At 37.3% G+C, this 72,089-nt stretch overlaps 1 protein-coding gene and 1 pseudogene across 1 annotated transcript; both read left to right on the forward strand.

Moving 5' to 3' along the window:
- Positions 1–14,381: 14,381 nt before the first annotated feature.
- On the forward strand, positions 14,382–35,760 carry PLSCR5 (phospholipid scramblase family member 5). The gene is made up of 8 exons (XM_060405520.1): positions 14,382–14,515; positions 19,784–19,947; positions 24,950–24,992; positions 26,022–26,242; positions 28,249–28,410; positions 32,191–32,352; positions 35,478–35,560; positions 35,648–35,760. Exons 1-7 carry the CDS (start codon positions 14,503–14,505, stop codon positions 35,514–35,516), a joined length of 804 nt encoding a protein of 267 aa, XP_060261503.1. The 5' UTR covers positions 14,382–14,502; the 3' UTR covers positions 35,517–35,560; positions 35,648–35,760.
- A 2,864-nt stretch (positions 35,761–38,624) lies between these two features.
- LOC114112823 (tigger transposable element-derived protein 1-like) lies at positions 38,625–43,206 on the forward strand (annotated as a pseudogene).
- Positions 43,207–72,089: the final 28,883 nt, after the last annotated feature.

Below are 72,089 nucleotides of genomic sequence, written 5' to 3' on the forward strand. Positions count from 1 at the left end.
TGAAATTTAAATTCATAGTAGCCTCTTTTTTGCTGGTCAGCATTGCATTAATAATAATAGATACCGGTAATGGAGTCTCTTTAGTCAAGCATAAGGCAGAAACCCATGGTTTTGCAAGTGGTACAGTGTACAATGCTGCCAAATCTAACAAAGGCCATACATACTATGGACAAGACTGAGTCATATATTGATTACAATTTTCCTGACAGATGAGAGTAAAATCCCATTTCTAACAAAATCACAAAAGGGTCTCAAGGTAGGGGTTTCATGACAGATATTTTCCTTTTCTACCTAAAAATCCATTCTCTGTCCATCCCCTCCTTTCCCTACCTTGCTCTCTACTCAGAAAAGCTGATTCCTCTGTTCTACAAAATAGAACCCCCTATCTTCCTGTTGGAGTTTAACCCAGAGAGTAGCATGGAGATGGGAAGGTCAGGGGAGAGAGGAGTCAGAGTAGATATTTCTCTTTTACATCCCCTTGTGTCAGCTAACCCCATTGGCCTCACTCTTTCTGGGTTCCTGTTGTAAGTCACACACTTGCCCCTTTGGGGCTGACTAGGAGACTGAAGGGTATTTGTCCTAGGTACCCACTCCAACAAATTTAGAAATAATGGCTTATTTAGAAAAAATTTAGAAATAAAGATTTCTGACCTTGTTCTATTTTGAAGATGCTTGTTTCCTCTTGATACTCTGACCACTGGGGGTCAGTTCCTCATTCATACACAAGCAATGCATGTGTTGGCCCTTCTTCGTGCTCACGATCCACCCTGAGGGCCTCGGGTCCACTGATATGTGCCTGTGTATTTTCTCTTTCTTGAAATAAAGAGACAATCTGAAAAGAAGAGAAACATTTGTGGGGTATATGACCCTCCTAAAGTACAAGTGCTTATGTTCATATTCAATTTGGAGAGAAATAATTCTTAGACATTTCTCTCTACTGTGAAAAATACCATTCTAAAATTCAGAACAACAAAAAAAAATCTCAATTTGCTATTTATTTAAAATGTTTAGTGATAAATGCCAAAGCATACAAACATTTTAAAATATGAAACTTATATCCTAACTTAGTACCACTGGTTCCATTTTCTTTGTAATAATTTACATTTTCTTTCAAGATGGATATCAGAAGATATGCTTACAATATTCTAAAAACATTCAAATATCTAAACATTCATATATGAAAATATTTATAAGATTATTTTAAAACATGCTTATGCTTTAGACTCCTGATTTGTCAACTTAAATAGTACCTCTTGAATCAACAATGTCGGATTAGCTATTTAATAAAGGGCTTCCTTGGTAGCTCAATGGTAAAGAATTCACCTGCCAAGCAGGAGATGTGGGTTCGATCTCTGGGTCAGGAAGATTCCCTGGAGAAGGAAATGGCAGTCCACTCCAATATTATTGCCTCAGAAATCCTATGGAGAGAGGAGCCTGGTGGGCTACAGTCCATGGGACTGGACACAGCTTGGCAACTGAGCATGTATGTACACATCTAATAAAATCCCACTTGCTTTCACCAAACATTATATGATAAATACACACAATTTCTTTTGTGTTTTCAAGGTTTCTAAAATTTATCTTCTGTCATTTATTTATATCCATGTTCTCTGTGTTTTATCCAAATGCTGATTATACAAACTGACCACTATTAACATTTAGCATAGGGCATACCATACTAAAGAATCAAGTTGTACAGGGGAAAAAGGAGACAAGTGACCTTAAGCTGTTAAACATGTGCCAAAGGGAAAATGTTCTCAGCATCAAGGTCAAATTAATCTTCTTTTCAGAAACTCAATAAATTGCTCAAAACATTGCCACATAATTATGCTTGTTTTTCCATCTTGAACCATAAATTCAGTAATAAAAAATTTTAAATAAGAATTTAAAAATAATCATACTCTAGTCCATAAAATATGTACAGATACAGTATTATTTACGTTCAACATTCAATGGATTTATTAAGCCTAAGAAAATTTGTTAATGAGATTGAAATCATAGCTTTGGGAAGGTTACCTTGGTAACAGTTTGGCTTGGTTTCCATGGTTACAAAGAGTACAGCTGAGAGGCTCAAAGAATCACAATTTCCTTTGATTGGTAGATTCTCAAAAATGATGATTTGGAAAGTGACAGGGGATTAAAAAAAAGAAAAAGATTTCCCTCTTGAGGAAAGAGACATTAAGTGTAATAATAGCACACTGATGGTCAGACACAAGACAGGCCTTTGAAATGTAATGAAACCTCCCTCTGCCTCTTCATAAAAAGGCAAAAAAAAAAAAAAAATTGGACAGACTATCTCAATTTATAGCAGCATTAATCTGCAAACTAAAATTCCTGCTCCTGATTAACTGACCGAAATATGTTAGATTGTTTATGAAGCATTTTTGAAAAATTAGTTTAAAAATTTACTGAGTTAAAAATGATTCAACAGACTAAAACAAATATTGTAAATTTCTGTTTATTGTCTTCTGGGTTTGAGTAGGAAAAAATAACATGGTGTAATGGAAGTATAGTGATAAGGGCATTAAGAAATCAGAGTCAGGGATATCTTGGTAGCTAGTTGCATGTACGTAGGCATATCATTTTATTTGTAATTATCAGCACTCAGTATCAAAACTGACACAGAAATTGAATAATTGCCTATGCTACTTATTAGAAAATACTAAAATACATGATTTTAACATCTCTTTCTGTGTCTTGAATCCTTTGATTTTAACATATTTCCTCCCAATTTGAAAAGCACACTGAAGAGATCTGTGGGCAGGCCAGGAAAAACGTGGACAAAAGCTCTAGACACTTAGCCCCTTCCTACTGTGTCAGAGCCTCATAAGAAGCAGGAAAAATATCTAAGACTTCATTTAGATTTTCCCAGCAGGAAAGATTTTTAAAGGAAAGACCAAATGAACAGTCTTTCCCAGAGTTAACTCTATCCAGCTAGAAGGCAAAGCAGTCAAAGACAAACAACTTAAAAGCAAGGCAGATTCTCTGAGCAAGAGGAGTGAGGCCCAGCAAAATGGATACACTACAGGCCAAGGGTCTAGACACCTTGACGATGGCCTCCTAGTCCCCTTTACCCTGCAATTCTCCAGCCCCTCAAAGTCTAACCCTCCAGTGCATAGACTAATCATTCTAGAAACTCTATGGGCCCAAATAACAGTGTCCAAATGTGTTTCTGTTCCTGTGCTTGGTGAGAATATGGAAATGGCAGCTGGAAGAAGTGACAAGAGAATAACCCAGCCAAACCTTCACAGCAGCAGACAAAGGCTTTATGATCTCACTTGACCTCGGATACAAGGGTAACCATCATAAAACAGGAACAGGATATATAACCAACTTAGGACATTGAAATGGATACAAAGTATTTCACAAAAATTAAAAATGGTGGGGGTACAGAAATCAAATCCTTTAAGTAAGATATTACAGAGTCCATGCTGAATTCTACTCTTGATCTTCATGGTCCTGGGCTACATAATAATAGATTGTGGAAAAATAAGATATTAAACTAGAGCTCTGTGAATTTTATATCAAGTCAGAAAAGAAAATCATGGAGGAATTATCCATACCACATCAAATAGATTAGAAGACCTTATTAGAGATGAATAAAAGAAAAAAGCATTTTAACACAGCAAAGATGCTATTGAAAGGAAAAAGGAAGGAAGAAATGAGAGAATTGAGACATGAAAAAAAAGAGAATAAGGAAAAAAAGAAGTTGGCTGAAAGGGATATTCAAATAAATGATGGTATATAAAAGGGAGTAAAAAATTAACTCTTGAAGGAAAAATTATCTAAGAAAATAAATAAAAAACTCTACTGTTCCTTACCAAAAAAGAAATTAAAGAGAGAAAACACAAGTCCAAAGTATCAAAATACTAAGCTTATAATGATAAAATAGCTGAGTAAAATGCAAATGCAAAGCTAAGGACCAGCTTGGAGGAGCAAAAACAGCATTAGAGAACTAAGAAATAATTTGAAAGTAATAGGTAATTCCAATAACTAGATTATACCACGTAATATAGTAAAATGGATAACATGAAAGATAATATAGAAAGTCTTGAGATAATAATGTAAATGCAAAGAAATAGAATAAAATTATTAAAAATAATTAGAAAGAAGATAGTAGAGAGCAGGTAATAACAATCACACCTAGGATAACCCTTGAATCTAAAGTAGAGAGCACAACTAATGGAACAGAGAAAAATACCTCTAAAATAACATTTGCCTTATATAAAGGAATAAATGAATGCATGGATCAAAAGATTATGTGCTTCTAAAAGAAGTGTTAAAAAACAATTAGCTTCTAACATGATAGCCAACTTCTTGAAATTTAAGGCTAAAAAAGTATTCTTCAGTTATCTAGGCAAGGAAAGCAAGTCACTTATACAGTGGGAAATGCCTACTGTCTTAGGACAACCACACAAATATTAAAAAAAAACACCTTAGCAGCAGACAGTGTTATGTGGGGATCTGGATGGGAGTGGAGTTTGGGGGAGAATGGATACATGCATATGTATGACAAAGTAGCTCCACTGTGCACCTGAAACTATTACAAGATTGTTATAGTTATCAGCTATATGCCAATAAAAAACAAAATGTTAAAAAAAAATGGAGCACAGTCTACAAAGATTTAACAGGAAATCAAGAATTATCCAGGAAAGTTATATGCAGCCAATCTGCAATCTGTCAACCATGTGTAAAGACAACAACAAAAAAGATTTTTTTTTCAGATACACATGAATGCAGGAAAAATGAATCCATGAGGCCTTACAACATATGGAGCCCCCCAAACATAGTAAAGTTGCCGCAAAGAACTTAAGGTAATTACTGAAAACTTTATGTAGAGAACTGAGGCTAAATGTTAAGGTGTAGTATAGAATATAACTTAAGAATTTCTTACATACACATGATCAGTATATAAGTTTAGGCTTTATAGACTAGAAAAATAATCTATAAATCCCAAGTCAAGAGAGGAGAAGAAAGGGGGGTTGTATAGGAATATATAAGGAAACACGTTAAGTGAGATGACGGGGTTTACCTGCAAATATCTTGCAGAAGAGAATTTCAGAGAGATGTTACTGAGCAAGGACTTACTGCCTGATTTCCACAGGAGCCAGTAATATGGTGCCAGCTTTTGAGAAAAGAAAGAACTTTATTTCAACTTTGACCAGCAAAGACTCAGAAGGCAAGGTTCTAAAATCTGTCTGGCGATCCAAGGTTAGGGATGCAATTTAAGAGCTTAGGGGGAATTTTAAACTTGGAAGCTGATTGGCTAACATTGAATTAGTTCGTATAAGCTACTTGTGCTAATGAAAGCTAGATTTTCCTTAATGAAGACTTCTTACTTTGTAAAAGGGCTCTGGTGGCAACATTCATATTCTTTGAGTTTCACAGACTGAAGATTCTTGGCTTTGGGGTCACCCTGGAAACAGGAGTTCCCATCCTGTCCCTATGCAGTACTGCCTATGTAAAATAACTCAAGATTTGTTTAATCAACAACCTATTTAAGGAAGTAAAACCAGTTTAAGATGGAACTGTTTCAATTTGGTTAATCAAAAACTTATTTACACAAGCAAAAACAGTTTATCCTGATGCTATTTCATAGAGGAAATAGTTAGAAAAAGCCCTAGGTGTAAGGATCCTGGGCATGTTCTAGGTACAGCAAGGAGACCAGCGTGAGTAAAATAGATCATGGGGAAGAGTATCAGAAGATGTGATAAGATATTACAGCTTCTATGGAGCTCATTCTAAAGATTGAAGAGCAGGATAATATGATCTAACTTATACTTAAAAAGTGTCATTCTTGCTGTTGAATCAAGAACTAACTCTATGGGCTAAAGGTAGAAACAAGGTGTCTATTTATGAGATGATTGCAACAATCCAGGCATGAGATTATCATGGCTAGACTATGACGGAGGAGCCTGGTAGGCTGCAGTCCATGGGGTTGCGAAGAGTCGGACACAACTGAGCGACTTCACTTTCACTTTTCACTTTCATGCATTGGAGAGGGAAATGGCAACCCACTCCAGTGTTCTTGCCTGTAGAATCCCAGGGATGGGGGAGCCTGGTGGGCTGCCGTCTATGGGGTCGCACAGAGTCAGACCCGACTAAAGCGACTTAGCAGCAGCAGCAGCAGACTATGATGGAAGCAGTGAAAGTGAAAATAACTGGTGTGATTCTAGGTGTATTTTGAAGAAAGAACCAAAAAACTTCCTGTGTGAAATACAAGGTGTGAGATAAAGAGAGGAGTCAAGAATGACCCACAAGATTTGACCTAACTGGAAAGATAGGGCTGCCAAAGAATAGACAGGTAAAGCACATTAGGAGTTCAGTTTGTACATGCTTAGTTTGAGATGTTATTACATAAATAGTTAGATATACTGTATATTTTGGAGTAATCAAAATTTTTATTGTATTTAAAGCTGTAAGACTAGAGACGATCACCAAAGAAGTGCATGTATAGGGAAAAAAAATGACTAGAGTGAGCAATGGAGTACTACAAAAATAAACCTTTGAAAGAAATGTCACCAGCAAAACAGCCTGAGAAAGACTGATGAGTTAAAACCAGAAAAAAAGGGGGATATGCTAAAACTTATTAAGAAAAGTGTATGAGCAAATGAACTTATCTACAAAACCGACTCACAGACATAGAGAAAAGACTTGTGGTTTCCAAGGAGGAGGGGAAGTGAGGGATTGGGAGTTTGGGGTTAGCAGATGCAGACTATTAAATATACAATGGAAAAACAGTAAGATCCTACTGCATAGCACTGGGAACTATATTCAATATCCTAAAATAAACCATAATGGAAAACAATATGAAAAAAATATATATATATATGTGTATAACAGAATCATTTTTGCTGTACAGCAGAAATTAACATCATAAATCAACAATAAATCTTCAATAAATTTTAAAAAGGATCACCAGCAGTGCATAAGAGCTACCACTGCTCCATGTCCTTTCCACACTTAGTACGGTCAGTCCTTTTAATTTCTGCCATGTTAGTAAGTATATCACAGTATCTCATTTAATTTTTCTCACTGAAGTTGAGCACAGTACAGGTCTGTTTGTATAAGATTTGTATGTTTAGAAGTTTTTAATATATTAATATATTCCCATGTTATACATACAAGCATTTTTTTTAACCTAAAAACATACATATAAGAGTTAACAGTAATGACTTGGTGGTAGGGGGTGAGGAACTGGTGCAGGGGGAAAATATAATCTTTTCATTTATGATTTTCAGTATAATTTCGATCTGTTTGCCCTATCAATGTGTTGTTATTGTTCAGTCACTAAGTCATGTCCGACTCTTTGTGACCCCATGGACTGCAGCATGCCTGGAATTTACTCAAACTCATGTCCATTGAGTTGATGATGCCATCCAACCATCTCATCCTCTGTTGCCCCCTTATCCTTTTGCCTTCCACACTTCTATTTTAAAAATATAAATTAAAAATTGAAGTTCAAAATTATTTTAAAGCATATATTCTTCAACAAACATGTAAGATTAACATACAACTTTTAATATGTCACCAGTTAACCCTTTTTCTGGATAAATATTCTAGAATTTCTATGTCCAACATAGTAGCCACTATCTACATGTGGTTATGGAGCACTTGAAAGTTGACTAATGCCACATGTTGGAAGTATAATATGTTTGAAATAGTTAAGTAAAATATATTATCTAAATTAATTTTACCTGTTTCTTTTAAAATTTTTAAGTGGCTTCCCAGGTGGCTCAGCAGTAAAGAGTCCGCCTGCTAATGCAGGAGATGCAAGAGATGTAAGTTTGATCTCTGGGTTGAGAAGACCCTCTGGAGGAGGAAATGGCAACACACTCAGTATTCTAGCCTGGAGAATCCCATGGAGAGAAGCCTGGTGGGCTACAGTCCATGGGTCACAAAGAGTCAAACATGACTGAGCACACACACACCTAGAAAATTTTAAATTAAGTATGTGTCTTAAAATATATTCCTATTGACGATATTGTACTAGAATCTATTGCTAGAGAAAAACATGACTAAGGAGATTTCCAAAGAAAAATAATCATCTATACAAAGCATAAATACACTTCAGTTTAAGCCAACGCAGTTATTTCTTGTTATGCCAGAAACACAAAGCATACTTGTACACATCTTACTCAAATCACGACTGACTATAATTTGAAGTCAGGAGCAAGATGATAATTCTCATCAGTTGTCACAGTTCATACATTTTCTTGTAGACAAAATAAAGAAAGAGAGAAGTCCCAAAGCAGAAACAATGTTTTTGGTAACATCTATTCAGTCATTCTTGGAGTCAATATTTCACAAATGCCTACAATGCGTCAGGACCTGCATGAGACAACAACAAGATCAAGGATGTACAGCAATAACAAACACAGGCCTTCCTTTTCCACCCCCATTCAGTGAAGCAACATTCTCCATGGCTTATAGGATACGTGCCACTCTTTTCATTACCACTTTGCAAAGCATGCATTTAAATGCAGTAACATTTTCAGGGTGATCTAGCCTATAAATAGCACCAGACGAAAATACTAAACATGCACTGTTTGAAATAAATTAACTCTAACATTTGTGTTGTTTATATGTTTAATGTAGATTTGTTGTAACAATTATCTCAATTTCTTGGGAAAGTAGTTCTTGGGGGAGGGGATGGTCCAAGCTTGGGGAAGGTGATTTTCCAGGCTGGAGATGTGAAGGCAAGGTGCTGCAGAAAACAATTGTCTCCTCTGGCTGGCACTGAGTCGCAGCTGCACGGGCTGTGCGTGATATGGCTGCTGTCAATGAAGGCAGTTGTATGCAGAGCACTGCTGGGCTGTCGGCTGCAGCTACAGAAGGGCTTGCCGCAGTATTTGGGTGATGTCTGAAGACGAAGGCAGATACTGGGAGGGCAGAACAACCACACTGAGCAAGGCACAAGGACCCAGGCACTCAGTAAGTATATTTAAAATAATGGGAGAAATAAAGAGATTTTCAAAATGGTAAAGCAGTTTTTGGTGGGAGCACTGGGGTTTATGAAAATTTTTAATGTCTTCTTAACTCTCCCTGTCAATCTACTTGGTAGCTCCAATTTCTTCTCTCTCTCTCTCTTCTCTCTAAGAGACATACATAGACATACACCCTGAAAGACATCTCAATAAATAATTGCTGATTTGTCATATGTCTACAGAGTATAGTTTTCTGATTATAATGCTCTTTTTTCTACTAAGGTAGCCTGGAATGAGCCAGAACCTTTCAAAATACTCCCATTACTTTTAGACTCTTTAAAGGATTTATTATTAACTGTTAAAAGTTTGCATTGTACACAACAAATCAGTCAAATGCCAGAAGACAAAGCACAACAAAGATGGGTTACTAGGGAATTCCATTTGACCTAACTTCATCTAACCTGAAGAAAATGTATAAGGCTAAAAATTAAAAAAGAACTTCTATACACAAACTAAACTTTTGTTTCTGCCTTGGACTTTACAATCTACTGATTATGGGATATGCCTTGTTCTAGGGAATCTGTGTACAGGACTCTAAATTAGGAGTCTTTGTTATGTCATCTTGGTGCACCAGGTCCTCTCTAGATATATTTGTGTCAGAACCAGCTTATCTTAGTTTCACATAGATTCTTCCCTGTATCTAGGATTCTTTTCCATTTTTCTCTAGTCCTTTAAATCAGTATCTTTTTAAGTAGGCAAAAAGAGAGTAAGAAACCTCTTATTGGCAACCGAGAAGCATGATCCAGGATACTATTCTTTCATTATTTAAGAAAGAATAGTTATTATTTTTCTGTTTTAAGCATCAGAGGAAAGTAAAATTAGACATGTACCTGTGAAACAAAGAATTGCTCATTTGAATGACACATTACTGATTCTGAAGAGCTTTGCTTTTCAGAGAGCAGATGAGTTGCATCATTTTATTCTCAAGAGGTAGTAACTGATTCTTTTGAAAAGTAAAAGGAATATTGCATCTCTATGTTGTGATCCTCCACTAAAATAAAGGCCATATCAGTGCATCTCAGTGGGCTCCATAATGCTATGCACATAGTAAAAAGTCAATGAATGATTATTAAAAGAATGAATGAAGCACTGTTTCAAAAGGGCAGATTGAAATAAGATAGTAAAGAAATGCACTTTGAGAGGAATTTGGAAAGTGCGAATAATTTACTGCTGAAATAGGAGTTGCACATTCCTAGAGAAGAAACATCTAATTTACATTAAGAGTTTGGACAGCTTACATTTAGCAGTGTAGTTTCCAATCAAATAACTCTGGGAAAAAAACATTTATACTCATGATATTTCTTCCCATATTTGCTTTTAACTAATTAATATACACCCTGCATTATTTCACAATGACCTTTAGTATGGGAAATTACAAAGCCAGAGATAAGATTAATGCATAGATCATGCATGCCTTAAGTGCTGCAAGGTTGTTAAAAGTGGATTCACAGTTTAGCAGATGATAACATGAGCCTCACTGAATGAAAGGTGTTATTTATCACTAAATTACAGTCCATATACACACCATTCCCCACCTGCAGCAGTTACTTTTATGACCAGCTATTCATAAAATTTGCTCTTATTCTTGTATGATATAGGATGATAAGAATAGCTGGAAACAAATATACACAATCATGTTTATATTTCTTATGTATAAAGTAATTAACGTGTATAGATGATTCCTTTTCAGGAATCATTAATACTTAGGAGTCCCCTGGATATTCCCTGCTATGATGACCAAGCTCTGTTGGCAGGGACATGTGGATAGGGCAACTCTTATCCTTCACTGTTGGGAATGTAAATTTGTACAGGACTATTGGAGATTAATTCAGTGATACTTAGTAAAGATGAAGATCTGCATATCCCATTAGCCAGCATTTTCACTTCTGGATACATGTGTCTTCAAAAGAACTGCTGTATGTGTATCTAAGAACCACTGTCTTATATAATGGAAACAACTAAATGTCTATTAAAATGGCAATGAGCAGATATTATATTAATTATGCTCATAAAATGTAATGATATGCAGAGGCTGAAACAATGTGAAGCTATGCATTATAATTAAGTATTAAAAACATAATTTCAGGTGACCAAAATGTGTTTTAGAATTATACCTAAAATAACATTCATATAAAAACAGTAATTCTCTTTCATTTCAAATATATGTATATTTAGTTAACAGTCAGTTCAGTTCAGTTCAGTCTCTCAGTTGTGTCCGACTCTTTGTGACCCCATGAATCACAGCACGCCAGGCCTCCCTGTCCTTCACCAACTCCCGGAGTTCACTCAGATTCACGTCCATCGAGTCAGTGATGCCATCCAGCCATCTCATCCTCTGTCGTCCCCTTCTCCTCCTGCCCCCAATCCCTCCCAGCATCAGAGTCTTTTCCAATGAGTCAACTCTTTGCATGAGGTGGCCACAGTGCTGGAGTTTCAGCTTCAGCATCATTCCCTCCAAAGAAATCCCAGGGCTGATCTCCTTCAGAATGGACTGGTTGGATCTCCTTGCAGTCCAAGGGACTCTCAAGAGTCTTCTCCAACACCACAGTTCAAAAGCATCAATTCTTCAGTGCTCAGCTTTTTCACAGTCCAACTCTCACATCCATACCTGACCACTGGAAAAACCATAGCCTTGACTAGATGGACCTTTGTTGGCAAAGTAATGTCTCTGCTTTTAAATATGCTATCTAGGTTGGTCATAACTTTTCTTCCAAGGAGTAAGCATCTTTTAATTTCATGGCTGCAGTCACCACCTGCAGTGATTTTGGAGCCCCAAAAAATAAAATCTGATACTGTTTCCACTGTTTCCCCATCTATTTCCCATGAAGTGATGGGACTAGATGCCATGATCTTTGTTTTCTGAATGTTGAGCTTTAACCCAACTTTTTCAGTCTCCTCTTTCACTTTCATCAAGAGGCTTTGAGTTCCTCTTCACTTTCTGCCATAAGGGTGGTGTTATCTGCATATCTGAGGTTATTGATATTTCTCCAGGCAATCTTGATTCCAGCTTGTGCTTCCTCCAGCCCAGACTTTCTCATGATGTACTCTGCATATAAGTTAAATAAGCAGGGTGACAATATACAGCCTTGACGTACTCTTTTCCTTATTTAGAACCAGTCTGTTGTTCCATGTCCAGTTCTAACTGTTGCTTCCTGACTTGCATACAGATTTCTCAAGAGGCAGGTCAGGTGGTCTGGTATTCCCACCTCTTTCAGAATTTTCCACAGTTTATTGTGATCCACACAGTCAAAGGCTTTGGCATAGTCAATAAAGCAGAAATAGATGTTTTTCTTTAACTCTCTTGCTTTTTCGATGATCCATCAAATATTGGGAATTTGATCTCTGGTTCCTCCGCCTTTTCTAAACCCAGCTTGAACATCTGGAATTTCATGGTTCCGTACTATTGAAGCCTGGCTTGGAGAATTTTGAACATTACTTTACTATTGTGTGAGATGAGTGTAATTTTGCAGTAGTTTGAGCATTCTTTGGCATTGCCTTTCTTTGGGATTGGAATGAAAACTGACCTTTTCCAGTCCTGTGGCCACTGCTGAGTTTTCCTAATTTGCTGGCATATTCTGTGCAGCATTTCAGAGCATCATCTGTTAGGATTTGAAATAGCTGCACTGGAATTCCATCACCTCCACTAGCCTTTTTTATAGTGATGCTTGCTAAGGCCCACTTGACTTTGCATCCCAGGATGTCTGGCTCTAGGTGAGGGATCATACCATTATGATTATCTTGGTCATGAAGATCTCATCTGTATAGTTCTTCTATGTATTCTTACCACCTCTTCTTAATATCCTCTGCTTCTGTTAGGCCTATACCATTTCTGTCCTTTATTGTGTCCATCTTTGCACGAAATGTTCCCTTGGTATCTCTAATTTTTTTGAAGAGATCTCCAGTCTTTCCCATTTTATTGTTTTCCTCTATTTCTTTGCATTGATCACTGAGGAAGGCTTCTTATCTCTCCTTGCTATTCTTTGGAACTCTCCATTCAAATGGGTATATCTTTCCTTTTTTCCTTTGCCTTTCACTTCTCTTCTTTTCACAGCTCTTTGTAAGGCCTGCTCAGACAACCATTTTGCCTTTTTGCATTTCTTTTTCTTGGGGATGGTCTTGATCCCTGTCTCCTGTACAATGTCACGAACCTCCGCCCATAGTTGGTCAGACTATGGATTAGATCATATCAGATCTAATCCTTTGAATCTATTTCTAAAGAAATAGATTTCCACTAGATTTTTTCCACTTTGTTTTAAAATTGGTGGTCTGTTCAAAGTCAAAATTAGCTGGTCCCTTATGACTATAATTTAAAATATCATGTTTGATAGTTCTAATAACTACTTACTTGCTTTTGATCAAAGTTTTTTCAGATGCCCATGGGAAACATTAAGAAATTTAGTAAACATAAAATGTAATTTAAAATTATAGTCATATTTATATACCTTTTATTCAAAATGATAACTCATAACTCAAGTAGCTCATTTCAACCTCGAACACTTCAAAACAACAACAAAAAGAACCACCTCTTTGCCAAATAGGAAGATCCTACACTTTTGTTGCTCTACAACCTGTGAGCTGACTTTATGATTTTTCATAACTATCCATGCCTTCTCAGGCCACTTAATATTTTTAGAAGTAGACAATATGGCTGATAAAGTAGTAAATCCAACTAATTCAACCTCTCCAAATTATATTAACTAGGGCACTGACTTGGTGAGCAAAATCTCCATGGGCACTGAGAAATATGAGCTGGTTAGCCAAGGTTACAGTTATTTTTTTTCCAAGGGAAAAAAAATTTAAATGCAATGCAGTTAAATATTACCTCTATGTTTCATTTAACTTTAGATTATTAAAGGTTTGCATTTTCAAATTCCTCTGATTAATAAAATTCAAATAAAAATAAGCTATACATATATTTATGTATATAAATAGCATAAAATAATTCTTTTCTTGTTTGTTACAGGGAGACAGAGTGGGAAGAAATCCTGAGAAAATATAAGAATATGACTGTCCAAACATTTACAAAATTTTAAAAATATCTTTAGAACTGTCAGAAACCTACATGTGATAGAATGTTTTATCACAGATTCTGTTACAGGAGATTGCTAGAAATTAGAAAAACAAAATATTTCTGCTATAGCAGTGAGGGAAAAAATACATATTTCAAGAAATAATTTTTAAACATTAAGTGGAAATAAGGCTCATAAAAATAAGTATTGCATTATTTTCCTTCCTGGGTTTTTATTCTTTTCCCATTAGTCCTTCAGCCACCAAGTGGGATGATGGTTTGTGAGTAGTGTTTATTTTTGATGATAGCTTTGTCTCCCCCTGTCGTTCAAAATGATAAAACACAGCACTCCAGAAGCTACGAGGCTCTCCCTTCCTCTGGTGTTCATAAGCTGACAAGAAGCAGACACCCTCTGAAGTTCTATGCCTGCTGTGTTTCTCTTTGCTGCAACAAGAAGAGCCTTTCTTTTAACCCGGTTGCCTTTGGATCAGTGACTCAGACATATCCATGGCCTCTAAAGGTAAGAGTAAATATAGGCAGCTAATAATATTTCCCTTATGACTGAAAATATAGGTTGTAAGGTTTTACACTCAGTGAGATTGATACTTTAAAACCTGTCATTTAGTTCTTTGGAACTTCAAAGTTTTTAACTTTCAATGCCAAAGAGCATGTTGCATTAAATAAATTTAAAAAAACCCCACTCTATCTAAAAGAATCTAAAAGTTAAGATGTAAACAATATTTTTGTTATCATAAATATAAACCTAGTGACTTAATGAGAAAAGTTGCAGAGAAAAATTTAGAATGGGAATATTTAATGCCAAACACAAGTTGATATTTCCAGTTAAAAGAGGTTGGTAGAAAACTTTTCACATATAAGTTAAAAGTGTTATAGTTCAATATTTTAAAATTTCCTATCTGCTATTTAAAATATGTGATACGGCCATTTATTATAGAGAATTAAATGTGTGTTCTCAGGAGATCCTAGTAAATTTAATGGACTAGAAGCAAATATTTCTGAACAATGAGGCAAAAATCTTTGAAAATTTACTTGATGGTAAATTATATATAAAAACTAAACGGAAACTAATTTAGGCAGACAGATTAGTTAAAGACTTTGGGAGGGGGGACTGGTAAATTCTCCTCACATCCTTGAAAATGTAAATCTCATTAGTGCTGTCTCCCTTAAAGAACTTTTCAGAAGAAAAGGGATATGCTGCTTTTGGGTAATGAGTTGCAATCTCACTAAAAACACTTGTGAAATGATATAAAAATGAAATTATAATGTGTTTTCATTCCATTATCAAAAGAAGCCATTAAACTCTAGGCTCTAATGAACAGTTTTATCATGAAGAATTGTGATCAGTATAATTGGTGGAAACCTTTTAACCTAATTACAAATAGGATTAACAGAGTCCACCAATTTAAAATATCCTAAATTAAATTAATGATCCACATCAGAGAAATATGTACACTTATTTGCTTCCTTTGTCAAAACACACTTAGGCTGCTTTTTAACTTGAAACAAAGGAAGTATTTTTTTTTTTCCACTTTTTGTCACTGTACACTAGTCTCTGAGTATCACTGGGAAAGTTCAAGCAAATTGTAAAATATAGACATGAAACTTCAAAATCATGAATTTTAATATATGTGTCTCATTTTTATATTTGAAGACAAAATCTTGGCACGTTCTTTCCTTCATTTAAGACACTAAGACTCAGTCCGAAACATTTCATCACTTTATCAAGTAAGAGTTACAGCAACAACTGTAGCCTGTAAGGTAAAGAGTTGCAGAGGATGTGAAATATTTATAAGCTAGTTATACATTTTTAAAAGAGTAGATAGAAATTCAAAGCCAGATAGAAATTCAAAGGAGTTTCTTCTTCAACTGGTGGTCGTAGTCTTTGAAGAAACTTGTGACTAGAAAGCAATATTATGATCAAAATATGATTAATCTACCAAAAAAAGCAGTGATGTTCAGTAATGATAAGGGCTCAAGACTAAACTTTAGAGGTAAAATTTTAAGTAGAAAACTAACACTGTGTCTGCAACCCAGTCAAAATATTTAACAGATAAAGTGGGTAAAATATTTATGAGAAGACCCTATAGAACTTAAAAGAAGTGAAAAATGAAATTTCCTTTTGAATTAGGAATCTTGTTTCAGGGGGCAAGTCACTTCATCATATTTTTGTGGAGTTTTATTCAAATAGATTTAAAGACATTATTTATACTGTCATGATGTCCTCTGGCATATTAATCTGTATTGGCAGTTAGCATTTTCCCAGGGAATACAGGCATTCACAGGCAGTTCCATCAGCACCACTAAATCAAAGGATAGTCTGGGCATTGGATGTCATTAGAACTGAAGAAATATTTCTGTGGTCTGAAGTCCCCTAGTCTAGCATAAACAAACACAATTTATGAACACGTTTGTCTCAAACTTAAAGTTTGAGAAAAACAGGCATTCCCAGGATGATCTAAACTGAACAGAAGCTTCAGTTTAGATCTTCAAAGGCTCTGCTGATCCAATGTAAGCCGAAATCCCAGGAGAGCAAGCAAGTGATCTCAGAATGGTGTTCTCAGCAGTGTCTGACTGAGCCTCTACTTGCTAATAAAGACTTTGGACATGATCTGGGCCATGGTGCATTAACGCCTTGAAATCTAAAGACCTATGTGAGGAATGTAGAACCAGTTGCCAGACATTCAGTAACCCACCACATTCTGTCACAGCAAAATAATTTATAAGATAAAATTGGAGTAATTTGCTAATCTTTTTAACAGTAAAATTGACCAAAGATAATCTAGTAAACTTTTATCAGTTGTTATTAGAAATTAATCCCTACGTGCATATATATATATATATATATATTACCAGTTGAAGGATAATGTGTGTACAGTTAAGTACATAAAAGGCACCATACTTAAGCTCTGTGATTTTTAAAATCAGGATGCACTTGTGTAGCCACTACCCAAGATCAAAATATAAAATATTTCTGGCAGCTCATAAAGGTCCCTTACTATTCAATAGCCATACACTTCCATTTCTGAGATGAAACACTATTCTGAATTTTATTATTTTAAACTAGTGTTCCCCAGATCACAATTTTGTCTCTGTTCCTCTGAAAGTCAATAACAACAGTGCTTTGGGCACTACTGCCAATGAAAGGATGTGTGTACCCTTTTATTATTTTCCAGGTGCTATTGCTAGTGTGGCATTCGCTCTTCTCCCACTGACACAGGGTTACATAGTCTCCCTCTCAGTCTTCTCAGCTACTCACTCTTGAGGAGAGGTTCCCATTCAGGCCCCTTTCCCTAGAGCAAGAGGAATTCTGAAGCCTATATCCTTGGTGTCTATCCCAAATCTGAGAGAAGTTCAGGATGGGGGACGTTAGGGAAGCAAATTGCTCTAATACTGTCAGTATGGGGGTCTATTTTCATGGGGCCAAATGACAAGTTTGTTTCCATTCAGTCACACCCCTAAAGCATGTCCAAATTCTAAATGTTACAAACTAGCATAATCTTAGAGATCCATTTTGTCTACTCTCACAACCTTCTGGTTAAATAAAAAATTGGACCATCTGGCAATTAATGTCCCTCATTAACATCAAATGTACACATGACTTTAATGAGCCAATTGTTCCTAGTAACAGTTTATGTTAGTTTCCAAAGGACCACACCTTGGAGCCTATATTCATTCACCATTTTTTTTTAAATCTCTCTCAAGTGCTCATACAGGATATGTTTGGGAAACAATGAATGAAGAGGAATGAATACTATTCAAAAGAAAATCAGTCCTTTCTTCAAATTTACTCTTTAGAGGTTTAAAAGATTCAGAATAATACTGCCCCTCAATAGACACGCACACAAATTACATGGACTTGGGTGTCAGTGCTTAAGAGAGACCATTTAAATCTACTGTGAATTATAAAGCTGTTTCTCCGATTTTAGTATAAGTACAATGAATGCTCATCCAAATCCTTGTGCAGCTGTCATAAATATCTTCCTCCTATTAATCCAGAACCAGTTTTCCTTGTCCTTCCCATTCATAGGTCTTCAAAATGGTCTATGTTTGTTGTTCATTGTTGTTCAGTCACTGAGTCTTGTCTGAGTCTTTACGACCCCGTGAACTGCAGCATGCCAGGCTTCCCTGCCCTCACTGTCTCCCAGAATTTGCTCAAACTCATGTTCATTGTGTTGATGATGCATCCCACCATCTCATCCACTAAGTTACTTTTCTTCATAATGGCTCCTCTGATATTTGAAAACACCTATCATGAACCTTGCTCTACACATACATACACTCAATCTAAAACAGCAACATGTAAATGAAATGAATGCGCATGTGAGATATCTGACAATTTGACTTGATAAAGATGAGAAATGAGAACACAGAAAGTCTTGAAAAAATTAATGGTATCTAATGAGGAAGATAGTCAAAGTGGTCATGTGAGAAGAAAAGGGAAAAAATAATAGTAGAAAGGTAATAAAGTATATTTTTAATGAAAAAGAAGCATTTTGCATGTACCACTTATAGGTCATATACATAATGTCACATGGGCTCCAGACTAATGCAGGATAAATAGTAAATTTCCAAATTTCAATCTAATAGATATCTACCTAAGAGACAATGAAAATAGTAACAATTTCACCTGGCAATAATATAGAAAACAGGTGATTATTTGAAAAATCAAAGCCAAACATTTTAGAATTTTCTAATTATTTTATCTTTTATAATGTTGGATGAGCTACAAAGGGATTTACACCGTCAAAAAAGATTTTGGATGCATATTGAGAAATCACAGCTAAATTTAGATATTACATTGCCCTTAAGAATCTCATAAATTTATTTCAAACATTCTCATTAGTTCTCAATGTATATATTGTCAGTCCCGCAGCATTAGTTTACCTGGGAACTTACTAGAACCGCAAATTCTCAAGCTCCATCCCCACTCCATCCACTGAATCAGAAAGTCTGGAGTGAGCCCAGCAATGTGTGTTTTACTAAGCCCTCCAACATGGTTTATTGGTCTTCCCAGGTTACGCTAGAGGTAAAGAAGAATGCAGAAGACATAAGAGATGCAGGTTCAATCCCTGGGTTGGGAAGGTCCCCTGGATAAGGAAATGGCAACCCACTCCCTTAACTGGCAAAACCCATGGACAGAGGAGACTGGTGGTCTATAGTCCATGGGGTCACAAAGAGCTAGACACGACTAACAACTTAGAGGCAGGCCAGGTGGTTCTGCTGCAGGCTAAAGTACAAGAACCACTGAATTAAATCTATGCATAGTGGAATGACTGATGAAAAGAGACGAAATAATCTTGGATATTATGAGGTAACTTCATAATATTTGAGGAAGGGAGAATATACTCAAAAATCAATAAGTATGATTCAAAACCTATGTCTAAGGTCATCCTTTTATGAGTAGAGAATGCCTAGTTTCTTTGGTCATTGATTTTCCATTTGTAGTTTATAATCTTTCAGTTCTTTGAATAGACGTTTCACTTGCTTTCAAAATACATGTTTTCTAAAATGATTTATTTTGCCCAAATTATCCAACTTTTTCTCACAACTACATTCCTTTTTCTCTGGCTTCAAGATGAAGTGGTGGTGACAGTGAATATAGAAAATGAAGGAAGGGGCACTGAAGGGAGAGGCTGGGAGATACTGAGGTGAGAGGCTAGGTGGGAGGTACTCTACCTTGTGAATTAGGCAGGAGGAAATATTATAAGACAGACTAAATAAAATGGCCTACATTTACATATCGGCTGGAACTGTCATTCTCTTGCAGATGCACAGAACCAAAGAAGCAGAGGTCCGCCTGGCTTTCTTCCGGGAGCTTCAGACCCAGATCATGGTCTTCACATCTTACCTTCCAATCCAGGGGACCGAGTATGGCAGCGGGGTCCCCCTCCACCAGGGAATCTCCCTCCTGGTCTAGAATATTTAAGCCAGGTGCTTTTATCTCTATATTTCTACAAAGTTTTTTTTCCCTTTAAGACAAATACAAACTTGGTTTCTTCCCCTCCAATCAAGACTAAAAACTTCAGCAAATAACTTATTGAAGTGAGAAAAGCATTATACAATCTGTCTTTTACTTATTTCTATTACTTGGCAAGAAACTTTTGCCTTCTTTTATAACCACTTCTATTTTCCTTATTTACCTGACACTGAGAAAAGACTAAACATTTTCGACTGAGTTGTTTAGCATCTTATCCTTCTTCTCCTCATTGCTCAAGGTGTCAGCAAATTTAAATCCTAGAGGAATTGTCTAATACTTCTAGTCACCTACAGTTATTTAATTAAAGGATATTAATTGAGTACCTTATAATTAATTAAGTGCCTTATAATCGAGGCACTTAATGGTATAAAACCTAGTCCCTCTCACCCAAACATTCTGCAACCTCTTTGGCAAAGACAAAAAATGTTGACAAAAAATGCAAGGCTGGGTAATAGAGCCAGAGAAACACATACTTTTAATTTGGACAGGTGTACAGAGAAGAGAGCCTTTCCTTGGTGGCTCAAGGGTAAAGAATCCACCTGTAATGCAGGAGACACAGGTTCAATCCCTGGATCAGGAAGATCCCCTGTGGAAGGAAATGGCAACCCACTCCAGTATTCTTGCCTGGGAAATCCCATGGACAGAGGAGCTGCCTGTGCTACAGTCCATGGGGTCGCAAACAGTTGGACAAGACTTAGTAACTAAACAATAAAAGAGAAGAGAAAGATTGCTAAAGATCAAAGACTTTCTCAATGAGTTGAGAGCTTAACATCATCAACTGAATCTCAAAAAGTGGATGGAAATCCAAGAGAAATCAAGCTATCAACTTAGCATTACTGTCTTCTGATACTGTTGCCATTTCTGAGCCAATTTCCTTGAAAGATCATATTACTATAGTCACTGTTCTAGTCATTGGAGGGTAAGCAGTGATTCAAGCCTTATAATAAATCAGTCAAGAAATATCATCTGAATTTTATGGCACATAAGTTGCAATTGATACTTGTATATATTATTGATGCTTTTATATTTATCCTACACACGATTAGAAATATACTTACACTAATATTGAGCTGTCAGCACATCTGCTGCAATTTTCAGCTTGTTTGGCACTCTTTCTAACTATAAAGTCTTTCTCCTTTATCAAAATCAAATCTCTGTGTTAATTCCCTTAAGGTGCAAGAGATTTCTGTTATGCCTGATAGGGTTTAAGCTGCACACAGCATATGTTCCTGGGAAAATGTTTATAATTGCAGATGCCTTCTCCAGAAACCCACTGGCAGACAAATGTACTTTAGAGACTGGAGAGCTCAGGGAGATATGTAAAAGAGCTGGAAAAGCTAACCTACCATCTTCCATCTGCAGAAAGGATCAGCTGTAATAGCTGACTAGAGTTGATTAACTGCTGCAAGCTGTTTGGGAATGTTGTCAGACAAGGTTTTGCCAAGTATAAAAGTGATATACCAGTGCCAGAGGGCTGGGGTTTGATGATCACATATGGCCATCACATATTCTTCTTCCATCCATGAACGATGACATACCCAGAGCCAGATGCTTGACATGAACACACTTTTTTTTTCATATTTGATAGAGATATGAGCCCACTGGCTTCAGTTCTAAAACAAAGTCAATTTTCCAAATGTATACCTTTGGTACTCTTTTTCAGAAAACAAAAATATTTCACAAATTGGTGGGTATTTTCCTTCAAAGGGAATGGATTTTATAGTCTTTATACTAAAAGAACACATTTGCTTTAAAGCAGTGCATACAGAACAGGATGAATAAGCACTTAAAAAGTTTAATACTCCCAGTTTGAGAAACATAGATATATGAAGAATTTTGTGAGCTTTTATCTAAAAACCACAATAAAATTATAAAATAGTGCATGAAAATAGTGCATGCTTCAATAAACAAACAGGAAAATATTCAATAAAAACGCTTCCAAATTAAAATCTCAATGTAAATATTTAAAAAATCACGTACTCTTTTAATCATGATTATCCAGTAACTATTGATAATCATGTTTTCACTAACAAATTGAAAATAAACTCCCAGGTGGAAGGGGATATGTGTGTCTGTGTATGTGTTTATATACACATACATATAAAAATATTTGTATAATGTATATATTTACATATGTATGTGTATACATATATGTTGTTCATGTATTATAGATTGTCTTAAGTCACATCAGTCATGTCTGACTCTTTGTGACCGCATGGAAAGTAGCCCGCCAGGTTCCTCTGTCCATGGAATTCTCCAGGCAAGAATACTGGAGTGGGTTGCCATTTCCTTCTCCAGGGAATCTTCCCAACCCAGGAATCAAACTATATTCATTCCAAGTTAAATTAACATATTCATAATAGTCAATAATATTTTATCCTATAAGCATCAAAGGATGACTTTTATTTAGTCACCTACAGATCAGAGTACTCAGTTAAAATTTATAAAGGCACATCTAAGATTCCATTTATTTTGAAGTACTGGGTTGACCAAAAGTTTCTTATGGGTTTTTCTGTAACATCTTATGGAAAAATCCAAAGGAACTTTTCAGCCAACCCAATACATACATTAAATGGAATCACTGATACCTGTCAACCTGATTAATTATACATATGGATTATACATACATTTCCAAGGCTGTCATTCGGTGTCCATTCTGAAGCTTTCTTACTGTAGGAGTGCTCTGCTTGTCTAACACCTGAATACAGGATGTAATCTGTTTAAGGTTTCCACCAATTCCTGGTCCATCAATTAATAGCAAAAGATGAAAACGGCTCTTTTGGATCACAGTTTATAAGTGGCCCAGGGCACTTACAGGAAACTAGAAGAACAACCAAAACCAGGACCCTCATATCCAGGAGGTTTGTCCACAGAGAGAGATCACATTCGAGGTTATTAGAGAGAATGGGTGAGTATAAGAGTAAATAGGGAGGAAAGGTACTCAGAAGTTCCACAGTGTCACTTAAGAATTGTTTCTTCCAGTCCCTAAGATTAGTTAAGTTATGCTGGTACAGCAGAGTAGAGAGCAAGCTGAAATCCATGGTATCACTGCCTGGGTTCATATCCCAGTCTAACCACTTACAAGCTCTATGATCTTGAGCAAAACCACTTTCTTTCTCTGGGATTGTTTCCTCACATGTTACATGTAATGATAACCTGTTCTCTGATGTGTGTGAGGACTAAGTCAGACACTATGTCAAATCTCTAGCACAGTGACTACCTCAAGGTAGTCATTAAATAAACAACCACTATTATTAGATGTTAGAGATGTACATTGATCCTTTTCAACCAATAGTCTCTAAAGTTCAGGGCTGAAACTTGATCCATGACATAAATAGTCAAAGTTCCTAAACTCAGACCTTACTTTCACACCCCAAAACTTCTTCTCCATCTCTAAGTTATGCCTACATAATGGGAGAAAAGAAAGTGTTAGTCACTTAGTCGTGTCCAACTCTTCAATACCCCATGAACTATAGCCCACCAGGCTACAGTCCATGGAATTCTCCAGGTAAGAATACTGAAATGGGTAGCCATTCCCTTCTCCAGGGGATCATCCCCACCCAGGGATCAAACCTGGGTGTCCCTCATTACAGGCAGATACTTTACCAGCTGAGCCCACAGAAATCCACTGCTAAATAACCGTGCATGTCCTTTCTCTTCTGTCAACCCGCCTTTTTCTTCCAAAGAGGAAAACAGAACTAACAACACTACATAACAAAGACAAACTCCTATTTCTTAAAGCTTTAGTCGTAGTTGTTTAAATATGTTCTAGAATATCTTATATCATAAATTATTTTTGTAAAAAATATGTGAATCTTGGAAAGGAGGGCATATGTACACTCTTATCAATAATAAGAAGAAATGATACTAGTTTTTACCTCTACCTCAGGATATACAAGAAGAATGAAGGAAATAAGATAATATTTTCAGGGTTTGTGATTGCCCAATCAATTCCAAATGTTAACAATTACTACATTTATTTGAAAGTTATCAGTGAGTTTGTTAATGTGAAAGGAAAATAAAGCTAAAATTTTAAGGCAAAATAGAAAATGAAGCATTCAAAAAGGCAATAATCAGCACTGTATTCAGTGTTCATGATTTTACCTTAGTGAATCTTTAAGTGCTGAATATGAAAATTAAAATATACACAGATAAAATTTATTCTAAGAACATATTTTAAATATTTCCTTTAAAAAACCATTTGTATTATATTCTATTTAACACAGTCATGTCTCAGCTACCTGCGACTAATTTATCTCTGTAAATTAACTTCATTTCTAATTGCATAGGCAAGTTTTAATATGTCATGCATTTAGAAGCTAACTCTTTCCTGCTTAAACTGGTATTTTGCTGACAGGATTGATGGATTTTTTTCCCTTAGTTCAAATAAAAGTGTGACTGAAAAAAGAAATTAAAGAATAGCCTTTCTCAGCTTTAACAGACTTTTCATCCCAATCAGGAGTGAGTTACTACACAACAGAGTGAAAGTAGAGCTAGGGCTGAGAGGAGAGGCCAAGCGTGCAGACCATTACTGTTTGTATCCTCTGGGTTCATTTCTTTTAAAGAAAGAGAGAGTAAGAAGTTTAAAACCTTATAGGCATTCTTATTCAGCAACTGTTTAAAAATATTCTCAAGGGTATTGGTATAATTTTCAAGAGCTATCTTATTACCACAGGAAAAACACAGAGCTAACCACAGTTCCTATTCTTATTCAGAGCAATTTTGCTTTGAAATTTTCAAGGTTCTTGTAATTTTTATTTGAGTAAAAACCAAGTTAGCTTTTATTTTTCCCTTCATTATAAAATGTGAGTTGTTTTCCACCATTTTCCGCACAGAGAACATGAAAAACACCTAATTTCATGTAGTCCAGTAAACAGGTTAATAGTAATAGCTGCAAAGGTTTTCAAAGACCTGTGATGTAATACTTTTTATTTCCTTCATGTCATCTTTTAACAGTTAGACCTGATAATTATACACCAGCAGGTGGAGCTTCTTGGAAGTAAGTACATTCTGTGATTATTAAAATTGTTAAACTAAGTATTTTATAAAATTAAATGTTTAGGATAGAACTAAATCAAAAAGAGCACTAGGTCTATTTTTTTTTTCTGGGAAAGGCTTCTCTTTTTTAATTTATTTTTTAATTGAAGGATAATTGCTTTACAGAATTGTGTTTTTTTTTTTATCAAACACCAACATGAATCAGCCATAGGTATACATATGTCCCCTCCCTCTTGGACCTCTCTCCCACTGAAAGTAAAATTATTAGTCTGATATAGATAAGCCTAAAAGCATAAAACTCCCCAAATCTTTGATGATATTGTCATTAGGAATGTAACATTATTTTTAATCTTAAAGTAATAAACACTATTTGGTCATTTCCATGGCTGCTAATAAGTTAAATTTTCTTAACAATTTCAGACATGGAAATTGAGGCTGAGACCAACAAAAAACCATCAAAATAAAGTTCTATTGTTTTATCATACTGTCAGTGATTCATCAAAAACCAAATCATTTAACAGGGCACAAATTTATAATGATGAATACTCAAATTACTTGAGTATGTTTGTCCTTAATATTCTAGACAATGCCTAAAGTATGTCAAAATTGAAATAAATAGATAGCATGAAGCTGTAGATATAGTACCAGATAGATTTTTAGACAGAATCATTAGTATCACTGTGAGTTGTCCCAGTAAATTCTATAACAATGACAGAATAATTTGAGAACTATCCTTCTTTAGAGCATTGCTTCCCTAGTTGAAAAGTATTACAAGTGTCCAACTAGGTCATATAACTGGAATCAAAATTTATCAATTGCACAGCTCTGTTCACAGAGTCTACTTTGATTTCTATGGCTAAATCCTCAAAATTTAGAGTACAGAAATAGATTTGTCTGAAGAAGATACCATGTACTTAATAACTAGTCAGTCATGCTGCTTTCTTCTAATAACACTACCATTTTTACTCATATAAAGGTTTGATAATAAGCAGTAGCATGATTTTGATAATTTTTATTTTTGCTCCATCAGTGATACTAGGCACTGAGACCGCCAACAAATATGAGATTAAAAACAGCTTGGGACAAAGAATATACTTTGCAGCAGAGGAAAGCATCTGCTTCAACCGTACTTTCTGTTCCACTCTGCGATCATGCATTCTGAAGATCACCGATAACTCAGGTCAAGAGGTGATTACAGTCAACAGGCCCTTGAGGTGTAACAGCTGCTGGTGCCCTTGCTACCTACAAGAGGTTAGTCACTTACCTGGGTGTGCTTTTATTTTCCACAGTTGGAAAGGTTAGCAATTATTTCTTTAATAAATGACAGTCAGCTGGTAATAAAAGGCCATTAACCTTTCAATTGGTTGGATTAGAATGCTGCTCCTTTAAGATCAGAACAGTTTAAGGATTTGGTGATCCACTAATATTTTTTTTTTCCATTTCCAATGAAAAACTATAGTGGCTTCTGTGGTGTTAATTTGGAAAGACAGCTCATGCATCACTTAAATGAGACACATCCTCCTGAATCTCTGTATTGGCTATGTAATATCTGTAAGTTCCACCACTAAGCAGATCTATTCTTCATCTTCTCATTGGTACAAAGTTCAGGGAGTGCTGAGTGATACTAAACTCTCCTAAAGGAATCTCTTGGGTCAGTAATATTTTTAGAACAGAATCTAATGTTCCATTTACCCATTTATGACAAACTTCAAGGTTCAGCAAAGACTATGTTAGTCTTCTAGAGGGAATCATTTGATTATTATATTTTAATATATAATAGATTTTCATACCTTTTAGTAAATCTATAGTAATAACTTTAATGGACATGATGCAGTTAAGTTTATGTGGAATATATACTTTGATCTCTTTGATACCAGGAACCTCTAAGTGAGAAGAAATAGATTTTACTTTCTACATTTTGCAGTGGAGGAAACTGAGGCTTAGAGGTGCCTCACCTATGATCTCACATCTGGAATATATCATAAGAGGGATTTGATCCAGGTATCTGTTTTCAAACCCATTTCTTTATTGAGGACCAGTGTATAAATACTCTACTTAGCACAATGGAAAGTAAATATTAATATGGAACTCTCCTTAAGTAGAGAAGTTTCTAACAATATATGTTGAAGCTAATTCTGCAACTCTTTACAGGCAATTATCTGGTCAAGTGATAGGATTGCTAAGGTACTCAAATTCTTGCAGCCCAAGAATTTTTATTCTTCTACTGGGGATATTCAATATCTAATATGCCCCAAGATGCTAAAGTCAGTATAACCCAGAATATACACCCATTATAACATTTCTGACAGTTAATCCCATCACATAAATTAAACATAAGATGCATCCTAATACTGATTAGTATATTTTTAATTTGGTTGAAATCAAATCAATTACTTTAGAAGTGATCCTAGAACAAATCTATGTAATTCTAAGAAGTCTTGTTGAAAATACCTTTGTCTATCCAAAAACACTACAGACATGCACATAAAACTATGAACCTAACAAATAAGAAAAGACAAAAGGAAATCAGATGATGGAGAGTTGGCTTGATTTAAAAGCAAACAGTATTCATCATTTTCACCCACTTAGAGCATATTTTATTAATACAAAGTATTTGAATTGGCTAAATAAATATGTTGAAATACAGCATTATGGATAATTAAGAAATTAGGGGGATGAATGATAATGGGGCAAAATACTAGTCAGCTCTGAAAATGCAAATGATATTCTTTTAATGCTTTGGACAAAATGAAACAGAAATCACATTGGTGTGTAACAATTGTAACTCTGCAAGAAGCATTTGTTAGCACAGAGAGGCTGAAGTTGACAAATAGAAGAGGAAAAAAAATTATAAGAATCGAGAAGCGAGGCTTAAAAATAGATGTGTGCTGTGACAACAACCAAGAGGGGATAAATATGAAGTATATCATAAGAAACAACTTCAATGCTTGGCCAACTATTGTACTTGGAACAAAAATATGGCAAAGAAGCCAGTATCCCAGGGTCAGAAGACAGGCCTGGGGTAGGTTTTCCTTAGGGAATGAAGATCAAAGACATGGACTTTTAGTGGATCATGAGGAACACATATCTATACAGTGAATTTCGTTGTTTCTAAAAATTATTTTAAAAATCCAGTATAGCATAGAAGCAGATATTTAGAATCTTTTATATACTGTTTAGAAGTAAGCAGACATTATGATAAAATTAAAATACAATAACCTTAGGAAATTTTATTTTATTATTATCTCTTCCTACAGTTAGAAATCCAAGCCCCTCCTGGTTCTATAGTTGGTTATGTTGCACAGACGTGGGACCCCTTTCTGCCTAAATTCACAATCCAAAATGCAAACAAAGAAGATATTTTGAAAATTGTTGGTCCTTGTGCAACATGTGGCTGTTTTGGCGATGTGGATTTTGAGGTACGATTGACAAATGAAGGACTATTTCACTTAGGTCCTGATTTTTTGCAACATAATTCAATTTTTTAAATGTACAAATCATGAAATATTTCTGAAATAAATTCAGAAAATAATATATTGGTGAAATAATGGAATAAGTAATATTGTACATGCCAAAAATAACTCATAAATCCAGAGACATAAGTTCAAGAATATTTTTTTAGAACATACTACAAAAATTTGATGTATGTGGAATTACAGCACCTATGGTATAAAGCAAATATATTTAGTTAGAACCACTGAAATTACATCTTCTTTCCTATATGCCTGGTGGTAACATATCCCAATTCTGATCTCAAGAGCACACTCCATTAAAATATCATTAATTTAAAAGCTATGTAAATAAGACTTGCTAACTTCATTTTGTAAAACAATCTATTCTCATATAAACATATGTGTGTAAATCAGAAAACAGTAAGTACTTGCAAATTCATTGTGCAAGAATATGAAATATCTTAACAGCTTTCTTCAGTCGCTAGGTGGTGTCTGACGCTTTGCGACACCGTGAACTGCAGCATGCCAGGCTTCCGTATCACCTTCACGATCTCCCAGTTCAGTTCAGTTCAGTTCAGTCGCTCAGTCGTGTCCGACTCTTTGCCACCCCATGAATCACAGCACGCCAGGCCTCCCTGTTCATCACCCACTCCCAGAGTTCACTCAGACTCACGTCCATCGAGTCCGTGATGCCATCCAGCCATCTCATCCTCTGTCGTCCCCTTCTCCTCCTGCCCCCAATCCCTCCCAGCATCAGAGTCTTTTCCAATGAGTCAATTCTTCGCGTGAGATGGCCAAAGTACTGGAGCTTCAGCTTTAGCATCATTCCTTCCAAAGAAATCCCAGGGTTGATCTCCTTCAGAATGGACTGGTTGGATCTCCTTGCAGTCCAAGGGACCCTCAAGAGTCTTCTCCAACACCACAGTTCGAAAGCATCAATTCTTTGGAGCTCAGCCTTCTTCACAGTCCAACTCTCACATCCATACATGACCACAGGAAAAACCATAGCCTTGACTAGACGGACCTTAGTCGGTAAAGTAATGTCTCTGTTTTTGAATATATTATCTAGGTTGGTCATAACTTTTTTTCCAAGGAGTAAGCGTCTTTTAATTTCATGGCTGCAGTCACCATCTGCAGTAATTTTGGAACCCCAAAAAATTAGTCTGACACTGTTTCTACTGTTTCCCTATCTATTTCCCATGAAGTGATGGGACCAGATGCCATGATCTTTGTTTTCTGAATGTTGAGCTTTAAGCCAACTTTTTCACTCTCCTCTTTCACTTTCTGCCATAAGGGTGGTGTCATCTGCATATCTGAGGTTATTGATATTTCTCCCGGCGATCTTGATTCCAGCTTGTGTTTGCTCAAATTCACATCCATTGAGTCTGTAATGCTATCTAATCATCTCATTCTCTGCTGCCCTCTTTTCCTTTTTCCTTAACGGTTTTTCCTAGAAATAAATCTTAGAGGAATAAAGTATGTATTTCTTTTTTGTTTATTCACTCTAGTCATTCATGTATATCTCATTTAGGACATTAAGTTTACAGGATTTCAGGGAACACAACTCACCTAGAATACAATGTACATTTTACAAAATGGGCTGTCATAACTCCAAAAATTCTTGGCATAACTTTCCTAAGAGTAAAGAATAAAAATAAGCCCTATAATTGAGGAGTACTTAAGAGTTTTAATATTTATGGTATTGTTTTGTAGTTGCTAAGTCGTGTCCTACTCTTTGGCAAAGAGACTCCTCTGTCCATGGGATTCTCCACTCAAGAATACTGGAGTGGGTTGCCATTTCCTTTTCCAGGGGATCTTTCCGATCCAGGGATCAAACCACATCTCCTGCATTGGCAGGTGAATTCTTTACCCCTGAGCCACCATAAATCCCATTTATGGTATAGAGATGACCTAAGTAACTTCCTTTATTTTCTATCTTCTACTTCCACACAGAAAGTGAAAAGTTTATATCACTTTAAACCTTTGAATGAGAAACAGGGCAAGCAAATGAATACTGGATAGTTTAATTCTAGATTCCTTCTAGTTGAAAAGAACTATAGACTTTTTCATGTCAAATTATGAGTCTGAATTTATGTGGTACATTAGTCAAGAGAAGTTTTTCAAATGAAAAATAGGACTTAGGTTAGTTATAAAGGAATGACCTTGTAAATGTCTGAGTATAACATAAAAATAAAATTAAGCAATAACTGATAATACCTTCAAGAGATGGGAATGCCAGACCACCTGACCTGCCTCCTGAGAAATCTGTGTGCAGGTCAAGAAGCAACAGTTAGAACTGAACATGGAACAACAGACTGGTTCCAAATCAGGAAAGGAGCATCTCAAGGCTATATATTGTTGCCCTGCTTATTTAACTTCTATGCAGAATACATCATGAGAAATGCTGGAATGGATGAAGCACAAGCTGGAATCCAGATTGCTGGGAGAAATATCAATAACCCCAGATACACAGATGACACCACACTTATGGCAGAAAGTGAAGAAGAACTAGAGCCTCTTAATGAAAGTGAAAGAGGAGTGAAAAAGTTGGCTTAAAACTCAACATTCAGAAAACGAAGATCATGGCATCTGGTCCCATCACTTCATGGCAAATAGATGGGGAAACAATGGAAACAGTGGCAGACTTTATTTTTTGGGACTCCAAAATCACTGCAGATGGTGATTGCAGCCATGAAATTAAAAGATGCTTGCTCCTAGGAAATAAAAGTTATGACCAACCTAGACAGCATATTAAAAAGCAGAGACATTACTTGGCCAACAAAGGTCCATCTAGTCAATGCTATGGCTTTTCTAGTAGTCATGTATGGATGCGAGAGTTGGACTATAAGGAAAGCTAAGCACCAAAGAATTGATGCTTTTGAACTGCGGTGTTGGAGAAGACTCTTGAGAATCCCTTGGACTGCAAGGAGATCCAACCAGTCAAATCAGTCCTGAACTATTCACTGGAAGGACTGATGCTGAAGCTGAAACTCCAATATTTTGGCCACCTCATGCGAAGAACTGATTCATTGGAAAAGATCCTGATGCTGGGAAAGACTTGAAGGCGGGAGGAGAAGGGGATGACAGAGGATGAGATGGTTGAATGGCATCACTAACTCAATGGACAAGAGTCTGAGTAAACTCTGGGAGTTAGTGATGGACAGGGAGACCTGGCATGCTGCAGTCCATGGAGTTGCAAAGAGTCAGACACAACTGAGTGACTGAAATGAACTGATAATATTTAAGAAAATTAGCAATTATAAAATATTAGCAATAAAAAATAAATTATACTTGGAAATTTATTTTATCTAAAAAATTTCCTCTAAAATCTTTCTCAAAAATATTTTCTTTCCTTTTTTGCATGAAGAATTCAGATTTAAAATGCGGACCTCAGGTAGAAGGATTATCATCATGGTTAGACTATGTAATTGAAACTATGTACCTGCTGCCATCTTGTGGCAGTCCGGCCTTAATTACTTATTGAAGTTAAATTCTCAATCTGCATACAGAAAGGAGAATAAAAGAGATTATGATGGTTAAAAAAATGTCAGAAAAGCAAAATTCCTGAATAATAAACTTGAAAGTTAAATTTACACACCTAAGATTATATAAAGGAATGATTGCCATTGAATTGCCATTTAAAGATGATGAATAAAATTATTCTTATATCTCATGAAGTAAACATGGAGAAATGTAAAATCATAGGTTTCACATACACATTTACAGCCTCTTATTTTCTTTTCAAAGGTGAAGACCATTAATGAAAAACTTACAATTGGAAAGATTTCCAAGTACTGGTCAGGCTTCGTGAACGATGTTTTCACCAATGCTGACAACTTTGGGATTCATGTTCCTGCGGACCTCGATGTGACAGTCAAAGCAGCCATGATCGGTGCTTGCTTTCTCTTTGTAAGTGTGGTCTTAAAGACTGAGGTGGTTTATTTCTTTCCTTTTCGCTTGTCAGTTATTATAGAGCCATCTTGTTTCACATAGTTTTTACCCCACAGAGTCAGTTTTATACACGGAAGGCTAGTTTGTGGCCAACAGTGTTTAGAAGTCAGAATGTAACAGCTTGCATTCATACTGGGTAGCCTTCCTCCAGGGGCCCTCAAACTCTCTCTTCTCAAGGATGGGTTCCCTATCTACATCCTACTCATCATTTCTCAACATTTGAGTTAGCCTTCTCTTTCGACTTTCAACTTTTTCTTATTTTCACTTTCAGTAAAAAATATGTAAACACAAATAATCACATTATTTATCCTGGGTAAGGTTCAAGGTTGTTTAATTGCTTACCAAGGAGTCAGGTGATATTCAAAATGTGAAAAGTACAATTTTCTTGCCCTTCCAATAAGTACACAGGTACATGAGTAAACAGAGATGAGTTAATATGTTAATAATAGCAGTTTCTATTATCACAAAGATATGATGTCTTTGTCTTTTCTTCTCAATTTAACAATTTCATCAAAAACATTTTCTTCTAGATTGGTGAGGAAAGAATAGAAGTCAAGTAATACTTGTGTGAAACCCTGACCTGATTTTCTCTGTTCCCCACTTTCCTTCTAATTTTTCCCTCATTGCTTACATTTTTCAGGTTTTGCACTTGAAAAAGTTCATGGAATTTTAAAGTAAACCTTCATTCTTCCTTCCATGTTATTCTTGAAGGCTTTAGGATCCTAAATCTTACAGTTATGTTAATATGTGCTATGGTGGGCAAAAAATGTAGTCCTATTTACTTAGGCTCTTCGAGAGACATTTGAGAGTTATATTAACTAAAAATAATTCTTTGCTGATGGCACTCATAGATACTTAAGAGTTTAATCAAAAATAAATATAGTAGCATTTTTTCTGACAGCAGCTTTAGAGAAATTATTTTAACTTATTGATTCCCTATCATGAGTAGAGGCAGAGTGAATATCAATACACAGAATACAAGGTTTTATACTAAGCTGTCTCTTAATTTCCATTTTCATCTATAAATGTAACCAAGTTCAGTCGATCTTTCCTGTCACCACATACAATTTTCATTTTTCCATTCTCCTTATCTGTTTGCTGCTAAGTCACTTCAGTCATGTCCGACTCTGTGCGATACCATAGACGGCAGCCCACCAGGCTCCCCAGTCCCTGGGATTCTCCAGGCAAGAACACTGGAGTGGATTGCCATTTCCTTCTCCAGTGCGTGAAAGTGAAAAGTGAAAGTGAAGTCACTCAGTCGTGTTTGACTCTTAGCAACCCCATGGACTGCAGCCTACCAGGCTCCTCCGTCCATGGGATTTTCCAGGCAAGAGTACTGGAGTGGGGTGCCATTGCCTTCTCCAAGGCTTTTAATTTGTCACTTCCTACTCCCTTCTATTGTTTGACCATTCTGTATTTTGACACCAAACATACCAGTGGCAACCCACTCCAGTAAGTACTCTTGCCTGGAAAATCCCATGGAAGGAGGAGTCTGGTAGGCTGCAGTCCATGGGGTTGCTAAGAGTCAGATACGACTGAGCAACTTCACTTTCACTTTTCACTTTCACGCATTAGAGAAGGAAATGGCAACCCACTCCAGTGTTCTTGCCTGGAGAATCCCAGGGACTGAGGAGCCAGGTGGGCTGCCGTCTCTGGGGTCACACAGAGTCGGACACGACTGAAGCGACTTAGCAGCAGCAGTGGCAGCGTACCATGCACATAAACATACTCCCACCCTTTTCCCAAAGCCTTAATTTGGCCTTCTGGTTAGTCTCCTTATTTAATGTTTATATTAAAAATATATTACCTTTAATCTGCCCTGCTGCTGCTGCTATTTAGTTGCTAAATTATGTCCAATTCTTTTGTATCCACCTGGGCTGTCGCCTGCCAGGCTTCTCTGTCCATGGGATTCCCAGGCAAGAATACTGGAGTGGGTTGCCATTTTCCTCTCCAGGGGATCTTCCTGACCAAAGAATCAAACTTGTGTCTCCTGCTTGGCAGGCGGGTTCTTTATCACACTGACCCACCAGGGAAGCCTTTAATCTGCCTACATATATATTTTATGTATTAATAACAAGCTGATGGCAAAAATGCCAACAATTCCTTATCACTGTAGCACTGATTGAAGTAACACCCCAATTATCTGAAAAGATAACTTTTTCACTCCAGGGTCTGAGAGAGAAACGTACTCACTGAGACTATCAGACAGCATTCCATCCATTGCTTTTCTTTTCCTTTTTACCATAATATTATAAAATATTTGCACTTTGCTCTTGGCCAATATTGAAGAAGAAAATGGCAATCTGCTCCAGTATTCTTGCCTGAATTCCATGGACAAAGGAGCCTGGCAGGCTACAGTCCATGGGGTCACAAAGAGTCAGACATAACTGAGTGACTATCACTCACCCTTGGCCAACATAGCTTTTAAAACAATTTGTCACCAAGAATTATGTTTTTAATTTGTAAATGCTGTCTCCATTTTATTACCTTGTGGTCAGAAATCTTTAGAAAGTTGCTGGTGGGAGGATATTCCCTGATCCAAACAGCAAAATTCACAAGTATTCACAAGTAATTTGGTCTTTTGTTTGAGACTGCTGCTGCTGCTGCTGCTGCTAAGTCGCTTAGGTCATGTCCAACTCTGTGCAATCACATAGACGGCAGCCCACCAGGCTCCGCTGTCCCTGGGATTCTCCAGGCAAGAACACTGGAGTGGGTTGCCATTTCCTTTTCCAATGCATGAAAGTGAAAAGTGAAAGTGAAGTCGCTCAGTTGTGTCTGACTCTTAGCGACCCCATGGACTGCAGCCCACCAGGCTCCTCCATCCATGGGATTTTCCAGGCAAGAGTACTGGAGTGGGTTGCCATTGCCTTCTCCATTCCAGGTTACTTAAACTCTGCTAATTAGATATGTGAGTGTCACAAAACTTAAACTTTCTGATTTTTCTCCTCCTGATAAATCACATGTTCCTGGAACACCACTGGGAAACATAATTGCCTTATATAATCAAAGCTTCCATGTAAGACTCTTGATCTTAATTGTTGGTTTTTTGTCAATTCACTCATATTCCATTTATTTATTTGTAGGATTTTATGTTCTTTGAACATTCACTGGCTGGATTATAACAAGCAAGATGACAAAAACAATAAAATATGCAGAATGTATTTCAGTAAGTAAAAGGCAAGTTTAAATGATCTCTTTCCCTTTGAAGAGGTCTATATTTGACGCTGTCTAATTCTTTTTCATTTTCTTTTAGAAATCCCCTGGGCTCTGGATTTCATTTCTGAATGGTTTGACTATTGGCTTTTTTCTCTTTTTGTAACAAAATGTTAATTACTATATTTATTAAAGCATAATGTAATGAAGCAATTATCTGCTTGTGAATGCATGATAACTAAAGACAAGATGACTGACCCTAGCACAGTGGTGCTTTGAGAGATTACCATTCTTTCTTTTTATCCTTTTGAAGTTATTGCATGGTAAGCATGAAAGATGAGCGCTAAGGCTTGCAGCATCACTGATGAAAATTCAATGTTTAGAGAGCACTTTGAAGTTTTTCTGATAGAAGGACTGGTTACTAATCAAAAGGACAGGGTTTCTAAAGTATTTTTTTTATAAGCAGTCTTTTCTGCTTTGTTTATTAATCTTCTTATAGTAGTGAGACATTTTTACATTATACTGAAAAAGCTAAAAGTTGGGTAAATAATAGGTTTAAAGATGAGACAGCAGATGAAATCAATTTGTTCTAGTGGCAAAAGGCACAGTTACATTGCATAAAAAAGGTAATATTTACAAATCAAAGTATGCTTTACATACATGTACGTGCTAGGGATATAAATAAGCATATTAATAAACTTCTAAGCTAGTAAAAGCAATGGTACAGAGCAGGAACTTTATCTATTTGCAGTAAAAGCTCAGTCAAAAAAGGAATCTAAGGCTCTGAAAAATAAACAGCCTCAGGCCTCAAGAACAAGCAGACAAAAACTAACAAAGCCTTACTACATGAGGCAAATACGGAAGTCAGGAAACACAGCCAATTCAATTAATACCTTCCATTTTAATGTTTTCAGAGTCTTCCAGACTTCTAGTCTAGTTGTTCATAAATTTCCAAAGCCCATAAAAAGGAGAAATTTTCTTTTTAAGAATGTAACAGTCCTTCTCCCTTTCTCAAAATGAGGAACAATTTTGTTCTAAGCAAAACATCATGTAAACTCTACTTTAGAATTACACAAATATGATCCAAATTTCTGTCTACATATAAAGATGTTTAGGGAAACTCTAGATAACACCCCACTTCGTAAAGAGATGTGTTCCAAGCATCTGTTACTAAGTTAGTTGTTTGGAATCTGTCATCTAGCTATAAAATTGTATATGGTAGCTAAGTTCCCTAAATAGCCCACACATTATCTGTTTAGTTCTGGGTTCTGGATTAAGAGCTTTAGATTATGTAAGATGGAAAGAAAAAGAGTCTCTCCCATTTTCTGGTTCAGTTTCCTTTAGCATTCTTCATTCTTGTTGTTGTTCAGTTGTTCAGTCATGTCCAACGCTTTGTGACCCCATGCTACTTTGCACCTTACCTGAGTCTCCCTCCCAAACCCAAAGGGCATACAGGAACTATGTAATTGCCTCAAGCAAGCACCAGTGACCAACTTGTGAGGAAGATCATCCTGCTTATTTAACGTATACGCAGAGTACATCATGAGAAACGCTGGGCTAGAGGAAGCACAAGCTGAAATCAAGATTGCCGGGAAAAATATCAGTAACCTCAGACATGCAGATGACACCACCCTTATGGCAGAAAGTGAAGAAGAATTAAAGAGCTACTCAATGAAAGTGAAAGAGGAGAGTGAAAAAGTTGGCTTAAAGCTCAACATTCAGAAAACTAGGATCACGGCATCTGGTCCCATCACTTCATGGCAAATAGATGGGGAAACAGTGAGAGACTTAATTTGGGGGGGCTCCAAAATCGTTGTTGATGGTGACTGCAGCCATGAAAATCTTTCATTTTCATGCTTGCTCCTTGTAAATAAAAGTTATGACCAACCTAGACAACATATTAAAAAGCAGAGACATTACTTTGCCAACAAAGGTCTGTCTAGTCAAGGCTATAGTTTTTACAGTGGTCATGTATGAATGTGAGAGTTGGACTATAAAGAAAGCTGAGTGCCGAAGAATTGATGCTTTTGAATGGTGGTGTTGGAGAAGACTCTTGAGAGTCCCTTGGACTGCAAAGAGATACAACCAGTCCATCCTAAAGGAGATCAGTCCTGGGTGTTCATTGGAAGGACTGATGCTGAAGCTGAAACTCCAATACTTTGGCCACCTCATGCAAAAAGCTGACTCATTTGAAAAGACCCTGATGCTGGGAAAGATTGAGGGAAGGAGGAGAAGGGTACGACAGAGGATGAGATGGTTGGATGGCATCATCAACTTGATGGACATGGGTTTGTGTGGACTCTGGGAGTTGGTGATGGACAGGGAGGCCTGGCGTGCTGTGGTTCATGGGGTCGCAAAGAGTCGGACACAACTGAGCGACTGAACTGAATCAAAGAATAAGCATGCTTCAAATCACACCCAGCCTTCTGCCAGTCGTCTCATTCACTCCTTCAGCAGAACTGGTGTCACCTTCATGTTGGGAGCAGTGTGATCTTGATTATGGAGGGAACAGAAGTCCTGTGAGCTATGATAGATGTCACCTGAGGCTAGCTCTGCTGTGTGCTAGCCACACATCTGTGAACCTGGCATGCAGTCTTTCTGAACCTCCTCAGATTTCCGTTCTGCTACCTTGCAGAGCTCTGGTGATGGTAGAGAAGCATGGCATTTTCTCCAATTATCCTTTATCTATTTTAACTAATAGTTTTCCCTGGTGTCTCAGTGGTAAAGAGTCGGCCAGCCAAGCAGGAGACATGGGTTTGATCCTTGGGTCAGGAAGATCCTCTGGAGAAGGAAATGGGATCCACTCCCTTTCTGAGGTGGCACCAATGGTAAAGAACCCATCTGCTAGTGCAGGAGACATAAGAGACATGGGTTCAGTCTCTGGGTTGGGAAGATCCCCTGGAGGAGGGCATGGCAACCCACCCCAATATTCTTGCTTGGAGAATCCATTGGACAGAGGAGCCTGACAGGCTACAGTCCAAGGGGTCGCAAAAAGATCTGGACACAACTTAGTGACTAAACAACAATGGAACTGGCAGCCTTCAAGCTGATGCTTAGTAACCAGTAAAATGGGGGAGATGGCTACCATTTTCTGTTCGTTTATTCATGCCAGACACTATGCTTGCTCCGAATTACTGGTGGGGTAGGTAACAAAACAAAGCGAAACGAAGGGAAATCAGGCAGTATGTGGAAGACTGCCTGCGAACCCATCTTCCCTGATCTCTACCCTGCCCTCCACCCTGCCCTCCGTGTCTCAAAAGTTCTCCAGAAAGATGATGATGCTTTCATAGCTTCTTCTTGTCCTTTACTCTGATTTCCAAAGTGAAAGATATTTGTAATTGATGTCACCACAGTAGTGGTTGAGACTTTCACAGGAGAGAAAAATGAATGGGAAAAAGAAAACACAATCTGTAAATACTGCTTTTTAATATAACAAATTGTTTTAGTTTTTTTTTCAAAAAATATTTAAATGAACCCTAAAACTAGTGAAAAGAGACACAATACTTACATCTAAGGGAGACTTCCCAATGATAAAAAAGCTGACCCTATTAAATAAAAACCTGCTATAGTATTTACCTGGATTTGGCGTACTCCAACAAATTAGGACCCCTTCTTTCTCTCCTTCATTAAAGATTAAAGATGAAATTGATCTTTAAATGTCTTCTATGTACCACCTTTCCCTTTGCCACCAAACTTCAGCCCATGAAAGACCAAGGAGACTCTTGTTTTGCTATGAAAATTTAAATGAAAAGAATGAAGCTCTAAAATAAGGTTTTTGCTTTGTACATCATTGCCTTTTATTGGCCCATTAAGCTTCAGAATGCAGGTTCCAACTCTGTTTACTCTGAAATATACTTGGAAAGTCTTGACCAAGTTCAAGTGCCCCCATTCATTGATTGATTCATTCACTGATTCATTCATCTGTTCTTTCATTAATTTAATAAAGACTTATTTACTGCCTCCTATATGCCAAAAATAAAGTCCCCTTCTTAGGAAGATTATAGTTTAAAGATATGGCTATTAATCCAATAATGACACAAACAAAACTTAGATTTCCAACATGAGAAGAGTTCATAGGAGACAGACAAGGTTCTAAGCAAGGTAGAGGTAAATGACTTGGTCAGGGAATGATGGTGGATTTAATATGTGAAGGATAAGTCTGAACAAGAGGAAGAATGTTGCAAAAATTGCAAAAGTTCTCTTATGGATGAGGTGAAGGGCATGATAATATCAAATGACTTGAAAAAAGCCAGTGACTAAAGTTCACACAGTGAAGAGAAAGGTGGTTAAAGCAGAGAACAAATGGGGTCCGGAGGATATGTTGAAAATTTTAGACTGTGTCCTATTAGCAAAGCAACTGATGAGGGTTTATAAGGAGAGAGTAGAGTGATGAAAGATTAGAATGGTGAGAGGCCTGGAGAAGACACTCATGGACCAATCAGTGTTACTAAAGTAGTTCAGATGACAGCTAATGGTAGCTTGGACTAAGGTGGCGCTCATGTAAAGGGAGAGAAGTCAGCAGATTCAGGATATATCTGGAAAGTAAAATCACCCTTACTTGATGCTGGATTGAAAAATAGAGGTTCAAGGGAGAGAGGGGAATTTCTGGCTTATAGTAACAGAGAGAACATTAGAAGAAGAATTGGTTTGGTGGTAGAAGAAGTACATGGGTTTAGTTTTAAGCACATTAAACCTTTAATATCTCTAAGTCTTCTAAAAGGCAATGTCAAATAGGCAGGTGAGCATCTTTTCATCTGGAATATTTTTGAAGAGAGAGATGAATTTATGAGAACTAAAGGGACCCACAGAGATCTGAGTAACCTCTAGTTTACTTCAAAGATATCCCTAACAATATTTTAAAACTTACATGGACAATGAATTCATTCATTCAATCATCTAAATAATATTTTATGGGATTACTTCTGTGTACTAGGTACTATATTAGGCAGTGGGAATATTATGCTAAGTGGCCATCATTTTGACTGTAAAGATGTAGTCAACAAATATTTGTGAAGTTCATACTGTGTGCTAGGCACCTATGTCAGCAATAAGTTGCAGCAGCAAACAAAGCAACAACGTTTGTGCCTTCTTAGAGTTTATATAGTAATACAGATAGAAAATAAACCAGTGGATAACAAAAATATCATGTAATCACAGCTGAATGTGTTGCATGTTCAATAGGCAAGGGAGGACTGAGCTTATAAGATAGTTCATAAGCAAAGAAGAAAGCTTATAGGTTTGGGAAAGTGTGGTGTTTATAAGCTGGAATTGTTGACTTCAGTTATGGAAACATGTTTACCAGAGTCAGACTGTTACTGACTGGCTGACTCTCAGAAATCTGTTCACTGGATCGAAGCTGCCACTGATTATCTGATTTTCAGCCTGATTTTAACATTTGATTGCAGGGGATGTTGCTGACGTCTTTTCAGAAATGTGTGCACTTTCACAATCCCTGATTGACTAAACAAGTTTAGTGCAAGCATACCTCATTTTATTGCACTTCACTTTATTGCATATTTTACAAATTGAAGGTTAGTGGCGACCTCATGTTGAGCAAGTCTCTTAGTGTCATTTTTCCAATAGCATTGGCTCAGTTGATGTCTCTGTGTCAACATTTGCTCATTCTCATAATATTACAAACTTTTTCATTATTATCATATTTGCTGTGATGATCTGTGACTAGTGATCTTTGATGTTACTCTGGTAGTTGTTTGGGGCACCACAAACAGGGTCCATACAAGATGACAAATTTAACTGATAAAGGTTGTTGTGTTCTGACTGACCTGCCAACAAACTGTACTCCCATCTCTCTCACTGTCTTCAGGTGTCCCTTTACCATGAGACACAACAATATTGAAATTATGCTAATTAATTACCCTTCAGTGGTATCTCAGTGTTTGATGAAAGGAAGAGTTGTACGTCTCTCACTTTAAATCAAAAGCTAGAAGTGGTTAAGCTTAATGAGGAAAGCATGTGGAAAGCCAAGGTAGGTTGAAAGCTAGGCAGCTGACATCAGTTAGTAAAGCTGTGAATGCAAAGGAAAAGTTCTTCAAGGGAATTAAAAGTGCTGCTCCAGTAAACACATGAATGATAAGAAAGCAAAACAGCCATATCAATGGAGAAAGTTTTAGTGCTCTGGCTAAAAGAGTAAACCACCCATAACATTCCTTTAGGCCAAAGCAAAGGCCTTAGCTCTTTTTTAATTCTATGAAGGCTTACAGACGTGAGAGAGATGCAGAAGAAAAGTCTGAAGCTAGCAGAAGCTGGTTCATGAAATTTAAAGGAAGAAACTGTCTTCCTTCGCAAGGTAAAGCAGCAAGTGCTGATGTAGAAAGTGCAACAAATTATCCAGAAAATCTAGCTACAAGCATTAATGAAGGTGGTACACTAAACAATAGGTTTTCAGTGTTGATGAAAACCTTCTATTGGATGAACAGCCTTCTATTGGAAGAAGATGCCATCTAGGACTTTCACAGTTAGAGAGTAGGAGTCAATGCCTGGCCCAAAGCTTCAAGGGACAGGCTGACTCTTGTTAGACACTAAAGCAACTGGTGACTTTAATTTGAAGCCAATGCTCAGTTAACGTTCTGAAAATTTCTATGTCTCTTAAGACTTACGCTAGATCAACTCACCCTGTGCTCTGTGAATGGAACAACAAAGCCTGGATGACAGAACATCTGTTTACAACATGGTTTACTAAATATTTTAAGCTCGGTGTTGAGACCTACTACTCAGAAAGAAAAAAAAGATTCTTTTCAATACATTTTATTGCTTACTGACAATCCACCTCACCCAAGAGCTCTGATGGAGATGAACAATGACACTAATGTGTTCAGGCCTACTAAGACACAACATCCATCCTGCAGCCAATGGATCAAGGAGGCATTTTAGTTTTCAAATTCTATTCTCTAAGAAACACATGTTAGAAGGCTACAGTTGCCACAGAAGGTGTAAGGATCTGGGCCAAGTAATTTGAAAATCTTCTGCAAAGCATTTACCATTCTAGAAGTCATTAAGGACACTTATGATTCATGGGCAGTGGTCAAAATATCAACATTAATAGGAATTTAGATGAAGTTGATTCCCACCCTCATGGATGACTTGGAGAGGTTCAAGATTTCAGTGGAACGATTAACTACAGATGTAGTGGAAATAGCAAGAGAACCAGAAATAGAAGTAGATAGAGCTTGAGACATGATTGCACTGATCCAATATCATAATCAGACTTTAAGAGATGAGAAGCATGATGATGCTTCTCATGGATGAGCAAAGAAAATGGCTTCTTGAGATGGAATCTACTCTTGGTGAAGATTCTGTGAAGATTGTTGAAATGACAGTAAGGCGTTTAGAATATTACACCAACTTAGTCGATAAAGGAGCAGCAGCAGTAGAGTTTGAGAAGACTGACTCCAATGTTGAAAGCAGTTCTACTCTGGGTAAAATGTTATCAGATAACATGGTGTGCTACAAAGAAATCATTTGTAATAGGAAAAGCCAATTGATGTGGCAAACTTCATTGTTGCCTTATTTTAAGAAATTGTGGCAGACACCCCAGCCTTCAGCAACCACCACCCTGATCAATCCATAACATTTGACATTGAGGCAAGACCCTCCACCAGCAAAAGATTACTGCTCACTGAAGGCTCACATGATGGTTAGCCTTTTTTATTAAGCAATAATGCATTTTTATATCAAGGTATATACATTGTTGTATTAGACATAATGCTGTTGCTTATTTATTAGGCTGCAATACAGTATAAACATGTATTTTATATGAACTGGGAAAACAAAAAATTTGTGTGACACACTTTACTGCTTTATTGCAGTGGTTGTGACTGAATCCAAAATGTCTTTGAGGTATTCCTGCCCTAGTTCTGATTATCATCTTTTGCTATAATGAACATCAGTTATTTCCTAAGAGGGTGAAAAATTCATATTTCCAAAACCATGAAAATAATTCCAGATAAAAAAATAGAAATGAAACCACTGTTACATTTGAACAGGGAAAGGAAATAAGGAAGAAATTCATATGAATGTTCGGGGAAAGAGTTCCAGGTAGATGGAAAAGCAAGTGCAAGAGTTCTGAGTCAAGAGGCTGCTGGACAAGTTGAGAAACATAGGAAGTCAGAACAGCTGAAGTATAGTAAAGTAAAGGTGGGGGGGGGGGGCAGGGGAGGATTTGAGCTGCAGTAGGAAAAGTGGCCAAGGGTGGATCACACAGAGTCTTGTTAAGCAAGATATGGAAGAGAAATTGATAAACCCTGGAATTTGGTTGCATGTGGGATGTAAGGAATACTAAGAACTCAAGCATAAAGTCCCAGTTTTTATTGTGGCCATACCACTCATCAAAACAGGTACAATTTAGTTTCATGTGCTCAGCTGCATCTGACTCTTGCAACCCCATAGACTATAGCCCACTGGGCTCCCCTGTCTGTGGAATTTTCCAGGCAAGAATACTGGAGTGGGTAGCCATTTCCTTCTCCAGTTTCACAAGCACTATGCTCAAAGAGTATACCTGAAAACGCAAAAATACAAATATTAAATACATTTAGAGTGGGAGGTCAGAACCCCTAGAGAGTACATTACAACACCTAAGATGAGTGTGTGTCCTCCAGGCAGGTGTGGTAAAAGCCAGGAAGTGTATTGGCTGGGAGAACATTCCAAGCCAAGAACACAGCACAGAGGCACAGAAATGAGAAATGACATTCTCAGCATGGAGAGTAAAAATTGAAAAGCACCCAGCAGTTCAGCATGCACCTCGTAAGTTCAGAGCTTTCTTGGATGATCAGGCCACACTTCGCCACTCAGCTCTCCTCCAAACTGTAGCACTAGCTCATCATTTAAAGAATAGCTTCTTCTCCTAGATATATGTTCTATCTCTATTCTTGACTAAAGCACCGTCTAAGGGCTGTGAAGAATTATCTAGATGCTAGATTGAACTCAGAAACTGAGTCTGAGTGAACCAACAGATATGAGGAAAAACAAAACAAATAGAACCCTTGAATATTCTTCCCTACTCATAATATCCTGCAGGAAAGAAAGTAAAACTCATCAGACAAATCATCTCTATTTCCCTACAAGATTTTGATAGATAATCTGAAGAATGAGAGTGTAGCCCAGACAGCATGCAGTAGTTCACTGAAATTCCGATTCACTGGAACCTTAATTAGAGGCTCATATATTTTTATTTTAGATTTGGTGTATTTTTTAAATCAGAATAAGAATAACCTAGGAAACAACATAATATTTTAATACTTCATAATTTACTCTTATATTCTTCAGTTCTGTCATGATTTTGAGTTATTAAAATTAGAGGGAAGAAATTCTTATTTACAATAATTTGAGTTCTCAAGTTCAGCAATTTTTCCTTTATATAAGTGATGATCCTGTCCTTTATCCTAAGATTTTGTTCTGGAATCTGCAGATTAACTTAAAAGGAAAAAGGCTCTTTTTTTAAATAAAAATTTTCTAAATGCAAATGGATTTTGCCTATTTCTTATACTTTTGCCGTGAAAACAAGTGAACATTGTCCATGGTGACATGTGTGATAGTTCATCCAGCTACCAGGTGTTAAATATAGATGTCACAGATTTAAATAGCTTAAGGAATCCACGATTTGTTTTTGAGAAAAAAAATAATTAAAATCTCATTAAGAAAAGGAGCAAAATCAGATTATGTCTTGCTGACTGAGCCACTATTTTATGACCATCTGCTAATATATATTATTATCAAAATAATTGAAAATTCATTTTCCATTTAATTATAAATATTTGGTTTCAAAGTTCAGTTACAATAGAAATAAAAGATTTCAAATATGAAAGTATGGCATTTTGCCTAACACAAAACATGATGAAACAATTTGTCTTATAAATATGTAAAAGCTAATATTAAAAGGCATGTTTCTTTCACACATTGTGTTAGATTTGTCACATATGAGTCTTACCTAATTTCAGTGCAATGCAGAAAGTGATTATTATAAACTCAAAAGCACAGAGGAAGAGAACAATGCTCAGGAAATTTAAGTAACTGGCCAAATTTTACAGATTTCTTAGCCTTCTCTCTACCTTCTATGATGAGAATATGAATGGACAAGAAAAGACAAGAGGAGAAATTCTAAAATACACAGGATGAAGATTTAGAAACCTAGGACAGAAGTATTCTCATCCCATTAGGACCTGAACAAATAATATTCTCATCAACAACACACACTATCTCTATTTGGAAAACAACATATAAACAACAACTTAAAATCTTTTATCCATTGACAACATATCTCTGACGTTGTTTTTGTGGATGCCTCTGGTTACTATTCTAAGTGATAGCTTAAGGGGGTAACGGGTAAACCTGAAAAAAAAAATCTCTTGAAAAAATGTTTAAGTTCTATGGAGGAATTTTCAAAACAAACTTTGTCAAACATAAGAGTCAGAAAATATTTCCTAGCATCAATACATCACAATGAAGTGAAGTGAAAGTCACTCACTTGAGTCCGATTCTTTGTGACCCCATGGACTGTAGTCTGCCAGGCTCCCATTCTATGGAATTCTCCAGGCAAGAATACTGGAGTGGGTTTCCATTTCCTTCTCTAGGGAGTCTTCCTGACCCAGAAATCAAACCCAGATCTCTTGCATTATAAAGCCCCAATACGTCATAAAGGCTATTTTAATCTGCCATTTAATTGCTTTTTAAAAATTAATTTTTGCATAATCAAATAATAAATAAATCTCAGGAATCATTCTGGCACCTATACTGTATTCAACTTTGTAATGTAAAATATACTACATTTTTAAGTAATGGTGAAAGCTAGCATTGAAACATAGAAAGACTAATGGAGAAATTAAACAATTCTTACTTAAGTAAGCAAGTTCTTCAAAATCCAGTTATATACACACAGGTAATACACACTTTTCGGAGAAGGCAATGGCACCTCACTCCAGTACTCTTGCCTGGAAAATCCCATGGATGGAGGAGCCTGGTAGGCTGCAGTCCATGGGGTCGCTAAGAGTCGGACACAACTGAGCGACTTCACTTTCACTTTTCACTTTCATGCATTGGAAAAGGAAATGGCAACCCACTCCAGTATTCTTCCTGGAGAATCCCAGGGACACAGGAGCCTAGTGGGCTGCCGTCTATGGGGTCGCACAGAGTCCGACACTACTGACGCGACTTAGCAGCAGCAGTAGCAGCAATACACACTTTAATGTCTTTCAAGCTGCAGGTGGCAGCAACACTTCACATTTTCAGCTCTGCTAAGCTACACCAGATTTATAGAAGCACAAATATCTACTGAATATTCCCTCTCTTCATCCTGTGATCTGGAAAAGAAAATGTGCTGCTTTTGTATGTAGGAGGGTGAAATTTGATGTTATTCATCCAATTAAACAAGAAACAGACTATTAGGGGTGCAGTATACACAACATAAACATTCAGTAATTACTATTTTTGATCACCAGACCAAATACAATTTCACAATTTCGACCAATTCTGTGAATGTACATAATCCTATTTTCTCAAGAAAACTGAGTAACAGTGCATTATCAAATAAATTATAGGCATCCCTAAAGATTAAGCATACAATTAAAAATAGATCCTCAAATCTGATTTGCTATTTCTCACTTAAGAGAACTAAAATTATTCAGAACCATTCAAGAAATCTCTTCCCTGTGGTCATTCGTATGTTGCACCTTGATCATCTTCACAGATAATATATAGGCAAAGCCACGGCACATACATGGAGTCAAACACTTTCAGAATTGCTGATTCCAGGTCATCAAGCAAGGGTGAGTAGTTCTGATCATGGAGAAGAACATCCCACCATTTAAAATAGGGTTTAAGATGATAAAATGACAGGAATTCAAAAACTGTAATTAATATTTTATAAAGAATGGTGACAGGAAGAAGAACAAAAGTAAGGGAAATAAAATGTAAAATATAGAGAACCAACTGTATCCTCTATCGGTCATTTTCATTTCAGGCTGAGTGTTCAGTGTGGACAGATGTTTTAAAGTACCAATGCAGAGGCCTCATTTATAATCTATGAAGTCAAAATTCCTAGAAATGTCCCTGGGCCACTGTATTCTTTGTTACCAATATATCCAGTCATATAAATGCTCACCTATTACTGTAAACAATTTCATATTCAGTGCTGACAAAGATTTATTTTTAAGTCCAGATCCCAAAATTAGCATTCAAAATTTCAGTAATTTGGCTTTGATTTTCTTCATAAACTTCCTGGCAGTCTAAGCCCTTTATATCACAAGCCCACTCATGTCCCTTATGCAGACCCTCAGCCTACTATCTTTAACTCATGTTTCCAAAGTACCGACTGACTGCAAAATCATAATGACAATAGTGGTATCATCTATCCCTGGTGGCTCAGTGGTAAAGACTGACCCTACCAATGCAGCAGATGCATGTTCGAACCCCGGGTTGGGAAGAAAATTGGAGGAGGAAATGGCAACCCACTCCAGTATTCTTGCCTGGGAAATCCCATGGACAGAGGAGCCTAGCGGGCTACCGTCTATGGGGTCACAAAGAGTCAGACACGACTTAGTGACTAAACAACAATAACACCTATACAGTTGTAGAATTCTTTAGAGCATTTTAAAGAACTTCCACAGACAGCCTCAATAGAAAACCAAGAGTTTCAATTGTGTAATTTGTACATGACCAGGTACAACCTCCATACGTTGAAGTTATAGAAAGTGAGTAGAAAAATGACTTTTTTTCTACTTCATGTCAACAAGTCTTTTCATCATTGTTGACACAAAAAACTATTAATAAATATGTGAAATGTTCAATGATGATTAATTAATTATGTTTCACAATCACATAGTATTCTCTTTTCTTAAAATTAGATTGTAATTTAGATAAAAATAGAGAGAATACATAGATATATGATTAGACACAGGACTGGAATATGTCAGTTTTTATTCCACTCCCAAAGAAAGACAATGCCAAAGAATGTTGAAATGACCTCACAATTGTACTCATTTCACATGCTAGCTAGGTAATGCTCAAAATCCTCCAAGACAGGCTTCAATAGTATGTAAACTGAGAACTTCCATATGTGCAAGCTGGATTTAGAAAAGGCAGAGGAACCAGAGATCAAATTGCCACATCTGTTGGATCATAGAAAAGCAAGAGAATTCCAGAAAAATATCTACTTCCGGTTCACTGACTACACTAAAGCCTTTGACTGTGGATCACAACAAATTGTGGAAAATTCTTAAAGAGATGAGAATACCAGACCACCTGACCTGGTTCCTGAGATACCTCTATACAGATCAAAGAGCAACAGAACCGGACATGGAAAAAATGGACAGGTTCCAAATTGGTAAATGGGTATGTCAAGGCTCTATATTCTTATTTAACTTATATGCAGAGTACATCATGAGAAACACTGGTCTGGAGGAAGCACAGCTGGAATCAAGATTGCTAGGAGAAGCATCAACAACCTCAGATAAGCAGATGAGACCACCCTGATGGCAGAAAGCAAAGGGGAACTAAAGAGCCTCTTGATGAAAGCGAAAGAGGAGAGTGAAAAATCTGGTTTAAAACACAACATTAAAAAACTAAGACCATGGTATTTGGTCCCATAAGTTCATGGCAAATAGATGAGGAAACAATTAAAACAGTGACAGATTTTATTTTCCTTGACTCCCAAATCACTGCAGACAGCAACTGTAGCCACAAAATTAAAAGACACATGTTAGCTGGAATAGTCGTGTCTAACTCTTTGCAAAAACCCCATGAATCACAGCACACCAGGCCTCCCTATTCATCAGCAACTCCTGGAGTTCACGCAGACTCACGTCCATCGAGTCCGTGATGCCATCCAGCCATCTCATCCTCTGTCGTCCCCTTCTCCTCCTGCTCCCAATCCCTCCCAGTATCAGAGTATTTTCCAATGAGTCAACTCTTCACATGAGGTGGCCAAAGTACTGGAGTTTCAGCTTTAGCATCATTCCTTCCAAAGAACACCCAGGACTGATCACCTTCAGAGAGGACTGGTTGAATCTCCTTGCATTCCAAGGGACTCTCAAGAGTCTTCTCCAACACCACAGTTCAAAAGCATCAATTCTTCGGCGCTCAGCCTTCTTCACAGTCCAACTCTCACATCCATACATGACCACAGGTAAAACCATAGCCTTGACTAGACGGACCTTTGTTGGCAAGGTAATGTCTCTGCTTTTGAATATGCTATCTAGGTTGGTCATAACTTTTCTTCCAAGGAGTAAGCGTCTTTTAATTTCATGGCTGCAGTCACCATCTTCAGTGATTTTGGAGCCCCAGAAAATAAAGTCTAACACTGTTTCCCCATCTATTTCCCATGAAATGATGGGACCAGATGCCATGATCTTCGTTTTCTGAATGTTGAGCTTTAAGCCAACTTTTTCACTCTCCTCTTTCACTTTCATCAAGAGGCTTTTTAGCTCCTCTTCACTTTCTGCCATAAGGGTGATGTCATCTGCATATCTGAGGTTATTGATATTTCTCCCGGCAATCTTGATTCCAGCTTGTGTTTCTTCCAGCCCAGAGTTTCTCATGATGTACTCTGCATATAAGTTAAATAAGCAGGGTGACAATACACAGCCTTGACGTACTCCTTTTCCTATTTGGAACCAGTCTGTTGTTCTATGTCCAGTTCTACCTGTTGCTTCCTGACCTGCATACAGGTTTCTCAAGAGGCAGGTCAGGTGGTCTGGTATTCCTATCTGTTTCAGAATTTTCCACAGTTTATTGTGATCCACACAGTCTAAGGCTTTGGCATAGTCAATAAAGCAGAAATAGATGTTTTTTCTGGAACTCTCTTGCTTTTTTCATGATCCAGCGGATGTTGGCAATTTGATCTCTGGTTCCTCTGCCTTTTCTAAAACCAGGTTGAACATGTGGAAGTTTATGTTTCACGTACTGCTGAAGCATGGCTTGGAGAATTTTGAGCATTACTTTGCCAGCCTGCATTGGCAGGCAGATGCTTTACAACTGAGCCTCCTTGGAAGCCTATAAATTAACCTAATGATGTGTTATTTTCACCTAGAAAATCCACAAAGTCTTATACAGGACTGGCTATGTGCTGTTCTACTTTGTGTGCTTATATATTAGGGTTAGTAAGAAGAACTATGCAGAGAACAAGTCGATTTTTATATTAAAATAATTTTATTAGAAGAAGTAGGGCTTCCTAGGTGGCACTAGTGGTAAAAAAAAAAAAAGAAAAAAGAAAAAAAAAGAAAATCTGCCTGCCAATTCAGGAGATGCAAGAGATGCAGGGTGGATCCCTGGGTCAGGAAGATCCGCTTGAGTAGGAAATGGCAACCTACTTCAGTACTTTTGCCTAGAAAATTCTATGGACAGAGGAGCCTGGTGGGATATAGTCCTTGGGGTTGCAAAGAGTTGAACATGACTGAGCACAACACAAAGAAATGACATCAGAGACAGCAGGATTCTACACAGCAGAAAGAAAGTGAGCTCAAATAATTCTTAATAAAGGTAAAGCCCATGTCATAGGCTCAGTCATTACAGTAAAACTATTCATTTGAACTTAACTTTTCATAAATTCTGTCTCAAACAAATAAATCACTTATGGATGAAAGATTTCAAATAAGTTATTTTCCATCCTATATTTGACAAACGTCATACTTAACCCAATTTTAGTCTCTACGTGTAACACCTAAATTTTCACCTAATTAGTTTAAATTTTCACCTAATTAAGCAATATCTACTATATATTAAATGATGTAGTAGAATTCTTGATAGCAAATTAAAAAAAAAAAAAGAAAATCCACCCTGGATAGTTAAAGCATGAAATTAATGTATTAAAGGGTATTAGTTTGCAGGGTCTTGGGGGTGGCTAGTGTGTCTGGCAACCAGAAAGAAACAATGCCCTAATCCTTCAAGGAATTCTCCAGAATGCAGGAACAACTCCACAGGAGTTGTAGAAGAAAATCAGGAATGGAGAAATTAGAAATTCATGAAGAAGATGAAAAAGTGTAGCAGATTTGTTAGAGAGGACACTCTGGCATCAACATATGGAAAATGCAAACTCTCACAATATTTTCTTCTTCCATATTTTTCATTCATAAACCTCAACCACCAGGGCTGGAACTTTGGGGAATCATTAATTTGAAAATAAAATGTGAGCATTCAACAGTTAAAGCAAAATGTGAAGAGAAGTCACAGCTCCAATAATGCAGATACAGCTAAACTGTGAGAGTATCTGAAGACTTCAAGTTTTAATTCAATAAAGTGAATTAGAAATGGCTATGAACACAGGGCCCATGAAACAAATTATGCTTGTTATAGGAGTTCAAATGATCCAAGTTACACAGAGACTGGAGAATTGCTGTCATTGTGACTGAGAGACTGATGCAGCCTACTGAGAACAAGTACTCAGGGCATGGGGTTTGAGATGCTTAGAATCACGCTGAGTAAATGCTTTAGTGATACAGATGATAAATAATATAAATGTTGTCACATAACAACAACAAAGACAAGGGAAATTATATCATGATTACCTTTCATTATCAGTTTCCCAGTTTTCTCCAGAATCTATTTTAAAGATAAATCAATTTGAGGGTAAAGTTAAAATCCTAGCTTTTTGTTTTGTTCCACTAGAAACTCTTATTTGCTACATGATATTTGCTAAAAATTTGGATAAATTCCTTTTTATAGAGAGAAAACAACATCTTTCAAAAAACAACACTAACTCTCAAAACATTGAGGAGATTAGGCAGAGACTGAGAGAGAGAAAGAATAAATCAGAACATGATTTGCACTTTAATTTGGAAGAAAGCTGGAAATGCCAAATAAACTTTTTAATGTCCCAAAATAAATCTCTGTCCTTATGTCCACCCAACACCCTTCATAACACAAAGTTATTATCTCTGTAGTTTAATCCTAACCACAAAGAACACAAAACAGAAGAATATTATAATAACCATACTCGGGAGCTCTTTCAAAGAGCCTCACCTGTGAAGCATGCCAATTGTAGAGAGCCCTATTCTTACCTTTTTCTTTTTTCTGCAAAAAGCTTCATTGCTTCCCTTTGGTCCACAGCTTAGGCAGGGCTCCTGGGTGTTAGAAAAGCTGCCTAGAGGCTGCAGAGAGAGTTTCAGGCAGAAACCCCTGGTTATAAGGCATGCAGAGCAGCCCCTCAAAGCTGCTTAGGTTCTGGAGGCTCTAGCCTTACTTGAGGGTGAGCCTTTGGAAGAGATCCTCGCCCCACCCCAACTGGGGCTGCCAGCCTGGGCAGGGCAGTCACGGGATCACCATCTTCTTGGTGAGCTTCACCTGCTCATCTAGGACAGGGCTTGCCAATAAGTCACAGAAATAAGGGTCTATGCAGGAGGAACCCAGGCACCCAGGGCATGCACATCCCAAACTGCCTGGTTCAAGTTCTTTTCCAGGGCCACTGTGGCTTCCATCATGTCCAGGGCTTTACCTCACTTATTATGGGGGTGGCTTCTGCCTGTCCTAAAAAGTAGCTGTGGCCTTTGCATTGGTTTTGCGTCTTCAGGAGATACTGGGCGCCCTGAGCTTCTCCTTGGTCAAGTTGAGGAAGTAGTGGCCCAAGCCCTCTGGAGCTGCAATATCTCGGTGGAATCGGAAGTGCTAAGAAGATTTTTGTTGATGAGGAATGGGCTGTGGCAGCTACTGTTAATGGCAGGCAACAAAGGCACAGCTCCACTCACCCATTTTGGCTGCTGAGTGTATTTCTTCATTAGTAAGCAGAAAGGAGTATCTACCCCCCTTTTTTTGTTGCAGTACAAGCCTCAACTTCCAGGACTGTGTATCCCTTAAAGCAGGGGTCCTCAACTCCCCCACCCCCACCTGCCATCATGGACCAGTACCAGTCTATGGCTTGTTAGGAACCTGGGAACCTTGAAGTGCAGCTGGAAGTGAGCGATAGATCGGCAGGTGAACAAACCTTCAGCTGTTTTTATAGCTGCTCCCCAGATGGGACATTCTAGTTGCAGGAAAACAAGCTCCGGGCTCCCACTGATTCTGCATTATGGTGAGTTGTGTAAATTCTTTATATATCACTATGTAATAATAATAGATATAAAGTACACATAAATTTAATGTGCATTAATCATCCTAAAACCAGCCCCCAACTCTCAGTCAGTGAAAAAAAAAAAAAAAATGGTTTTCCATGAAACCAGTCCTTGGTGCCTAAAAGGTTAGGGACTACTGCCTTAAACAGAGTAGCAGCACCCTCATCTCCCTTAACAAAGCTGTTGTGAAGGAAAGCAGAGTGCATGTCTGGCAGTGCAGCTTTGAAACAAGTCACAACATAGTCCCTCCCTCCACATAATGTATTGTTTATTTGATACACTGCCGGGAGCCTACATGGGGAACCCTGCCCGTGGCAAAGGTCATGAGGAAGGGCCTGATAAACAAAGGCGGGATCAGGCATCAGGTGCCGGGGTCCAGCCCCAGTGGATCCAGGGAATTCGAAGTGGGGACAGCGTTGGTGAGGGGAAAAACTTATTTATTCATTAATATAAGATTAGATTAGGAAGAAATAGTGTAGTAGGAAAATTTAGTGGAGAAAAGAGGCTGATTAACTTGGTTTACGTGGAAAACCAATAAAGTTCCAGACAAGGAACTTGCACCGTCTACGTTGGGCCACAGGCACCCACTTGAATATCAGAGGGTGCCCCGCCTTGGGCTCCCTCTCGCGTGGGTATCAGAAGCCCAGGCAAGTAAGTAGACTCGGTGAGCCTCCACATTCCAAGGGATCAGCCTGAAAAGGAGAGGGAGGGAGCAAGAGAAAGAATAGACATGGGGAGGCCAGGTTTGTGCAAAAACCCCCTCCAACTTTATTATTCAAAAGGTGTTTATATACCCTAAATTTTACATAATGGAAGATACAGAGTCACACAGGGGCAGCAGTCCTGACCCTTTCTGTATATCTTTTTGTATAGAGATGGATGAAACTGGAGCCGATTATACAGAGTGAAGTAAGCCAGAAAGAAAAACACCAATACAGTATACTAACACATATATATGGAATTTAGAAAGATGGCAATGACGACCCTGTATGCAAGACAGCAAAAAAGACACAGATGTGTATAACGGACTTTTGGACTCAGAGGGAGAGGGAGAGGGGGGGATGATTTGGGAGAATGGCATTCTAACATGTATACTATCATGTAAGAATCGAATCGCCAGTCTATGTCTGACGCAGGATACAGCATGCTTGGGGCTGGTGCAGGGGGATGACCCAGAGAGATGTTATGGGGAGGGAGGTGGGAGGGGGGTTCATGTTTGGGAACGCATGTAAGAATTAAAGATTTTAAAATTTAAAAATAAAAATAAAAAATAAAATTTAAAAAAAAAGTCTCAGGTGATTTACATTATCTTCTGGCCCAGAGGCTTGCTAACACTTTTTGGCTCTCTTTCTTAATGAATGTTAATCTCGTTTCCCCTAAAGTGTTTTTCTTTAATCTGCATCTCCTTAAAGCACTAAAGTTACATCTCTACAGAACAAAGGTGCAGTGGGTTATAACAAAGAAGGTACTTAACTCAAAGATCTAATGTTGCTAATACCAGGTCTACTACTTGTTTTTCTATATACCAACTATATCTAAAAATAAAGGATACGAAGATTTGGCAGCAAGTATTGGCTCAACAAATGAAACCTTTAATCAGTCCTATTGTAATGATTTTGACTCCTCCGAAGTCCCTACATTCCTAGGATATTTTAAGCTTCCTGTGCCTCCTGCGGTCAGGAGGCCTCAAACAATCACATGTACAGCTGTACGAGTCCTGCAGGCAGGCTAGAAAGCCATCAGAGGGGTTTTTGGATTGAAACACTCGTATTATGCCCAGGAGATATATTATCTAAAAGCTCTAATTTTTTTCCAGAAAAAGGTGGTGGGGGGACAGCCCCCTGTTAATGGCAGAAGAGTAGGTGGAAAGCATAACACAGTAAAGCAGGCAGACTCTGGTCTTGGGGGGTGGATGCTCAGGAAATTCCAGGGGGAACCCCTGAAGTCTGATCACGTTCTTGCGTTTTGTCAGGCTTCCTTCCACATGACATTGTCACGGGTAGGATTCCTCACGCTGGCCCCCGACACTCAGGGGTCCCCCTTGGACTTTCTTGAGCATCTACCCCCAAAAAACAGAGTCTGCCTGTCTTACTGCATTATACTTATCACTCACTCTTGTGACATTAACAGAGGCTATCCCCGACCACCTTTCTCTGGAAAAAGTTAACTTAGAGCTCCAGTTTACAGTCTCCTGCATATAAAAGGAGTGTCTCAGCTCAAACCCCCTCTGTTAACATTCTAGCTTGCTTGGCAGGTCTATCCAGACTCTTGCAGCTACGCATGTGATTATTCACAGCCTCCCAACTGTGAGAGGCACGGGAAGCCTAAAACATAGAGCCTTTCAAAGAGTTAAAAGTTATTAGAATAGTGCTGGTGTAAGCTTTCACTTTTGAGCCAATGCTTGTTGCCAAGTTCCCATATCTCTTGTCCACTGTGCACCTGGGAGTACATTAGTTAACATAGTTGGAATGTAAGAAAAACAAGTGTAGCCTTGAAATTAACCACATCATACTTTTGAGCTAATTGATTCTTTCTTATAACTCACTGAAACTTTACTCTGTGAAATGTAACTCTGTTTAACATTTTCTGAGGCTGACGTAGATTAGAAATATAAAGAAAAAACACTTTGAGGGAAAATAAGTTTTCTGGTTGAGCAGCCTTTATCAAAAGAAGGTCATAAGATGTTCACAGGCCTCCAAGGCCAGAAGATAATGTACATAGCATCATTTGTGGGAAATGTATGCAGAAAAAATCCTGGTTTTGATAAGGGCAAAACTGCTGGAATGTTTTGGCTGACTCTGTATGACCTTGCATCTTTCATTTCCCTCTATGTATAAGTAAAGGTATAAAAGATCCTTTTTAAAAAATAACAAATGGGCCTCACTCAAAGAAGCTTGGTCACCCCCCATCAATCATTCATTCTCTCTCTCTCTCTCTCTCTCTCTCTCTCTCTCTCTCTCTCCCCCTCTCCCTCTCCCTCTCTTTTTCAGGCTGATCCCTTGGAGCATGGAGGCTCCCTGCGTTCACTTATCTGCCCGGGTTTCTAAGACCTGAACTGGAAGACGTTCTGCATCTTCACTCCCTCAGGAGACCAGGAGGGCGCCTGTGGCCTCCATGAACAGGGCAAACTCCTTGTCTCAGAGTTTTATTGGTTTTCTATGTAAACCAAAGAATATCAGCCTCTTTCTCTCCTCTATTTTCTCATCTACAACATTCTTTCCTTCTCTCTCTCTAAATCAATCACTGACACCGTTTCTCCTTCGAGTTTCCCTGGATCCTGCAGGGGCCAGACCCCGGTAATACACTCTAAAGTTTATATATAGGTATATATATATGAAGTACATATTCATATATACAGTGTGAATAGAATTGTATACATATACATATATAAAATATAATAGCTAGGACATGGAAGCAACCTAGATGTCCATTGGCAGATGAATGGATAAGAAAGCTGTGGTACATATACACAATGGAATATTACTCTATTAAAAATGCATTTGAACCAGTTCTAATGAGGTGGATGAAACCGGAACCTATTACACAGAGTGAAGTAAGTCAGAAAGAAAAACACCAATACAGTATAATAACGCATATATATGGAATTTAGAAAGATGGTAATAATGACCCGACATGGCGAGACAGCAAAAGATACACAAATGTAAAGAACAGACTTTTGGACTCTGTGGGAGAAGGTGAGGGTGGGATGATTCGAGAGAATAGCATTGAAACACATATATTACCATATGTGAAATAGATCGCCAGCCCACGTTTGATGCATGAGACAGGGTGCTCAGGACCGATGCACTGGGATGACCCTGAGGGATGGGATGGGAGGAAGGTGGGAGGGGGGTTCAGGATGGGGAACACATGTATACCCATGGCTGATTCATGTCAATGTATGGCCAAAACCACTACAATATGGTAAAGTAATTAGCCTCCAATTAAAATAAATTAATTAATTTTAAAAAAGAAAGAATAGTGAGGGAATACTATTATAGATATCAAAATATACTGTAAAGTTAAATCATTAAAACAGAGTACTACTGCACATGGTACTTGAGGAAAATGGTAAATAAAAACCAATGGATCAAACTAGAGAAGCCATGTACATATGAAATTACACATACAATAAAACTGGCATTGTCAAATACAAATTGGCATTTGCTAAGGGCATTTGCCATCTGGCTCTGTTGGAATTGAATTCAGTGCTGCCGCAGCTGCTGCCCTTCACCACACCCTGAATGGAGCTCAGTGTGGAGAATGAGGCACTTTGTACTTCAGGGAAATTGGTGGAATGGTCTTTGAATAGATATTTTCAAGAACTTATTTCATGATCTTAATCCTTGTATCTCCTCATATCTAGAAAAGCACTAAATCCCTTCATGGTGACATCAGCTCCTTGAGACTAACAGAAAACCTTTTGCAAAATGAGTGCTTGTTTGCACTGAACTCCTCTTCACCAAAACCACATATATGACCGTCCCCCACCACCACCTCTTTGATTCCCCGGTGGCTCAGCCGGTAAAGAATCCACCTGCAATGCAGGAGACCCTGGTTCAATTCCTGGGTAGGGAAGATCTGCTGGAGAAGGGATAGGCTACCCATTCCAGTATTCTTGGGCTTCCCTAGTGGCTCAGCTGGTAGAGAATCTGCTTGCAATGCAGGAGGCCTGGGTTCAATTCCTGGGTTGGGAAGATCCCCTGGAGAAGGAACAGCTACCCACTCCAGTATTCTGGGCCTGGAGAATTCCATGGACTGCATAGTCCATGGGGTCTCAAAGAGTCAGACACGAATGAGTGACTATCACATTCACTACCTCTTTGGAACAGTTTCTCAGAGCTATCTGAGGTGCTGTCTCCAGGGCTGCAGTCCTCATTTTGCCCCAAAGAAAACAACTTGCAACCCTCACATTGTGAATCTTTTTTAGCCAACAGCACCTTAAAGCAGCGGAGACGAATTAGCTATTTTTAAAATGGTGTTAGAATAATTTGAGAATATTTAGGGAAAAAAGGATCAGTTTATCTGATATATATAAAAGCCATTATCAGATGAAAAATAAAATGCAAAAAACAAAAATATAAAAAGATTAGGATAACCAGAAGAGATTACTTTCAAAATCATGATTTGAGGATGGTGTTCCAGAGGAAAAAATCAGGAAAATATTTTCAAACTTTAACCAGCTCAAAATTTAGAATCCTCATATTGTTGGGGGTAAATGTCTTAAAAATTAAAAGTCTCAAAGAAAATATTAATATCAGTGGGCTATAAGTTTCTAGAAATCTATAAAAATTAAATTCCATAAATTGATGGGAATCATATACAATATGAGCATCCAAGGTATCTATAAATATATATTTGTTCTCAATAGCAATCAAAATCATATAGATTATGAATTTTGTCACCTTGAAGTCAACATTAATGCATATTCATTATTTCAAACGATGTGTTAAAAGAGGTTATTTCTTTGAGAAGTTTCAGAAATGAAAGTTTTATATACTTATTCAAAAGTCTTAACTCTCCACTTTTGCAAAAATGCAATCATCTTTGAAAAAAAGATTAGATAACCTTAAAACTCAATTAAATCACAATACCTTTACACAATTTTAAACCTCTAAAGATATAGCTAAATTTCTCATGTTTAAAACATAAGAAACAAAATGAATTAACTTATTCACAGTTTTTGTTATAAGTTAAAAATGTTGATATACAGATTGTCAGCATAAGTATGAAACCTGTGTGTCCCTGCCCCTAAATTCTGCGTACTTTCAAGCAAGCTCAGTCTTCATCTGCTTCTGAATACTTATAAATTCTGATATATATATTATCATATGTGAAACGAATCACCAGTCCAGGTTCGATGCATGATACAGGATGCTCAGGGCTGGTGCACTGGGATGACCCAGAGGGATGGTATGGGGAGGGAGGGGGGAGGAGCGTTCAGGATGAGGAACGCAGGTACACTCGTGTGGATTCATGTCAATGTATGGCAAAACCAATACAATATTGTAAAGTAATTAGCCTTCAATTAAAATAAATAAATTTATATTAAAAAATAAAAAATAAATTCTGATATTGTGATTTAACAAAGCTGCACCTATTAAACACTGTGGATATATATCAAACTAATTCTCCAGAACTCAGTTGAATATAAAGAGGCAATCTGGAGGATTCTAGGGGTTGTAAAAGAGTTGGACATGACTTAGCAACTAAATGACAACAACACAACAACTAGTAGTGAACATTAAGGAAATTTTGAAAGTTTTTTTTTGAAATTTTGTCATGGCCCATAGAACAATTAGCTCAGTGAATGTAGTTGCAAATATACATATATCCTCACATATATTTTACATGTGTGTGTATGAATGTGTGTGTGTATACCTATATACACATAATGTTATCAACTTAAATTTTTCTTTTAGAAAATGAGAAGCACTAATGATGTCATCTAGTTGCTGGGATCACAACAAAGATTAAGGCATCCACTGACTGATCTGCTCTCAGCTTTTCCTTTCCTTTGCCTGTGTCACATGCCCCATGTAGTAAAGGAAAGGGCAAAGTAGCTGTGCTGAGATGGTGGACATTTATCTCATGTAGAAATCATTTTCTCTGAGTGGCATGATGGAAAAGGACTTCTATTTTGTTTCAGAATGAGCCTTTCAAAGGAGCACATCCTGAACCCAGTTAAATCCAAAAATTTATATGTGCAATCATGACTACAGTCCTTAATAAAAGAAGGGGAAAGTTCAACTGGTAAGTCTCATAAACAGATATATTTGATGCCATTTGAATGAAGAAGCAACATAGAATGTTTAAAATACTGACACTGGAGATAGAGTGACTGACTTCAATCCTATCAACTGTGGTCACATTTCTTAACTCTCTACAAATATCCATCATCTGTAAACTTGGGGAAAGTTTACACTTAAGTATAGAGAATTAAATCTTAATTATAGCAAATTAAATAAGCATATATGTTTAACCTTAGAGAATTAAATAAGTATATATATATTAAACTTAATTCACAATATAGTACTCAAACCAAAGCCTGCTACATAATCAGTGCTCATTGCTGTTTTATTTATAAAAATATGTAGATTTGTCCATTTATGACATTTTTAATCTCTTAACGTTTGTGAGGGCTCTGATTGTTCCAGATCCAATCACCTACTACATATCTGGAAACTGACAAGAGTAAAACATTAGTAGAAAAATATGAAGTGGCATATTATCTCTATTTGTGTTTTTTTATTAACATTTCAAGTATATCCTGAAGTAATTAAAGTTTCATCTTAAAAGAGAAACTGAATTTATATAACTTGATATCTAGTTTGATAGCTAAGATTGAATATCATATATCTACAATTTAATTTTTACTAACACAATGGTACTGTGTTTTTTTCCATTTGGGGGCTTATAGAAAGGATATCTTCATCTATGAATTTTAATAGATATTTACGTCAAAGAGCTCCTCAGAAATGCTGACTATTGAGAAACAGATTTGAAAGATTGTAAAATTAATCCAGTAGGTTCCCTATATCTCTTCTCTCTTCATATGCAATTTGCATACCAAAATGATTATTAAATTCCACACAAATATCAAACATTTAACATAACTGTAACTGTAATCCTGATTAAGTATCTCACATGATGCACAGTTCATAATGTTCATACATGTATAAACATATATACGCAATATGCAGTATAACACAAAAGAATAAGAGAGTTCAAAAAATATCCAACAATTCTAAACCCAGATGAGATGGAGTAAGCACACTGCTCCCTGTGCTTAACACAGCTATAAAGCCCGGGTTGGCAAGAGATCTGCTATTTAAGGACTCCAAAAATTTAATAGTAAGTTGCAGATTAAGTGAAGACCTCAAAGAGCTTTCATTTATGCAGGTTTTTATCTCCTGATACTTACTGTATTAGAATTTAAAACTAAGAAATTGTTAAAACACAAGTTATATTCCATCAGAACTATGGAATATAGCTAATATTCCATAGCTATCAGATTAGTTATGTCAACACCACATATCACAAGCTTCTGGAAATGTTCACTGTGCATTCATATGAAAAAGAGTGAAAAGTGCAGGTAACATCTTAATGATACAGGAAACTATTTTCACCACACTTTGAGAACTGCTCTCTTGCATGCGATGGATAAAGAATACATATTATTTTGATACATACATACAATATTCATCTTGTGAAACAAAGATTCACACACATTTTAAACACTAATTTCATACTAAAAATTAAAAAAGAATACTCTATGTAAAAGCTAAAAAAAAAATGCTTAAAAAATGACATTTCTAAGTAATACAGACACATGTCATTTGATGTCTTTTCCCCAGTTCTGGTTCCCAGCATTCCTTTCTAAGGCTTTCCATTTACAGAGGATCATGGTAAAGTTAAGGAAGATATCAAACCCTTTTACAATTGGGATTACATTGCCATTGAGAAACAACTCACTTTAATCAGTTAGGTTGTTTATATATAAAAAATTCTACATCAGGCTCCCCTAATTTAGGGACCAAATTCAATACTAACAGGGTCATGTCTCAGATGGTAGAGATGACTAAAATCAGTATTCAAATATCCTTGAACAGTCTTAAGTTTTCCAGGGTTTCAAAGAGAAAATTTGTCTGTTAAATTTCTTGTTATCAAATGGCTGTTTGGGAAAAGACAAATGGTTCAGCATTTATTGAGGAACACCTGTGAGAAGATATCAGATATTATGTCTATTAAAAATTACAGACTTAAGATGATCTATCTAGAGCAATATTTTTGAAACCTGCTGGAAAGAATATTATATAGATTACCTTTGATTTTTTTAAGGAAGCATTGATTTTTAATATACTTTTTTAAAAAATCAGTAAAAATCATTTTCCTCACTTGGCTTTAAAAATGTCAGGGACTAGGAATTTTCAATACTCAAATAACACTTTTGATTTTTTTCAAAGAAAATTTAACTTCAGCAGAAGATAAATTATACATACATACATGTATACAACCATTTTAGAATTTTAAACAATATAAACAAATATAGCATACATGATAACATAAGTGGGTTTGGAAAATGTTAAAATATAAACATTAATTTATGACTTTAAAAGATCTTAAGATATTTTAGGCATGGTCATGGACTTTGGCATCAAGGGAAGGTATAATCTCTTCAATAAATGATGCTATAAAAATTGGATCTCCACATGGACCCTGATACTGTTCACAAAAATCAATATAAAATGGACTAAAGAGTTGAACAAAAGATCTGTAATCAGAAAACTAATAGAAAAAAACAAAGGCAAGCTTCTTGAGGTTGGTCTTGGAATTCATTTCTTGGCTATGTCACCAAAAGTATAGGAAACAGCAGGAAAAATAAAAAAGTGGGACTTGTATCACACTAAAAACTTCTGCAAAGCAAAGAAGTAACAAAATGAAATGGCAACCTACAGAATGAGAGAAAATATTTGCAAAATATATGTCTCATAATGGTTAATTAATATTCAAAATATATTTTTAAATTATATAACTCAATTAAAAATAATCCAGTTTAAAAATGGGCACAGGAAATGAATAGCTATTTCTACAAAGAAAGCATACAATTAACAGGCATACAAAAAGATGCTCAGTGTTACTAACATCAAGGAAATGCAATGAGGTATCTCACCTTACATCTGTTAGAATGGCTAATATGAAAAAGACAAAAGAGAACAAGTTTGGCAGGTTGTGAAGAAAAGGGAACACTTGTACACTGTCAGTTGAAATGTAAATTAATGCAACCACTATGAAAAACATTATGAAGACTTCTCAGAAAAATTAAAAATAGAAGTGTCATATGATCCAGCAATTCTACTTCCAAGTGTATACCAAAAGGAGTGAAATAAGGATCTCTAAAAGATATCTGCACCGCCATGTTCATTGCAGCATTACTCCCAATGGCCAAGAGATGGATTCAGCCTAATGTTTCTTGATGGACAAGCTGACAGAGAAAACGTGACATATAAACATATGGAATATTATTCACCTTTAAAAAAGAAGGATTTTTTGCCATTTGCAACACTATGGATGAAACTAGAGGACATATGCTAAGTGAAATTAGCCAGACACAGATAGATAAACACTAGGTGATACCACTTACATGAGAAATCTAAATAGTCAAACCAATAAATGCAGAGTAGGTGCTGGCGTAGAGGGGGAAATAGGGAGGTATTAGTCAAGGAGTACAAGTTTCAGTTATGTAAGATGAATTAAGTCCTAGAGGTCTACTGTAAAATATAATGTCTATGGTAAATAATACTGTAGTATATATTTAGCAATTCACTGAAAGTAGTACTATATTGTGTTCTTATAAAAAATAATAATGATAAATAAAGAGGGCAGAGTGAGATATTGTAGGCAATGAATATGTTTATGATATTGATTTTGGTGGTTCTTTCACAAATGTATGGTTGTGTACTAAGCTGCTTCAGTTGTGTCCTACTCTTTGGTGACCCCAAGGACTTCAGCTGCTAGGCTCTTCTGCCCATGGGACTCTCTAGGCAAGAATATTGGAGAGGGTTGCTATGCCCTCTTCCAGGGGATTTAGGTGAGATATTTCAGGTAATGAATATGTTTATGATATTGATTTTGATGGTCCTTTCACAAAGGTATATTCATGTATAAACTTAAACACTTGGATACATTAAATATGTACAGTTTTTTATATTCAAGTATACCTCAATAAAGCAGCTTAAAAAACATATTTTAACTGTCAAATTTTGTTTCTAATCAAACAGGTAAGTTATTGGTTCACTGTCATAAGGACTAAATGATATGTACTCACTAATCTGATAATAATTCCAGAGGACAGGAAAAATCAAAACTGGTAGTATGACCATAGCCCTATTTTGCCAGGTAAGTAGTAGAAATAGGGAAGAAAGGAATTAAAGTCCAAACACATTACATATCTTATCTTGGTTATCTTTGTTATCCTCAGTGAAGAGACTCATGTCACTTTTGGCATGTTTTTTGCAATTTGATAGTAATATTAAGTTTGCACAAAGTCAAACGCAGACCTTCCCAAAATATTTTAGGTTCAGTTCAGTCACTCAGTCGTGTCTGACTCTTTGTGACCCCATAAATTTCAGCATGCCAAGCCTCCCTGTCCATCAGGAACTCCTGGAGTTCACCCAAACTCATGTCTATCAAGTTGGTGATGCCATCCAGCCATCTCATCCTCTGTCATCCCCTTCTCCTCCTGCCCCCAATCCCTCCCAGCATCAGATTCTTTTCCAATGAGTCAACTCTTTGCATGAGGTGGCCAAAGTATTGGAGCTTCAGCTTTAGCATCAGTCCTTCCAAAGAACACCCAGGACTGATCTCCTTTAGAATGGACTGGTTGGATCTCCTTGCAGTCCAAGGGACTCTCAAGAGTCTTCTCCAACACCACAGTTCAAAAGCATCAATTCTTTGGTGCTCAGCTTTCTTCACAGTCCAACTCTCACATCCATACATGACCACTGGAAAAGCCATAGCCTTGACTATGCCAAAGCCTTTGACTGTGTGGATCACAATAAACTGTGGAAAATTCTGAGAGAGATGGGAATACCAGACCACCTGACCTGCCTCTTGAGAAATCTGTATGCAGGTCAGGAAGCAACAGTTAGAAATGGACATGGAACAACAGACTGGTTCCAAATAGGAAAAGGAGTACGTCAAGTCTGTATATTGTCACCCTGCTTATTTAACTTCTATGCAGAGTACATCATGAGAAACGCTGGACTGGAAGAAACACAAGCTGGAATCAAGATTTCTGGGAGAAATATCAATAACCTCAGATATGCAGATGACACCACCCTTATGGCAGAAAGTGAAGAGGAACTAAAAAGTCTCTTGATGAGGGTGAAAGAGGATAGCATATTCAAAGGCAGAGACATTACTTTGCCGACTAAGGTCTGTCTAGTCAAGACTATGGTTTTTCCTGTGGTCATGTATGGATGGCAGAGTTGGACTGTGAAGAAGGCTGAGCACCAAAGAATTGATGCTTTTGAACTGTGGTGTTGGAGAAGACTCTTAAGAGTCCCTTGGACTGCAAGGAGATCCAACCAGTCCATTCTGAAGGAGATCAGCCCTGGGATTTCTTCGGAAGGAATGATGCTAAAACTGAAACTCCAGTACTTTGGCCACCTTATGCAAAGAGTTGACTCATTGGATTGGAAAAGAGTCTGATGCTGGGAGGGATTGGGGGCAGGAGGAGAAGGGGACGACCCAGGATGAGATGGCTGGATGGCATCACGGGCTCAATGGATGTGAATCTGGTTGAACTCCGGGAGTTGGTGATGGACAGGGAGACCTGGCGTGCTGCGATTCATGTGGTTGCAAAGAGTCGGACACGACTGAGCAACTGAACTGAACTGACTAGACGGACCTTTGTTGGCAAAGTAATGTCTCTGCTTTTCAATATGCTATCTAGGTTGGTCATAACTTTCCTTCCAAGGAAGGAGTAAGCGTCTTTTAATTTCATGGCTGCAGTCACCATCTGCAGTGATTTTGAAACCCAGAAAAATAAGGTCAGCCACTGTTTCCACTGTTTCCCCGTCTATTTCCCATGAAGTGATGGGACCAGATGCCATGATCTTAGTTTTCTGAATGTTGAGCTTTAAGCCAACTTTTGCACTCTCCACTTTCACTTTCATCAAGAGGCTTTTGAGTTCTTCTTCACTTTCTGACATAAGAGTGGTGTCATCTGCATATCTGAGGTTATTGATTTTTCTCACAGCAATCTTGATTCCTACTTGTGCTTCTTCCAGCCCAGTGTTTTTCATGATGCACTCTGCATAGAAGTTAAATAAGTGGGGTGACAATATACAGCCTTGACATACTCCTTTCCCTATTTGGAACCAGTCTGTTGTTCCATGTCCAGTTCTACCTGTTGCTTCCTGACCTGCATATAGGTTTCTCAAGAGGCAGGTCAGGTGGTCTGGTATTCCCATCTCTTTCAGAAATTTCCACAGTTTATTGTGATCCACACAGTCTAAGGCTTTGGCATAGTCAATAAAGCAGAAATAGATGTTCTTCTGGAACTCTGTTGCTTTTTCCATGATCCAGCAGATGTTGGCAATTTGATCTCTGGTTCCTCTGCCTTTTCTAAAACCAGCTTGAACATCAGGAAGTTCGTGGTTCACGTTTTGCTGAAGCCTGGTTTGGAGGATTTTAAGCATAACTTTACTATTTAGCAGGTTGCAAACACTTTGAAGATTAACAGGGACCAATCTAGCTTGAGGCTGTTCAGTGAGAAAATCATTCCTGGAGAAACTGAATAGTCAAAGGGAAAAAACAAACAACTCTAGATTTTTGGGGTATCTGCAAAAAAAGTTCAGTTACAACGCATTAGCACTACAGTGAGGCACACAGATCAACATAGCCTGTTGCTGAAATCTGCTACTTCACTGCATATTAAATATATAAAATTAGGCTATCTAAGAATCACCAGATACTTAGGGGAGATCTCAGACAACAGAGACAAAAACAAGAGAAAAGCAAAATGTGGAAAAAATAGATGATAAAATGGAAAAAATTAAGTGGAAAAAATAGTTGATAAAATATTGGGGAAAAATAAAAACCCATAATTAATATCCTCCAAGACATAAAAAACTATTTATAAAACATGAATATAAAACTGTAAGGAAAAGTATTTGATGTGGTGGGCAGGAGTTGAAAACATAAATAGCAAAAATTTTAAATCAAGTTTAGGTATGAAAGAGAAATTGAGAAAAATCTCTGAAAAATGAAAAAAAAAAAAAAACAAACAAACCCAAGAGGGGAAATAAGGAACAATAGGTATGAGAGGCTAGAGGGGAAGGAAGAGGGAGAGAATTGAAGAGAAAGGTGAATTTTGAATGCTCTATTAGAAGGAATAAAGGTTTACTTTGGCTATTGTCAAAAGTTCAGAAATAAAAGAAATAAAACCAATTCATCACCAAAGTAGTAAAATTTTCTGTGCACACACTGGAAAGACAGTTTTAGAACTCGAAACACTCAAACACTGAATGAGGCTCTGGGTAAATGATTAAAGGCAATGACTATTTTTTGTTCACAGTGACTGGTTACAATCTTAGAGTTCTCTTAAGGAATAGAGAATAGGTTAGTGGCTACCTCATATCAATTTTGGGAAACACACTATGTTGTCCTTGTGATATCAAGACACATAAACAAGAAATTTAATGACCTAGACAACCATGATGGTGTGGTCACTCATCTAGAGCCAGACATTCTGGAGTATGAAGTTAGGTAGAGCCAGACATCCTGGAGTATGAAGTCAGGTGGGCCTTAGGAAGCATTACTACTAACAAAGCTAGTGGAAGAGACAGAATTCCAGCTGAGTTATTTATATTCTTAAATGATGACTCTGTTAAAGTACTGCACTCAATATATCAGCAAATATGGGAAATTCAGCAGTGGCCACAGGACTGGAAAAGGTCAGTGTTCATTCCAATCCTGGAGAATGGCAATGCCAAAGAATGTTCAAGCTACTGCACAGTTGTGCTCATTTCATATGCTAGCAAAGTTATGCTCAAAATCCTTCAAGTTAGGCTTCAGCCATACATGAACCTAGAACTTCCAGGTGTACAAGCTGGGTTTCAAAGAGGTAGAGGAATCAGAGATCACATTGCCAACATTTGTTGGATCATGGAGAAAGCAAGGCAATTTCAGAAAATAAAAAACATCTACTTCTGCTTCATTGACTATGCTAAAGCCTTTGACTGTGTGTTTCAAAACAAACTGGAAAATTCTTAGAGAGATGGGAATACCAGGCGAACTTATCTGACTCCTGAGAAACCTCTATGCAGCTCAAAAAGCAACAGACCCAGACATGGAACAACTAAGTGGTTCAAAATTGGGAAATGAGTACGACAAGGCGGTATGTTGTGACCCTGCTTTTAACTCATATGCAGAGTACATTTGGGCTTCCCTGGTGGCTCACTGGTAAAGAATTCATCTGCAATGTAGGAGATGCAGGAGATGGCAGTTTGATCTTTGGATGGGAAATATCCCCTGGAAGAGGAGATGGCAACGCACTCTAGTATTCTTGCCTGGGAAATCCCATGAACAGAGGCGCCTGGTGGGCTACAGAACCATGGGGTCACAAAGAGTCAAACAAGACTTAGTGAGTAAACAATAGCAACAAAGCAAGAAATGACCCAGGTCAAGTTAATATCATGAAACAAGCTAAATTAAGCTTTGTAAAACTAAATTAACTTTGTGCTCTGGAATTTTCAAGGCTGCTTTTCCATCTGTGCTTAACACCATTGAAAAAGAGACGTTATACGTGCAGACAATGTTGGACTCACTAAACACCAAGGCCCCTATAGTCTAGAGGAAACTAACTTAGGTGGTTGTTATATATTTTCCAAGAATGGAGGAAGGATAAAGGGAAAGGGGAAAATGAAGCATGCCTACTGAATCTCTATGTTCAGTTTCACAGCTCATGAGTGCTAACCATCTCTTCTATGAAATACAGACATTTTTTTGAGAGAGTCCTGAAAGTATGATTTTCTAAGTTTGGCTCAGTTTTAATTACAAATGGAGATAATGCTCTTATTTTGAGAGACCACTCTGTATACAAAATTAATCAACCCAACTCTTAGGTTATTCCAGGCCTCAAAACTTCTCTAAAGAATGGATTGTGAATTTTCAAGCTCTAATCCAAAACAGCTAGTGCTGGGAAAGATTGAAGGCAGGAGGAGAAGGGGATGACAGACGATGAGCTGGTTGGATGGCATCACCAACTCAATGGACATGAGTTTGAGTAAGCTCCGGGAATTGGTGATGGATAGGGAAGCCTAGTGTGCTTCAGTCCATGGTCGCAAAGAGTTGGACACAACTGAGTGATTGAACTGAACTGAACTGAATTCAAAACAGGTCTCTCCATAGTATACAGTATTGAAACATCTTGATATCATTTGAAGATAAAGCAGACCTGTATATTTTTAAATTTTTTATGAGTCCAAGCTTCCATGCTCAGTTGCTTCAGTAGTGTCCAACTCTTTGAAACCCTATCGACTGTAGCCCACCAGACTCCTCTGTCCGTGGAATTCTCCAGGCAAAAATACTAGAATGGGTAGGGTAGCCCCAAGAGACCACCAAATAAACAAGCAGCTTTCTTTCAAATCTCAAAGCTTAAGGTATTTTGTTTTTTTAAAGGCACGAGAGATGATAAAGTTTAATTTGATTGCTCTCTGAGAATTTGGTCTCTCATTGAGGGAGTTAACCTTGCAGAACTGCTGGGAGGGTGCTATGGGGTGGGAGGTGATCAAGAATGGTTCACAAGATAAACTAGCTATGGCTACTAAATTTGGACCCCATTATGATAACCAACAGAGAAGGCAATGGCACCCCACTCCAGTATTCTTGCCTGGAAAATCCCAAGGATGGAGGAGCCTGGTAGGCTGCAGTCCATGGGGTCGTGAAGAGTCAGACATGATCGAGCGACTTCACTTTCACTTTTCACATTCTTGCATTGGAGAAGAAAATGGCAACCTACTCCAGTGTTCTTGCCTGGAGAATCCCAGGGATGGGGGAGCCTGCTGGGATGCCGCCTATGGAGTCAAACAGAGTCAGACACGACTGAAGCAACTTAGCAGCAGCAGCAGCATGATAACCAACCATGGCAGAGGAATAAGTGGTGCTTCCTCAACCAAGATTATAGAGAAAAGGAATAGGGCTGACCACCAAGATTATGACACCTCTCACTGCTGTTAGCATTAGATTACATTTAGGAATGACAATCAAAAGTGTAACTGGTATGGCATGAGGCCAGTATAATCAGAATAGATGCTGGGAATAGAAAGAATTCTAAAGATTTCTCCTCCAGTTGGCCCTAGTTGGCTAATCAAGCCCAAACACTTGTCTTGGTACTGCTATGAAAGTTATTAAGGTTACTAATTAGCTAAACTTAACATAGGGATATTTATAATCAAATAAAGCATAAATTGGGGCTTCCCTTGTGGCTCAGCTGGTAAAGAATCTGCCTGCAATGTGGGAGACCTGGGTTCAGTCCTTGGGTTGGGAAGATCCCCTGGAGAAGGGAAAGGCTATCCACTCCAGTGTTCTGGCCTAGAGAATTCCAGGGACTGTATAGTCCATGGGGTTGCAAAGAGTCAGACACGACTGAGCAACTTTTACTTTTCATCACACTTTCCAAAGCATAAATACCTGAATATTCACAATCCATGTAGATTGGTCCCATTTTGTACAGGTATTTAGTGGCAAGGGCCAATAATACTGATACATAATTCACTACATACCTAGGAGTCTAACACACCTAAAACATTCTAGACACTTGTATGTTTGATAGAGGACCCTTCACAGCATTTTACATAATAAAAAGAATAAATAAAATATATCATGACACAATTATCATATGAAGTATTATACAACCCTCAAATAAATTTTTGAATGAAATAATTTCTATATGAAAGCAGGATACTAAATTATGCAGGATGCTAAATTATGTCAACTATCTGAGTCTAATTTTATTAAAATTACAAATACACATGGACATACTAGAAAGAAATATGTTATAGTGTTCATTAATGTGTGGTAGGTTATTAGTAACTTTTACATATTTTATTTGTAGTGTCTTATCAAAATCCTAAGTATTATTATTATTTCTCAATTTGATATTTTTTAGAAACACTGAACATTAATTTATACAATCAGTTTGCTATTTATACATATGGCACTAATTCTATATGTTACTTTGCCAAATTGACCTTTTAGTTAATTGGTTCCCTCATCTTCAAAAATCATTTGACTTATTAAAGGATCTAATATCTCTTTAAAAACAAAAATTCTCAGAATATCTAAATATAGAAGAGTCAAGAAAGCCCTAGGTTTATAATGTATTGCCCTAGAATCACTGCTTGGACTTGGCACTGTGCTATTTTGCACTCTGAACATAATCATTTCTTAAATCATAATAAATGATCTTATTTTTCATCTTATCATTACATGAGTTTTGAACACAGCTAAGAAAGTACAAACAAGAGTACAAACTGTTGGGCAGTTGCTCTCTTAATTTTTCTTTATATTATTTTAAGTAATATTCTCATATAAAAGTCCATATTGTCAAAGCTATGATTTTTCCAGTAGTCATGTACGGATGTGAGAGCTGGAACATAAAGAAAACTAAGCACCAAAGAATTGATTCTTTTGAACTGTGGTACTGGTGAAGACTCTTGAGAGTCCCTTTGACGTCAAGAAGATCAAAGCAATCAATCCTAAAGGAAATCAACCCTGAATATTCATTGGAAGGGCTGATGCTGATGCTGAAGCTCCAATAATTTGGCTACCTGATGCAAAGAGCTGACTCATTGGAAAAGACCTTGAGACTGGGAAAGACTGAGGACAGCAGGAGAGGGGGGCAATAGAGGATGAGATGGTTGGATGGCATCACTGATTCAATGGACACGAAATTGGGCAAACTCCGAGAGACTGTGAGGGACA

The sequence above is a fragment of the Ovis aries genome, chromosome 1, assembly GCF_016772045.2.
Source record: "Ovis aries strain OAR_USU_Benz2616 breed Rambouillet chromosome 1, ARS-UI_Ramb_v3.0, whole genome shotgun sequence".
NCBI lineage: Eukaryota > Metazoa > Chordata > Mammalia > Artiodactyla > Bovidae > Ovis > Ovis aries.

What these genes read in the sequence shown, in the direction of transcription:
- PLSCR5 (XM_060405520.1), top strand. An exon ending in GCAGGTGGAGCTTCTTGGAA is followed by an intron (nt 24,993 to 26,021) that starts GTAAGTACATTC and finishes TTGCTCCATCAG; the next exon opens with TGATACTAGGCACTGAGACC. An exon ending in TCGGTGCTTGCTTTCTCTTT is followed by an intron (nt 32,353 to 35,477) that starts GTAAGTGTGGTC and finishes ATTTATTTGTAG; the next exon opens with GATTTTATGTTCTTTGAACA.